Source organism: Vicia villosa, linkage group LG5 (genome assembly GCF_029867415.1).
Source record: "Vicia villosa cultivar HV-30 ecotype Madison, WI linkage group LG5, Vvil1.0, whole genome shotgun sequence".
In the NCBI taxonomy this organism is placed as follows: domain Eukaryota; kingdom Viridiplantae; phylum Streptophyta; class Magnoliopsida; order Fabales; family Fabaceae; genus Vicia; species Vicia villosa.
Genome location: NC_081184.1, coordinates 49,949,741 through 50,021,829, shown reverse-complemented (window position 1 = coordinate 50,021,829; position 72,089 = coordinate 49,949,741). Strand labels below are relative to the sequence as shown.

The 72,089-nt window shown below is 36.1% G+C and overlaps 2 protein-coding genes across 2 annotated transcripts; one reads left to right on the top strand and one right to left on the bottom strand.

Moving 5' to 3' along the window:
• The first annotated feature begins 35,224 nt into the window (after positions 1-35,224).
• On the top strand, positions 35,225-40,178 carry LOC131604637 (uncharacterized). The gene is made up of 5 exons (XM_058877068.1): positions 35,225-35,437; positions 35,750-35,910; positions 38,511-38,880; positions 38,986-39,077; positions 39,296-40,178. Exons 1-5 carry the CDS (start codon positions 35,225-35,227, stop codon positions 40,176-40,178), a joined length of 1,719 nt encoding a protein of 572 aa, XP_058733051.1.
• An 8,295-nt stretch (positions 40,179-48,473) lies between these two features.
• LOC131601651 (protein transport protein SEC31 homolog B) lies at positions 48,474-58,670 on the bottom strand. The gene is made up of 22 exons (XM_058873519.1): positions 58,154-58,670; positions 57,399-57,453; positions 57,168-57,290; positions 56,944-57,040; positions 56,804-56,840; positions 56,598-56,703; positions 56,467-56,524; positions 55,717-55,814; positions 55,459-55,578; positions 54,136-54,178; positions 53,798-53,904; positions 53,586-53,713; positions 52,913-53,471; positions 52,643-52,735; positions 52,183-52,368; positions 51,864-52,077; positions 51,132-51,229; positions 50,856-51,035; positions 49,873-49,995; positions 49,473-49,788; positions 49,051-49,289; positions 48,474-48,965 (listed from the first exon to the last, which is right to left on the bottom strand). Exons 1-22 carry the CDS (start codon positions 58,468-58,470, stop codon positions 48,870-48,872), a joined length of 3,393 nt encoding a protein of 1,130 aa, XP_058729502.1. The 5' UTR covers positions 58,471-58,670; the 3' UTR covers positions 48,474-48,869.
• Positions 58,671-72,089: the final 13,419 nt, after the last annotated feature.

Sequence of the window (72,089 nt, the reverse complement as noted above, 5' to 3'; positions counted from 1 at the left end):
ATTCATTACGGTGTCCTTCTTCTAGAATATTTCTTCTCAATTCGGCACATCAGGAACACAAACACGATTGCCAAACCTCATTATACCATTCTTGTCGATTCTGAATTCACCGACTTTACCTTGGTAATTTAAAGTCAACTTTATCGATCAACTCAACATCAACTTTCTGACCTTCTCTAATCTCGTCAAGAATACCACTAGTCAGCTTTAGCATATCCAATCTAACACTATTATGAGTGCCTTCACATACCAAACTCAAATCTCTAAATTGTTCAATTAAATCCAACTCCTTCACCATTAGCACCGACATATTTAAAGACTTCCTACTCAACGCATTAGCACAACATTTTCCTTACCAGGATGGTAATTCAAACCAAAATTATAATCTTTAAAAAAAACTCTAACCATCTCCGTTGCCTCATATTAAGCCCTTTCTGATCAAAGAGGTACTTCAGACTCTTATGATCACTAAACACTTAGAATCTCGAACCATACAAATAATGTCGCCACAACTTCAAAACAAAAACCACAACAGCAAAATCTAAATCATGAGTCGGATAATTCCTTTCATGCAATTTGAGTTGTCTCCACGCTTAAGCTACTACTTGCTGACTTTGTATCAATACACCACCCAAACCCATCAGTGACGCATCACAATATACCACAAACGGTTCTGCCGGATTCGGCAAAATCGAGATAGGAGCACTAGTCAACCTCTTCCTTAACTCATGGAATCCTTCCTCACATCAATAGGTGTCAAAAATCGTCTACAATTCTTCTTTTATACATGTCGTTGCTTTGGCATCACAAATACAACTTCAACCGTTCTAAAGTTTATTTCACCTTTACTACTAATTCACTCCTCACTAAAGTCCATCAGCACTCAAATCATTTTTATTACCGAACATCTTATCAACTTATTCATCAACAACATATTCTACTCAACTTTGTTTCAAACAATCGCGGTAGTAGGCACTCCTATCCAACAAGTTTCACGCTCCTTAACCGACTTCAGAATCTCTCCTCATAGGATCACTCTACTGTATTTATAACTCTCCCATAAGGTAGAACATAATCTCTCCTCTTCGTAGGTTCAAACGGCACATTAATCCGACACTCGGAACTCAAGATATGAATTTTCCAACGTCCTCTAAAATGCAACATCGACATCATGCAGCGACACTCTACACGATATCTCCAAAACTCCTCAAATGGTACATTTAATTCCTAAAATTGCGACTCAAAAAACCTTTTAATTATTCCTTCAATCCGTTCAACTCTGACACTGACATCCCGTGCAGTACCAACAAACAATACTAATTCTAAGATCAAACGTAACTGCAACTTCACCTCTTTCCAACATCATCCTGTCACAATTAAATATGTTAAAGCTGCTGAAACCATTTTTATAACAAAGTTCATCTCGTAAGCGTTCCAACACTTCAAACGGAACTCAAATTGGATGTTCAGAACTCCAGTTATAAATTTTTGAAGTTTCATAACGATTCAGCAACTTTCTGGTGTTTTGCTTGCAGAAATTCCACTCCGAAACTCATCCTCTTCAAATCAATCACATTCTATGAAGCCCCTTATCATATCTCTTCTCTTCCAAACATTCTTATAATTTGAGGAACACATTCCATCGCCGAAGTTCGATTTCTGAAACATCACGACAGCAATCCTCTTTGCAAACTTGCAACTGAACCTCTTCCGAGACACAAGGCTACTCAACTGACAACTTCGCAGTCCACCAGCAAAGCTGATACATTGCAACTTTATAATTTCCCTCTCCTACAAATAATCATCAATTACGTCTAATCATCCTCCTTCAAGATGCTCCAACTTAATTACCAGTCAAGTCTTAATTCAAAGTCACCTTCGATTCGGAAAACAACAATTCCAACAACGCTTGCACTGTTGTCAATGACAGTCTACTGAACCAATCATCTTACAACTGAAACATAACCGAGAAGCGAAGCTTCTCCCCCACTTGTTTCAATCCCATCTCTGCAAGAAAACAACTAGGAACACCCGGGTACCGACAGTGTTTTACACACATGTCTCATACCAAAGGAATAATTTACAATAAGACTCGAATCACAACGACCGACTATGCTCTGATACCACTATTGTAACACCCTTCTAAAACCCCACGGAAAATTAACAAAAATCAGAGTAAAACATGAAAAGGGCATTACGATTCCAAATAAAATAAACAGTTATTCATGCCATGCCATAAAAGGAACGATAAACCAAAGTTATCTAGATAACATGTTAACACAACGGAATATTCTTAACATCTGAATAATTAAACATCTAGAGTCGGAGACTCATAATTCAACCATAAAATAAATAGCCAAAAACAAGATTTTATCAGGTAACTCTAAATAACGTTCCTAGTGTTACAGACCAGAGCATGACACATACCCAACTGATTCAAACGTATTTACTCTACGAGCTAATCCTCACCAAGCACAAAAGCTATTCCTCAATCTGAAAAATAACAACAGTAAGGGTGAGTCTCATTCACATTTAACGAATGTTATAAGATATAGATAATAAAATATCAATCACATGTTATTCACCCAATTACAGTTATGATCAGGTCCACAACAACGCAATTAGTCACAACAAATACACAATCAACACGTATTATAACATTGGACAATCTTCCATTCATGTTATAATAACACAAGTAGCCTAATGCAATGCAACTATATGCATGTGGTACCAAACATGGGATAACCCATCTCACCGATCCACCACCATAAAGATTCGGCTACTTCTCTCACTAATTCCACACAATGGGAATTAGCTACCGCTGTCCCACCACCATAAGGGATACAACCCACAACATGATTATGAAATGGATGCATCACATATAGCATGCTAATCACATAACATTAGTCAACAGGATGTCATAATCATCAACCAACACAACAATCAATAATGACACACAGTTATGCTATTTCTCAACCATAACAAACACATATTTTACATCAACAATATATGTATATCAATCACCAGTTACAACCACGACATCATGACAGATAAAACATTCACAAATGTACCTGTACGCATAAACCATCACAACCAAATAAAATTGAGTGTTTTAAAATAAAATCGAGTCACGACTCAAAACACCATTTTATTGTATAAATCATTTAATTAGCTTCGCTGTGCTCGAAACGGCACCAAAATCTGATTTAAGGTTTGAAAGTTAGGAGCTTTTAAAGTTAAGTGACATTTAGGAAAATCTGTGGAACCCGGTTCCTCCCCGTCTGGGAACCGGTTCCTGCTGAACAAAATCACCTCGTTTCGGGTTTTTACTATGGGAACCTGATTCCTCCCACCTGGAAACCGGTTCCTGACGCTGCTGTAGCAGAAAAACTCCAATTTTACAGCACTATAGCAACCAAAATCCATATCAATTCGCACTAGAATGTATTATCACATCAAACAGTAACAACAAACACAAATTGCCACATTTATAACACATTTCAAACATTCAATTAACACCATACATGATCAATACAAACAATATTAACCAATTCCCCAAAACCTAACATTCCACAACCTAAACATAACTCAATTGATACAAACAACATGTTCAATCCATGCTACTACCTATCATGCCATAATAGAAGATAAATGGAAGAGTCCCCCCTTACCTTAGCCAAGAATCTGGACTTTTCCTCTTCTTCTCCATCAAACCCGTAAGCCCTCTTTCTTCAAATTCAGCAAGAGTCTCAAATCTTAAACTTACTTATCTCCCTCATCAAGAACTTCCCTGGCACTAATTAATATATCAAATGGAAGGAAATTTCATGTAGAATCCGAATCTTCAAGAATTACCTGATTTGGAGCTACGAGCAGAGAGTTATGACTCATTTTGTGAAAGTTGCACCATGAATACGAAAATGGCTTTTGTCCATGAGTTCTTCTTCTCTCCCTCTTAGGTTTTCCTCCTTTTTTTCTCAATTTCCTCTTATTTCCTTGTTTTATGAAAACATAACATAATTTAGTAATGAGCTCAACAATTTAACACCCCCTCATTACTAAATACCACACTTGGCCCAAAGACCAATATTCCATAATTCCTCCAATTAGTTCAACGAAAATACTAAATAATTCTAAATAATAATTTAATTTCCGATTAAATTAAAATTAGAAAATATGGGGCGTTACATTATCTAGTTCCTTGAAGCAAAGATAGTTTCTTTGAGATAGTCAAAGAAGGCCTTTGGAAGGTTGATGTGAATACCATGTGAAAGAAAGAACAGGAGCTGCTTGTCTTCATCTTTTAATTATTTTACATTGGTTTCCCTAGGACGAAGGTTTGATAGGATAAATTGAAACCATATTTTAAAAGTAGGTTGAAATATTATCGAAGATGAGGATTGAGAGTAGTGCTCAATCGAGTGCAGAAACCTATGAATGAGATTTGCATCAAACTCGTAGTTAAATAAATAATCATTTATGGAAGCACCAGAATCTTGACATTCAATTGTATCAGCAATTTTTTTCATGTTGATCCTTACAGAGTGTCCATTCACTGAGGATCGAATCTCGTTTCCTTCGAAAGGAACAAATGCATTCATCCAGAATTCTTTCACTAAGTCAGGAAAGATTATCCCATTGAGCATGACAAAGTAGTTTTTACACTCTTGATTTCTCACTTGTTTCAGAAGATCATAACCTCTGACTCTCAATTTTCTGAAAATGATTCTTTGTTCGTTGATAACAAAGAGCAATTTTTCATCGCCTTGAAATGTCCTCTCTGCCATGATTATGAAGAGGAGATAGTACAAAGATGTTGAATTGAGGTAAGTATCAAGGTTCTGACTCAAGTGATATAAATATAAGGAAATGAAACAAAGGGGGAATTGGAACTGTTTTATTTCGAAAATGAAATCTTCACAGAGATTCATAATGAAAATAATAACTGAAGAAAAAGTAATTAATTGACTTACAATTCACGAGAAGTCCATGATGAAATGAAGAGGCTCTGATCATGAATCGTTTTAAGCATGCCAAACATCATTGTTTCCAATAAACGTTGCCCAATAAGTTTTAATTCAAGAATGATTAAACATTATGTTAAATGAATGGAGACAGATACATTTACTATATGAAGTGAACTCTACAGTTTCAAAAATATCATACAATAATTATGAGAGATAGATATTATGGATACTTAAATGTAAGAGACATCTTCATACAATGCATCATGCTTAGAATCTAAAGTAGAATTGCATACCTTGAGATTCTTTTCCTTGGAGAATGATGGTTTTAGGTAAGAATCAATCTGACTCAGCGAATGATCTTGAGAAGGAATCAGAAAATCTTGCATCTAGATTTCATGTTTGATTCCGCAATCTGAGTTAGTGTTATTTTGTAAGAGTTTAATAAAAAGAAAAAATAGAGTTAGTAAGAGAAAAGAGGAGGAAAAATACAAACCTAGAGAAAAGGAAAAGGGAGAAAGACGAGAAGAAAACCTAAGGAGGAAACTCAAGAATTCATCAAGAAATCAATGTAAGGGTGGGTTTTTACCTGGTTATTGAGATTATATGATAATGTATGTTGTAACACCCTCCTAAACTCCCGTGGAATACAAATTAAATTCAGAGTAAAACATGTAAAAAAGATGATACAACTCCTTAATAAAAATTTAAAACTATTTGTCATGCTTTTCCGAGGAACATAAATCACATATTTCAACCAAACATGTTTAACACAGCGGAATAAAATTTCATAATTGGATAATGGAAAACTTCAATGAATCATCACCAAAACCACTGTATCAGTCCAACTAAAATTATCCAATAAATAAAACAAAAGTTTATTTAAAATAACTCTAAAATAAATGTTCTTCAGTGTTACAAGACTAGAGCATGACACCGACACGACTGAAACTAAACAGATTAGCTTTACGAGCTATCCTCACCAATCACAACGCCGCTTCTCCTTAATCCGAAAATGATTAACAGTAAGGGTGAGACATATTCACAATTAAACTATATTATGAGTTCATAAACAACAAAACATCATAAATAAATTGTTCACTCTATTGCAACATATTCTAGATTTTAGGAATTTCAACCAACAATTCACAAATCACCAATAACACAAGTTATATGATCGATCACCATTTCTACCAAATTTTGGTAATTCATTCGGTTTAAATCTGTCGATTCGGTAACACTTTGATGTTCATGTTTCAGGTTTAGTTGAAAGGCCTAAGGCTAGTGCAACGATGGATGAAGATTGGCAATGTCTAAAATGGAAATTATGAAGAACTAGAGGCCAAAACGGCCCGTGTCTCCTAACACGGCCCGTGTCAGAAAGCATCACTTCCCCATAAGGGAGCTGACACGGCCGGTCGTGTTACCTGGCACGGCCCATGTCAGCAGGTCTGAAGCTGAAGAAATAAACCCCAATTTTAAAGAGCCAACACGGTCGGCCGTGTTGCCTGGCACAGCCCGTGTTGGCATGCGCGTCAAAGTTTATAATTTTGGTTTTTGTTCATTAAACTTAATCCTAAGGGTACTTTAGACATTTGACTAGGCTGAGATTTGTGCTGAGACTATTTAGGTTAGTTTTTGAGAGTTTTGGAAGGACTTTTGGGATCATACGATAGAAATTACAGAGGAGAAAAGATAGCTTCATCAAGAGTTTTGGAGACGGAGGGATTCAAGGGTTTCCACCATTAAAGATCAAAGTCACCACTATTATTGAGTAATGTCTAAATTCTTTACTAAGTCTTTTTTGAATATTATGAGAGGATAAACCCCCCAATGCTAGGGGGTGGTCCTGATTTGGTTTTGTAATGGTTATGAATTCTTTATTTCATCAATACATTGAATTATATTATTCAGTTAAATTATGCACTATAATTTATGTTTTCTTTATCGGTCAAATAAGGATTAATCCATGGCTAACATGTACAGGACTGTAGTTGTTATAGTTTGTGCATAATTTGATTATAGTAGATATCACCTAGGACTAAGGATACCCTATAATCACCATACAATCTTAATAAAATAAATGCTTGGTTTCAATTTAGGTTCCTAAGGACTTAGGAATTAGGTTGAGAGACCAAAGGTTTTCTCACTAAGGGCATAGGAGAAAACATCATAAGGATTGGTAACTGAATATTATGAACTTGTTGAAGAGATCTCAATTCATAGTGTCACAAAGCAAATCATCCACTCACCCTAGCATGTTTTTACATTTGATAATAAAAAATCAATTTATTTTCTCGTTATTATTTCTTTGCAAGGATTTAATCCAACAAAACCAAAACCTTGGTTTTTGTTCAATTGGATCAATATAAAAATCAGTATTTCCTACGTAGCCCTTGAGATCGATACTTGGGGTTAAACCCATTATAACTACATCGGTGAAAATAATACACTTGCTATTTTACCGATCATTACATCACCACATTATAACACTGGAATTCATCCACTCATGTTATAATAATCATATATAAGAATGCAATGAGATACTATGCATGTGGTATAAAAATCATGGGATTAACCTATCTCACCGATCCAAACACCACCGGGATACGACTACCGCCAAATTACTAATTCCACACAATGGGAATTAGCTTCCATTGATCAAACACCACCGGGATACAGCCACAAATTATGATTATGAATGTATGCACCACAACTAGCATGCTAATCATCAACACCAATTAAGATGAACAATATCATCACGAAATAACTCACCGAAACAACACCGAGTATAATGTATTTGTACCTCAACACAAATCAAACAATCACATCATACATAATTCACACCGAACACAACATCAACATTACAATTATGTTGTCACAACATCACCACATTATCACATTCATCAATAGCATTCACATAGCTTTTATCAGTCACAAATGACATATTGCATACAAGACAAGCAATGTCATTCTCAACAACCACCAAAAATAACATACACATTTGATAAATTTAAGTATTATGTATACATACAATTATCAAAACATATGCAAATAAGAATTATCCATATAATCTTAATATCTTAGCATATGACCATAATTCAACATATGGAATTATCCACCAATTGTACAATATACACTCATCATGTAACAATCACAACAATGCATAACAATTAGCATTCATCAATTCCATGTATCATAACTAGCACATAGTACACAATACCAATACATGTTATTCCCAAATAACATTAATCCACGACATACACATATACAATTGCAAGCTATTTACACAACCACATAATAATTAGATTATCTAGTGCTAAACAATTCATTTTCATCACAAAGAGTATTTCATTAGCTTCCTAACGCTTCGAACGACACACAAAACGGACTTACGGATCAAAAGTTATGACCTTCAAAAAAATTGTAAAAAATGAATGTTGTGGCCGACATATGGACGACTCATACTGGGTAATTTTTCTGCATGAGTCGACGCAAAGATCTCTTGAGTCGACGCATGGCTGTTTTATGCATAATTTTTCTATGATTTTGTGTTTCTATGTTTGCGATTCCATGACCCCAAACCCACTTTTTCCATTATTTTAAACAATTTTAAGCCTTCTAAACACATGTATAAAACTATGGTTATTAACTACATCATCTTAACACAGTTCTTATTAATCTATTGCATATTAACACATCTAAATCACCAAAATTCATCATATCATCATCAAACCCTCATAATCCAAAATTTCCCAAATGTGTGCAATATCAACACGGCATCAATTCAATGTTCTAACACATTCCTAACATGCTTTAGGTTCATCTAACATCAAGTATAACTCCTAATCATTCATTTGTATCAAAATAATCCAATTTGCCCTATAGGTTCCAAAACCCCAAAACCTAACATACATCCAATTGGAACAAACAACCTACATAATTAGTTCTATCATTCACAACTAATAATATAGGCTAAACGGATTAGTCACCCCTTACCTTAGCCAAATATTCTTGAATGCTCCCTCTTCCTCTTCCTCTGCTCTTTCACTTATCCTTGGTTCTTCTCTTTTCTCCTATTTTGTTTTCTATTTTCTTTTCTTTTCCAAATTTCCTTAATATGTGAAAAATAGAAAAACAACTAGTAAGGCTTACATTGTTAACACCTCCCTTTTACTAACCATCACACTAGGCCCAATCATTTATTTTCATAATATTCCAATAAATCACCAAAAACTCCAATTAACCCAATTAAATCATTTAAATTTTAATTAAATTAAATAATGGAAATTATGGGGTGTTACATATTTTAGGTAGAAACATGTTTAGGATGAAATTCCTAAATTTCCATGGTTTTGTTATTGTTAGATTTTGATGATAATCCTTAATATGTGATGATTAATTGTGTTTGGATTGATGAATTGGGTGAAAATTGATGCATGTATGTTGTGTTGATGATATGAAATATTGGATTGTTGATAGAAGAGGTTTGGGGTTTTGGAATTGGATTAGAAATGAGTTTCGTAACATAAAAAATCTGGTTTTTTTGACTCTAGTATTGTGGTAACCGGTTACTAGTATTTGGGTAACCGGTTACAGCTTAGAAAACATTGTTTTGGGGCATTTTGATTGGGTGTACATGGTTACCAATATTTGGGTAACTGGTTACACTGGGAACGGGTAGAAAAATAATAATTTTTGAAAATTCATAACTTCCATATTGTAGGTCAGTTTTGAGTTTCGTTCAAAGCATTTGAAAGCTAGCACGATAATCTTTTCAAATAAAAATAGTTCGGTTGGCAGTAGATGATTTAATTAATGCGTGGTTGTGTAAAATATCATGTATGTATGTGGAAGTACATTGCTTGTGATGTGATAATGCGATGGTTTGGTATGGTTGCACTATGAAAGTGAATTGTATGTGGATAATTCATAAATATATCTATGTGTGTGAAATTTTGTGGTAATACAAGTGTGATGAATTTTTTTAGATATGCATGGATATCAAGATTAGGGAATAATCTTAATTGCATATGGTTGTTGTAATTGCACATGCATCATTTGGTCAAGAGGCGATGTTCGTTAGTTCTGTGGGAGCTAGTGACTTGTCCCAAACCTAGAGTGGGATTATAAAGCTTAGGGAATAGGATTTTTGTTATGTTATTGGTTTAGGGGGCGGACCCGATTTAAATGTAAAAACCGAAAAAGTAACCAGTGATTGATACTGCATGCATGAGTATTGCATTGAGTCTTGTATCGAATTATATTGTGTTTATGTGAATATATGGAATTGTGTGAGTTATGTGGAAATGATGCATTTTGTGAAAATGTGAATTGTGGGCGTGTTCTTGAGAATAGTATTATGATTGAGTGATCTTATGTATGGGAAATATATGAAGTGTGGTGAATTCATATTATGTATGTATGATGTTCATTATATGTTATTGTATAATTCCTATAATGATGTGAATTCTCACCCTTCTGTTGGAATGATGTTTATAACAACATTGCTCAGGTACCGAAGATTAAAGTTGCTTCTAGTTTGCTTGGAGCTGGTGAAGCTACCTTTTCTATTTTAGTTTTTTGGGTTTTGAGTCATGCTCTGGCCATGTAACCATGAGGAACAATTGAATTCATGTTTTGAGAGATACTATGTATACTCTATTTTATTTTGTTAACTTTATTTAAATTAAGTTGTGAAATGAATGAGTTGATTATGAAATTAATTATTATATTCATTATGAATGGAAGTGATTCCACTGCTACATGCTTATGTGAAAGTGTATGAAAAGCATGAATTTTAATTAAGTGTTATTGAGCATGACAGGTGTATGTGCGATGTTTGAATTATGTGTGACACCCTCGATTGATATGCATGTTACACCTGTGATCATTCAGGCTATCCTTAGTGATCTAGAATAAATCGGTATCAATTTTTTTTGCCATCAGACTTTTGGGGTTACATCCTATATATGCTAGAGAAAATCGCATAGAACCTCTGTGGATAGACTTTTCAGTTATGATCTTTCCCATAATACTAATTGTTTGTTCTGTGTATGTGTTTACGGTGGAAATTCGTAGACAAGCGCTAGTCCTCCAAAATAAAGAATACCTTGGTTTCTCGCAGGATCGACTAGATTGATCCTAGGACATAGTCTAAGTTTCTAGATTTTGATGATTGAATTGTGTTCATTCTGGGTTTGGTTTTGTGTTTAGTTTGTAAATAAAAGGGAAAAAATGTGTTTGAAATGTAAAAGTAAAGTGCAAGAATGAATAAAAGCTTTTGATTCGAAAGCAATAAAGAAAAGTAAAATACTTTACTGAATGAAAATACAAATTGATAAAATGTAATGTAATTCGAATAACATGAATTGTTAGTTCATACATACATTCTCAAAACTCGTTTCTCAATACACTTGATACTTTGAGTATAATTGAGTTTTGTACATATTTGAACATACTAAAATCTAACACTAAGACCTTAATTTTTACTAAATCGACCCTAACGGCCTTTTCCTAACAGAATGCCACGTTTTCGCTTGCATGCTCCTCGATCTTCTAAGACTTTGACGTGTCCTATAGGATAAGACATATCATCTGAATTTAAATCTTTTTCCGTTCGAGGCGCCAAAATTCAACCAACGTGGTTGTCGAAGCCTTCTTTCCAAATGCTTCGAAAATATTCTAAGTCCTTTATCCTTGTCTTCGAAGACTTTTAACTCAAACTTTGTTCGACAAGGTAAAGCTCATTTTACACAAAAAATCGTATTTCGAATGGCTTTCACAAGTCATGTTTTATGCCTCTCCTCGAGGTATATCCTTCACAGCCATAATCTTCCTTCGCCTGTGGAAATCTTCAGTTAACAAGTTGCCCCCAATAAATGTCTATTTCGAAATTCATGCAAAAATGGGCATTTTTTGCAAAATTGATTTCGACAACTAAACCTTTCAAGGTCTTTTCACTCGTGACATCATAACCATGATGACCATGCCTCCAAAACGCCCCATCGAGACGTGCACAGAACTGAGTAATGATTACTCCTAATAAGTAGGAGTAAGGTTGTAAACTATGCAATTGTTTGCTCAGCTTATTACACACTTACGCGTGTCCCACTACTTTCCACTCTTCAATGTCGCAGAATTGCAAGAGGTGATATTTGCCTCTTATAAATAACAGAAACCTCTTTATTTGAACATTTTTCCTGCATCTTCAAACAACCATTCTCTGTAAAAAAATTCCCAAACACATAGAACTCAAATTTTCTTCAAGAAAACTCTGCAAAAATGTCTTCTAACAATCAAATGGCTAAGAATCCACAAACTGATGAAGCTTCTCAACCCATTCTAAAGATCTCTCGACCCTTGCTGGAGGGAAATCAAGAGTTTGTACCAGAACTAAAGGTGTGAAAAACACTAGAAAGGGGGAAACAACTTCCCTTTTTAAAACACAAACTCTATACTCTTGATAATAATTATAGATTGCAAGAAGGAAAGAACAAGGTATGTTTATACTAGTTCACTTGAGAAATTCCCAAGCTAGTCTAGTCCACCCGCTAAGGTGTTTTCACCTCTCTCAATCGAGGTCTTAATGCACTATAACCAAACTGATTACAATTGCATGGGCAAGCGCCGGTGGCTAACGATGCACAAGAAACCACAAATGATTAACTACAATGCACAAGCTACCCGCAAGTGACTAACCCTGCACAAGCTACCCGTAAATGACTAACCATGCATAAGCAACCTCCTATGACTAACCCTACACAAGCTACCTACAAGTGACTAACCCTGCACAAGCAACTGCCTGTGACTAATAACCTTTAAGACTCTCTAGTCCTAAACTTCCCAAGACTACTGAACAACAGGTCTCTTAAGGCAGCATCAAACAACGGCTTGAATCAAAGTTTATTTACAGTATAAGTGCTTCTACACAAGTTGAATGTAAACGATATATTTCAAAACTAGACATAAGTGTATAAAGTTATGAACAGTCTTTTCAGAATGGATATGATCGTGAATTAGCGGCTTTCTCTTGAGTCTTCAATCCCTTTATATAGAAAATAAAATAATATATCCGTTGGAGGGCAGTTCTGGATCTTCGAGAAGTTTGGCGGCTTGAACGTAGTGGGAGACAAGATAGTACGCAACGTCCGTCTTTTCTTGGTAGTGGAACGAAACATTCGTCTGTACCTTGTACCTCGTACTACATAACATTATCTTTTGTTCTTCTTGAACTTTAGAGGCTCACAACATGAGTTGGAAGAAAAGTAAATAATATTTGGATCTTTAGAGCTTCAAGTTTTCTGAGTCTTCATAACCACGTCTTTTGAATCGTCAGCACTTGGTCTTCAGAACCATTTGTCTTCAAAAACTTGAGTCTTCAGAGTCTTCAGAACCACGTCTTCAAAGTCTTCAGCACTTGGTCTTCATAATGGTTTCTTCAGACTTTGTTTCAGAGTAATGTCTTCAGATGCTTCTAAAGCTTTGTTATTTTTCATCAGAACTTGTGTAGCGCAGAAACATAACTTGGTAGCTTCTGATGTTTTGGTCACGCCTTTTCATAAGAATTGGAACCTGTTTTTTAAGTACTCAACATAACAAACGTTAGTATAACAAAATTGTTCATACAAACATACTCATTGTTATCATCAAAACTCAGAGACATATTGCATAACTAAATCTTATTCTAACAAGAACCCCTTTTCCTTGAGGAGAAACGAAAAATCTATGCTTCCGATGTAATTATTCCTTTTGCTATTGTTGGTGCAACGCATACGTTTATGGGTCCAATCCCTGACCCTAATGTTAATGTAAATTCTGTATTCTTTCCTAGTTACCATAGAACTAGGCCCATAGTTAGCAAGAAAATGGTTGATGATAAGGGAAAACCCACTTATGCTGAAACTCTTGAATCCCAGAAGGATCAAGCAAATCCTTCGTCGGAAGCTTTGATTCTTCAAGAAACGATCAACTTAGAGTACATGGCCAATACCCTTAAGGTATTTCGAATTATTCCTTTAGTTAAGGATCCTGAACCTTACTATGCTTGGCTGAAAAAGGTTGAGACAAATAAGTCTCAGTTTTGGAAGGAATTAGGGATTTATGATCTAATCCAATTGTCGAAGATTGGCCTCACATACAATTAACCCATGTTAATGGTCTCCTTGTATTTTTGGGATTCGTCCTATAATACCTTCCATTTCCCTTGCAGAATGGTGACCCCTACGCTCCTCGATATAGCTTCTATCACTGGACTTCACCCCATAGGAGAGGGTTTCGATCCTAATTACATGGATGAAGACACCATCAAGTTTGGCAAAATTAAGGCTACTTACACCCTGTATACTGCTAAGCATCACAACAAGACTAACAAGGATGTCTCGGACGAAGAGCATATTGCTTTTCTGGCTCTCTGGCTATCAAGGTGTGTCTTTTTCTCGAGATCTCTGCAAGTAGCGAAGAGATACCTTTCTATGGCCAAATAAATAAACTATGTATGAAAGCTTGGCGTAAGACAGATGATTCTTGCTTATCTCTATGAATCATTAGGCGGATCTGCAAATTTTTTTAGGGCATGCAAAGCGGGAAGCACTCTACTTTTCGCAGTTCCTTTTTGGTTACTCTAATTGTGCTTGAATGCCACATTTGAAGATGCGTTTCCCAAGAGAGGCCCTATTGATAAAGAGGATGAGGCAATAAAGAATAGAGTCGTCGAAGGGACAAGACTGGCGCTTCTGACCCCTCAAGAAGAAGTATGACACTTGCTTGAAACCTTTACCTCATTTATGATTATGTCTGCGAAGCGTTATAGTTTTACTTCGTCAATGGCTCCATTTTCCGATAGAGCTCGAGGACCAGAATGGTTTACAAGAGAGTTTCCTGCTCCTTTTCCAGAGCAACAAGCAGAGTCATTGGCTATCTGGGAAGCATTTTTTATACCTAAAACGTTGACTCACAAATTGAGGCCTACGAAGAGCCACTATGGTTTACTCAGTTATCAACCTAACTTAGTTTCTAGACAATTTGGCCTCATTCAGTTAAATCCAAAATCTCTTTATGAGAAGAAAAACCACTTGTGCCTCCATAGCATGTTTTCTACTAAAGATGGCTTTGAATCCAAAACTTCTTGGTATATTGGCATTACTTCTCTCACACCAATTTTGTTCAAACCCTCCTTCTATTGTAATCAAGAATTTTTTGATTGGTGGTCGAACTAGTACATCAATGAGATATTTGTCGTGCCTGCCCTTTCCCAACAACTGACTCAAGTTTTTGCTTCTACTTAGGAGCGTTTCAAGAAAGGTACTTCTACGCACATCAAGGAAATTCAAGTGTTCCAGAAGCAGCGGTCACTTAAAAGAAAAGTTTATCAAGAAAATGGAGAAGTTGAAACTACCTTCATACGTTCGACATGATCAACGTTATGAAAAATCTTTCAAAATATATCCTCCAAAGTTCCCTCGACTTCCAAGTGCTGAATTTGGTGTGGCTTTGAGTCCTCCATTTCCAGACTCGTTTGTCTCAAGGATCACGTAAAAATCCTTCACGAGGGATCCAAGAAACACGCAGAACGGGTGGTTCCGACTAAGCACGCCTTGGACAGTTTCAAAGGGCATCTTCATATTAGCCTCGAACACGTTTGTGTTCTAACTCCGATACCCAAAGGTGTGGAACGTAAGAATCATTCAATTTACAACTTCCAATAATTTCTCTTAGTTTGTTGATTTAACTTCTCTACTTTTGTTTTCTTGCAGTCATTGATCTAAGGCAACCTACCTAGGACAAAGATGTTGGTTCTGCGCGCAAAGCTACTGCTTCGAATAAAGAGAAGAAATCCAATGAAGAAACCACCAGCCATAAATCTAGAACAACGCTACTTATTCGAATCCTATTCATATATATTCGCATAATAAGTTCAAATGTTAATGCTTTGTTTTCAGGGTAACAATAAACCTCCCCTGATTCCTATTAATAGGAAAGTCGTTGTACGAGAAAGTATCCACATTGAATCTGATCCCGAGGACTTGTCTCCTCCTCATTTCAAACTAATTCATAAGAAAAATTCCAAGCCTTCAAGTTCTACTGTGCATGTGAAAGCTCCTATTGAGTCGAAACCTGAGAATTCCGCTGCTCAGAAGATACTGGAGGTTAAATCTCTCTAGACCGTTGGAAATCCAGTGGCTGTCGAAAGCAAAAACTCAAGTCCTATGGACAAAAATCCTAAGGCACACATTTAAATCTTTTCTTCATCATGTGGACTTCAAACTATTATATTTTTGACTAACTATTTTCCTTACTTTACAGGATGAATCCACTGGTACTGCTACTTCGGGCATAAAATATGATAAGCTCGTGAGCACGAATTCTCAATCGATCCATCTGTTGTCTACCAAATAATTTTTCAAGGTATCAAATAGCGAGGTGAATAATTTCTTCGTGGTTCCACAACATGATCCTGTGCCTTACCCAACTCCACAACAACAACAACAACAATTAACTGACTCGGACACTGAGAGTGGCGAGGGTGTAAAAATATCTTAGACCTCAGGAATATCGAACCACAACAGCCAAATAATTTTTCGCCAGAGATCCCTCCTCATGGTCAATATGACATGATGGAATAAGTCCAACATTTATCCCATATAGATAAAGGCAACGAACAACCCGACAATGACAAAGAGGACCATGTAACGAAAGAGATTGAATCCCAAAATGATGTTCCCCGCAACCAAATTGAAGAAAAAGACAAGTCAAGTAAACCTCGGGTGTAGTCAAAAATTTGAAGACTTCCTTGAATGTTACTCCTCAAAGTCTTTCCCTGAATGAACTAGCTGAATTGAAAGCTACTAACCCTGCGGAGCATCTAAAGGTGATGATGAGTGCCAGAACTAGTTCGTCTGAGAAGGGTACTGCCTCTTCGACCACCTCTGGAGATAAATATTTTAAGAAGGCTGGTAATAATCTTCTTTGCCACATTAAGGAGAGAGTCTTTAACATTGACTTAATCCAGGCCATGAACAACAATGCTACTGCCTGTACAGGACTCGAAGAATTGGTGAAGAAAGTTGATATCCTTATTGTTTCTGGTGAAGTATCTAAAGTGCTGATCGAACAGGGGTTTCTGATTGACCATCTCCAAGCGGATCATTTCCGAAAGCAGGATACAATCAGAAAAATAAATGCTAAGGTGGGAACTCAAACTGCAGAGTGGAATTCTACTGATGCTTCTAGTGCCAAACTTGAAGATTTGGAAAGCCAGCATTCGAAGTTCAAAGAGGAGTACCAAACTTGTGAGCGAAACATTTCAGTCTGGGAGCACCAAATTGAAGAAATGAAGAGGTAAATAAAAGGTGTGAAGGATCATCAGGACGAGATTAATAACCTCGATCTTCAATAGATAGATGAAGAAATCCAAGTTGGAGTTTAACATATCGAAAAGGCCCAAAAATTGGAGACCGAGATCGAAGAGTTGAAGAAGCAACCATCTGTGATCGAATGTCGCTTAGTCGTATCTGCTTCGTAGTATAATCATATGAAGGCTTCTATCCCAGCTGACTTCAATGTTTAGTGGGTGTATGTAATCACTTAGAATATTTTGTTATCACCTTGGATTAATAATTGTTTTTTAATGCACAATTTTAAGCCTATTTTGGCGATCTTCTTTATGCCATGTTAGCTTTTGTTTATTACTTTGAGATTATTTGCCTGCGATTTTTATTTCTCGAAGCGTTATTAGAGAATACTTGAATAACTCAAAAAGGTCCTTCCCAGTGTAGGGACCATTTACCTAGTAATTTATTTTTTTTTATCCATGGGTAATATTACTTTCCATACTAACTCGTCGTTGGAAAATATCTTTCCTTTGAACTTCTTGTTGTATGCTTTAGCTATCCTTTCTTTTTGTCTTCTCAAAATCTCTAGAGTGTGTAGCCTCTCTTTGTCAAAGTCAACCAACTCGTTCATCATTATTTCCCAATATTGGTTAGAGGGAATTTCGTTTTGCCTTTGGAATGTAACAGATTGCAAAAATATTTCTACAGGTAAAACTTCGTCATGTCCAAAGGTTAGGTGAAATGGAGTGGTATTGGTTGCCTCCTTTGGAGAGGTTTTACAAGCCCACAAAGCTCGATCTAAAGTCTTATGCCATTTTTATGGTTTTCTTCCCACATGTCTCTTTATTAAGCTAATGATTACCTTATTTGCGGCTTCGACTTGACTGTTTGCTTGGGCGTAGTATGGTGTTGAGGTTAGCAACTTAAATATTATTTATTTTGCAAATTCTTGCATCTTTCGACCAAAGAACACTGATCCCTGATCTGTTGTTATTGTTTCTAGGATTCCGAACCTATAAATTATCTGTCTTTGGATGAACTCAATAATGGTTTCTTAATCAACATTCACCAAAGGTATTGCTGCGATCCATTTAGTGAAATAATCAATTCCAACCAAAATTTACTGTTGTGCTTTAGATGAAGCAGGTTGAATTTCACCCACCAGATCCAATGCCCATCCTCGGAAAGTCCATGGTTTGATTATAGAGTGCAATTCGCTTGCGGGTACATGTTGAATGCATGTGTGGACTTGACATTCTTGGAAGCCCTTGGAGAATTCTATACAGTATTTCAAAATAGTGGGCCAATACATGTCATAACAAAATAAAATCCATCTCATTTTATGACCTGCTTGGTGTGCTCCACATGCCCCACTATGTACATCTGCTAAAGCCAAATAAGCTTCACTTTCTCCTAGGCATTCGAGCAGAATTCCTTCTGGTGTCTTCTTAAACAGTTAATTTCCTATAACATAATTGAATGCTCAATAATTTATTTTCCTATCTGCATTCGTCGTTGGGTACTTTAGATAATTTTCTATTGGGCTTCTCCAATCCGAGTCTGCCAGACTATCAATGGCTAAGACTTCGAAGTTCTCTTCATTCGCGTATCCAAGGCTCGAATTTTGTAGGTCTGAAGGAGAAACTCTAGTAGATAATATTTTCCCTTGAATCTCAATCAATTCTTTAAATTTCTCTTTTGATACTTTGTATCATGAAGCTATTTGAGCTAAGTCGTTGGCTTCTTGATTCTTCAATCTAGGGATGTGTTTAACATCTACATATTCAAATTTTCGAAGCAGTCTATTTTCTACGACAAAGTAGAATATTAGGTTTTCTTTATTGCACTTGTACTCTTTGGTTATTTGCTTGATCACCAACTCTGAATCGCCTCTTATTTCGACTATTGTTGCCCCAAATCCAATAAAGCTTCGAGTCTTGCTATTAGTGCTTCGTATTCAGCTTCATTATTTGAACAAGGGGGCCTTCAATTTTGTACTTGAACTTTGTTGGAATTTTGTTAGGAGAAATAATCAAAATCGCAACTCCAGTTCCATCCTTGTGAGTAGAAACATCGAAGAATAACTTCCAAGGTTTAGTTTCGCATAGTTCTAAGTGTAGCAGTGAAATTGGTGAGACTAAAGCCATGGGAAAGACTTAGCTTATTTGTTTTAAACAGAGTCACCACTGCGCTTTATTGTTTCCAAAAGGAATGGGAGAAAGAGCGAATAAAAGCCACATAAGTTTTTAAAATCAAAACTAATAAACTTATCAGAGATTTGGGTAAGGGGTTTTATTATACAAGGGGAAGGTTTTAAGCACCCCTCATATCCATGGTACTCCATGGGAACCTCTTTGAAAATGTTATTGTTTTTGTGTACATCTATTTGAAAAACATACGTGAACTTGTTTAAAAAAGAGTGTGGGGATGGGAAAAGAAGTTTTTGAAAGTGAGCTCGATAAGACATCGCATCTTAGGCCTACATACCCCTTTCAAAGAAAAGGGAAGTCATAGCTTTTGTAGTTCCCTTTAAAAGGAAAAATAAAAGGGCCAAAGTGGCCAAAATCTTTTTGGGTGTTAAGCTTTAACAATGCTCAACAAGTTTTTAGTAAAAGGGGACCAGGCTTTAACAATACAAGGTCAATGGACTAACAGTAGTTTCACCGGGAATAATTCTTCTCTTAGTACCAAGGTTTTAAAACAAAGGGGCGGTTGAGCTTTAACAATACAAAACCATAAAAGGGACCAAGTTTTAACAATACAAGGTCAATGAACTAAGAGTATTTTCGCCGGGTACAATTCTCCTCTTCGTACCAAGGTTTAAAAACAAAGGGTTGGTTGAGCTTTAACAATACAAAACCATTTTTTAACAAGTAAAAAGCTTTAACAATACTTTAAAACAAAATAAAAGAGATTTGGAAAAGAGTTTGAGTACCTTGACAATTTTAGTCAATATCATTCTCATTCCTTTGGATTTTCAACAAACAACTTAAGCAAACAATCAATGGATACCTCAAGTGTGTGTGTGTGTGTGTGTGTGTGTGTGTGTGTGTGTGTGATAATATGTGTCACAAAAGACAAACAAGTGAGTATGATAATCATCAATGATAATTAACAAGGGTGTTTGTACCTTTGGAGGGATTCATATATGAATGAATGATGGATGATGAATATTAAACTCATGCATGTGGTTAGTAAATAAAGTATATACAATGATAATACAATGGATGACAAGTACAAAAAGGCAAGGATAAAATAAACAAGCATGTGTACAAGATAATTATCAAGGTGAACAAGTCTATTTAATATGGATAAACAAAGATCAACATATTTTTCGAATTAGGATTTTGAAATTAGGGTTTTGAAATCACACCTAAACCTGATTAATTTTTTATGGTTAAATACCAAATTCTAAAAGAGGATTGGTCTAAGGGTACATGGTATAGTCAAATACATAATATCCTAACCCTAAAAAAATATTCACAAAAATAAACAATATTGATTTGAAGAGAATATTAAAAAAAGGAGTGATTTTTGTTGATTTTTTAACATTTAAAAGACATATTTTTTATTAATTTTTTAAATGAGATAAAAATAAATATTTTGGATTTTTAATTTATATTAATAAAATAGATAATATAAATAACAAGTGTACAAAATTTTGAAGTAAAAAAGAGTTAGTTTACTATTTTTAATAATTGATTGAAATTAGTTAAAAAGGCAAAGAAACAAGTGATTAAAAATAGGTGTTGGTCCCAAAGGGACTTGAACCCACGCCCTCAAGGTTGCAGCTTAAAAGCTTAGCCACTGGACCAGGCGCTTGCAAGTGATCATAAGACCAATCAGTTAATAAAATAGCAAAACAAGTGCTAAATGGTAAAAAATGAAAATAAAACTCAAAAGCGCAAAAGGGGGGATTCGAACCCATGCCCTTGACATGGTGAAAAACTTTAGAGCGCACGCATTACCAGTGGGGTAGCCATACATCCGTTTATTAAACTGCAAACTAATAAATATTATTAACAGATGAAGAAAACAAGCTCCATGCATTCTTTTTGCATGATATTCATGCTTGTCCATTTACCTTATCCTACACCCTTTTACATGAGATTCCTTACTCTCTTAGTTAGTTACAGTTTGTTTGTATATAGTTGGAACTTTGTAACTAACTCTATTCATTCATTGAATGAAGATTACACCTTTGCTCTCTCTCTCTCTCTCTCTCTCTCTCTCTCGTGCAACTGTGTTTTGCTTTTCTTCTCCTGCAATGGAGTTTTGTATTTGCTTAGATGGTATCAGAGCAGGATAATCCTGTTCTGTTTCCACTGCAATCGTTCTTTTCCAAAAGCGCAAGCTTTAGCTCTTGCTTCTTTGATTCATCATTCGATTTGTATCGATTGATCTTTCATTGTTCTTGATTCTTTGATTCATCATCATCACCATCACGATGGCTGGGAGAAAGAGTAGCAATAATCAGATGCAGGATCAACTTGATCCGTATTACATTCATCCTTCTGAAAATCCTTCAACGGTTTGCGTAACGCCAGCTTTGTCTGGAGAAAACTACCACTCTTGGTCTATGAAGATGATAAGAGCCTTAGCAATGAAGAATAAATTTCAGTTTGTTGATGGAACAATTGAGGTGCCTGATAGTAACGATCTCAATTACGTTGCATGTCAAAGATGCAACAATCTTGTCACACATGGATCATTAATTCGATAACACCTTCCATAGCTCAAAGTGTGGTGTTTATTGAAAATGTTGTAGACGTGTGGAATGATCTTAGAGATCGATTTATGAGAGGAGACAAGATTCGGGTTGCACAATTGTATCAAGAGATATCTAATATGAAGCAAGGAAGCAAGAAGATCTCTGACTACTTCACAGAATTGAGAAGCTTATGGGAGGAGCTGGATCAATACAGGCCAATGCCAAACTGCACATGCCCTGTGACTTGTGCTTGTCATGCCATGAGAAATAGTAGAAGTTTTAGAGCTGGGGATCGTATAATATAGTTCTTGATTGGTCTAAATGAAGAATTTCATGGAGTTGTTTCTCAGGTATTACTCATGGATCCACTACCTCAAATTAATAGAGTGTTTTCTATGGTACTCCAACAAGAAAGAAAAATATGTGGAGTTGGAGTTACATTAGCTGGAATGACTGAAGATGGAACTGGAATGGTAAATGTTGTTGATAGTTCAAAACAAACTGGAAGAGGCATAGGTAATGGTGGATCTGGCAGAGGATCAAATAGTGTAATTGGAAATGGTAGAGGTAGAGGCAACTTTAAAGTGTGCACTCACTGTGGCAAAATTGGCACATTATTGATAATTGTTACAAGAAGCATGGATATCCTCCTAATTTTGGTCGAGGAGCTTCAGCACACATCAATCAAGTTGAAGCAAATGGCACTGTAGGAGTTGGATCTTCCAATGATGATGGCAACATGACTTTAACAAAGGAGCAGTACAACAACTTGATGATGCTTCTTGAAAAGAATACATCTTCAGCTTCAATGAATATGGAAAAGGGAGGTAAACCTTACATTGCTAGTTTCAGTGTTATTAGTGGTGCTAGATGGATATTGGACACATGTGCAACGCATCATATATGCAACAATCTAACTTGGTTCTTAAAACATAATATGATTGATCCTGTTATAGTGAATCTTCCCAATGGAAATTCTATAACCACATCTATATGTGGAGATGTTAAGATATCTGAAGATTTTGTCATACAAGGAGTTTTATTTTTACCAAAGTTTGAAGTAAATTTGATTTCTGTTTCCAAACTTTGTAAAGAGCAAGATTGCACTCTAGTTTTTGAAACTATTAGGAGGGATTTGAAGAGGATTGGTTTAGCTAGTGAGCTGGATGGATTATACTACTTGGGATTAGAGAAGGATCACAACCACAGAAGCAGCAAGGAGGGTTTTGTATCAAGCACCTTCACAAGTAGAAGGAATGAAGAAAGTTCCCCTACCATTCTTTGGCATTTGAGATTAGGGCATCTATCACATAATAGAATGCAATGTATTAGCACAAAATATAGCTATATTCCTAATAGCATTCATAAAGCTTGTGATGTGTGTTAACAAGCTAGACAAAAGTGTTTACCATTTCCCATTAGCAATAACAATGCTTGTAATACTTTTGATTTGATTCATATTAACATTTGGGGCCATTTTAGCATTGTTTCAGTCCATGGTTTTAAGTATTTCCTTACTATCTTGGATGACCATAGTAGACATGTTTGGGTTGTGATGCTAAAATCCAAAGTTGAAGTTGGTACAAAGATAATGGAATTTGTCAACATGGTTGAAACTCAATTCAGCAAGAATATTAAAGTCATTAGAAGTGATAATGGCTCTGAATTGATGCTGCCCAGGTTTTATGCCTCAAAAGGAATTGCGCACCAAAGAAGCTATGTGTACACACCTCAGCAAAATGGGAGAGCTGGGAGGCGACATCAGCACATCCTCAACATCAGTCGTGCTCTTATGTTTCAATCAAACTTGCCAAAACAGTTCTGGTCATATGCAGTGGTTCATGCAGTATATCTCATGAACAGAATCCCCACAAAATTACTGAGCAACAAATCATCATTTGAAATCCTATATGGGACAATCCCTGATTTGAGTTCCCTGAAAGTCTTTGGATGTCTAAGCTATGCTTCCACTCTTCCCAAAAATAGGCACAAGTTTGATTCAAGAGCAAGGAAGTGTGCTTTCTTGGGGTACAAGGCAGGTATGAAAGGTTTCATCCTTTTAGACATTAGCACACATGACATATTTGTGTCTAGAAATGTTAAGTTTTTTGATATGACATTTCCTTTTCTTGAGTCATTTGAGACAAACATTCATACAGACATTTACATTGATCAATCATTAGCCAATAGCACTGAAAAAGAGTCTGCTCCAGTTTCTTCATCTGATTTTGTTCATGCATCCCCCTCTGATTCCATCACTAAAGTGATACAAGAATAAGATGATGAATCCCTTGTTGAATCTATCATATTTCCTCAGATATTGCCATAGTGCAAAATCCTGTGTCTACTTCTAATGTTTTGCCTGATGCCTCTGCTTTATCCATAAGTCATACCACTAATCATAATCCCCTTGAGTCAACTAGAAAGTCTGGTCAAGTGACAAAAACACCAATTCATCTTAGGGATTATGTTTGTGACTCAAATAATGTGCAGTGTCATTATCCTATTGAAAAGTGTCTGTCTTATTCCAAAATTTCTCCTAGTCATCAAGCATACATTATGTCACTATCATCTGATATTGAACCTCACAATTACATGGTTGCTTCTAAAGATCCCAGATGGGTTCAGGAAATGCAAACTGAAATTGAGGCTCTCAATAATAATCGAACCTGGGAATTCGTTGATCTTCCTCAAGATGCATCTACCATAGGCAGCAAATGGGTATACAAGGTTAAAAGACACGCTGATGGCACCATTGAGAGGTTTAAAGCCCGTCTTGTTGCTCAGGGTTTCAACCAAACTGAAGGCTTGGACTACCTTGAAACCTTCTCTCCAGTTGCAAATATGACTACAGTGAGAGTTCTTCTTGCTTTAGCTGCTATTCATGGTTGGCATCTACATCAATTAGATGTCAACAATGCTTTCTTGCACAGAGACTTACATGAATCAGTCTATGTGCGAGTTCCACATGGTGTTATAGCTCCAAAACCTGGTCAAGTATGCAAACCTATCAAGTCTCTTTATGGCTTGAAGCAGGCAAGTAGGCAGTGGTTTGAAAAACTCACCACTTTTCTTATGGCGCAAGGATTCAAACATGTTGCAGCTGATCATACACTTTTCATTAAATCTTGCTCTACTTCTTTCATGGATTTTCTTGTATACGTGGATGACATTATCTTGTCTGGTACTTCTTTAGATGTTTTCAAGGAGTTAAAGCAAGCCTTGCATAGCACATTTTGCATTAAGGACCTGGGAACATTAAAAAATTTCTTAGGACTCGAGGTTGCTCGATCTTCTACACACATTACACTTTGCCAAAGAAAGTATTTCCTAGATTTACTCTAGGATGCTGGTCTTACAGGGTGTAAGCATGTCTCTACTCCTTTGGATGCCTCTATACGTCTTCACCAAGACAAGGGGGATCCATCTTTTCAGATATCACGACATATCGGAGGCTTGTTGGTCGTTTGATTTACCTCACCACAACTCATCCAGATATTGCATTTTCCACCCAGCAACTTAGTCAATTCATGAGTGCCCCTACTGAAGCACATTATCGAGCTGCCTTACGTGTCCTACAATATCTTAAACGCTCTCCTGTATGTGGTGTGTTCCTTTCTTCTTCATCTGGCTTACAAATTCTTGGCTTCAGTGATGCTGACTGGGGCGGTTGTGTTGAAACCAGAAGATCTATTTCTGGATATTGCTTCTTTATTGGAGACTCGTTGGTATCTTGGAAATCCAAGAAACAACCAACTGTTAGCTGCTCATCCACAGAAGATGAGTATTCGTATGCATATAGTAAAAAGGGCGTCACATGTTATTTTCATCGCAATGAAAACCTAGAACAAAACATACAAAACATGCACTAATCATATCGTAACATAAGTTGACACTTCATGCATTCATATATAATGCATATCGCATGCGGAAGAATAAATACAACTCAAACAACTTCAATGAATATATCCCATACTATATTCATCTACCAATTCAAAGTAACATAATCACTACGCTATATGAAATCCAAGATCTAGGCAACATAGCCTTTAACAACATATCCAAGTATCATGTCAAATACGAAAAAGATAACAATATCCAACATGAGTTTAAATAAACCCTCCCAAGTGTTACATGACCAGAGCATTTGACTCTCTACCTAATCAAAAGATAAACCAAAGCTCCTCGACTAAATCCTCATATAAGCTCACTACTCGTCGGAACCTGCTCGATGTCACGATGAACAACATTCAAACTGAAGGGTGAGAATTCAAATTATCATAGATAAACATAATAATGGGAAATGCAAAACACAACAAGAATACATTTCACAATTCATCACTCTTCTCAAAACATGCATTCATATACCATATATCAAGGTTCAGATGTTTAGCTCATTCGACAAAGTTCCATAATTCGAGTAATCATCCAATTACCAAAAACCAACAATTTTAATCCAACAATGAAATACCATCAAGTATACAATATCAAATCACAAACATCCACATATATATATACATATATCACTAATACATATATATATTCACGTCTACAATCACATATATCACATCCACAACACTTTCAACAATTCATGTCAAATGATTCACCAAATCCACATATATGCATCTCAACCAAAACTCATATCCACACATTCATATCACATGATCACACACAACAACAATTCACACCGACACGTGTGACTCAAGTGTGACTCTATGCAATATGCATGTGGATCCCTCCGTTATCATTTCCGAGAAGTCGATTGTCCATCTCTCGAACTAGATAACCGTATCAAAGCCCCATACTCGTTAAGCTTTCAAACCCCATACTCGTTAGGGTTTGGAAAAGCAAGTAATCTCCACGAGATCACCTGACATTGCCTCTTTCAAAGATGCATACTAATGTAAGTGTGCAACAAACAGGACTTATGCAAATAAGATGATTCTCAACCTCTTAAACTAAATAATCACATCTTTCTAACATTGAATCATATTACACCACATGACTTCAAACCAATCATAAAAGCATCAATTATCACTTAGCAATACAATCACACATATCATGGAAATCATATCTCATACATACCAACAAATGTCATCCATAATTCCCTAATTCATAACTCACATATACATAATTACATGTTATTAAAACAAAAACATCATAATTAAATCAATAAGGGTAAAACAATCATATCCTATCATATATACAATTACATTGGCTTCCTAACACTTCGAACGGCACATAAAACGGAGTTACGGATCAAAAGTTATGACATTTAGAAGTTTCATAAAATTCTGCACAGCAATGTTCGCTCAGCGGCCTCCCAGCGTGCTTCCCCAGACTAAATCCAGAAAGTATGGTTTCCAAAATCTTGCTTAGCAGACCAAGTTCGCTTAGCAGACTCTCTATTTTTCAAATTTGTTCCCAGACTTCGCGAAAGTGCAGAAAAATTGCAGAGAACTCAGTTCTTCTAAGAGGGTCTCTACCACTCTAAACCACCTTCATACTACTAGAAATAGCATTTACAACAAGTATTTAGCATGTATTACCAACAATCTATACTAAAAACATGTTTAATAGCACAAATCTCATGATTCTAACATAAACCCTAACATTTCCAAATCCATGAAATTGAGAGAATAAAGAACACACACAAAGCATACACACAACATTACCCAATCATATAAACCTATACTTGTAATGCCCCAAATTTAATTGATTATTTAATTATGTTAATCGAGGATTTATTCGTTGGAATTAGTCCAAGTCGGGATTTATCGGTAATTGGATTAATATGTTGATTTGAGCAGTTAAGTTTATGGTCAGTTTAATTAGTCGGATTAGTCGGAGAAATACAAATTGCGAGTTGGTATTATGTAAGTTATGGATCAATTGTAGTTGTGGAATATTATTGGAAATAATATTCGTTTATGTTATGTGACTAATTAATTATTTTATGGTGTGTTTTGTGAATTATTTGATAATTATGGGATTATTTAGTATTATGCTATTTTTATTAAGTAATTAGTAATAACAATATAATGAGATTATTAGTATTGGGCCTAACTTAGAGTTAGTATAGCATTTGGAAGGTGGTAGTTTAAGCCCATTAGCAATATTAAGAAGTTAGTAAGAATATCAAAACAAGAGAAAATTGGGAAAAGAAAGTTAGAAGTGTCATTTGGTGAAAGAAGGAAGAAGAGGAGAGGAAGCTAGGGCAAACCCCATTAGAAGATTAGAGTTGTCTTCAATCCGAACCAGGTAAAGGTGGGATTCTTGCATTATAAGGGTTTGTATGATGATAGGTTATGGTGGGGATTTGATTTTATGCTTTAATATCCATGTTTATAAAACAATTGCAGTTTTGATGTTGTTGATGAATGTTGAAATTGGTGAATGATTTGTTGAGCACTTGATGAAATTGATGTGTATTGGAATAACTATTTGATGCTAATGTTAGACCTGGAAAATCATGATTTAAAATGAGGTTTTTATATGTGAAGATGGGGTTTTTGGGGTTTTGGGTGTTGAATCTCGTAGCAGAAAATTTGGGAATTTTTTGTTTCTACAACAGCGGAAACCGAAACCCAGTTTGGGGGAACCGAGTTCTCGGACGCTCTGCAGCGTGAGAATTGAGTTTTTGTGGATGGGAATTGGTTCCCAATTTGGAGTAACCGAGTTCCCACACCCTCTATTGCGCAAAAAAAAAAAATTTGGATGGGAACAGGTTCCCAATTTGCAGGAACCGCGTTCCACTGAGTAAAATTGAAATATTTTGTTTGAAACTTCAAAGAGCCATATCTTTTGACTCGGGTGTCCGTTTGACGCGCCGTTTGAACTGTTGGAAAGCTAAAAACATTATCTTTAACATGATTATAATTTTATTTCTTAAATTAATAATTTTTCCACTACTGGCTTATATTTCGCGTGTCTGTGTTGCGTATAATGCGATGATTTTGGTGGTAATTGATGAGGACGTTATTAGGATGGTGAACCTATAAACTATAGACTATACTACAATGGTGTTATTGTTATTGTGACCTGAAATTACATGAATTGTTGTAAATGCTTATGTCTTGTTGCTTTATTATGATGTTGTTATGGTTGATAGTGACGTGGTGATTAAACGATGTACGAAGATGAATTGCAGGTTGTCTCATAACACAACCAGTTGTGATTAGCCGAATCGGAAGTGATGTGATGTATTAATTGTATTGCATTATTGTTATGTGTCACATGTAGATGTTGCATAGTTGCACTGATTATGACAATGATGTGGCCTAAATTGGCAAAGTGACGTGAGCTTGGCTCGATTATGCCCAAAATTGGAAAAGTGATGTGGGCTGATGCCCTGGGTACCATATGCATATTAGGGAGTCGGTTGCATTGCATTATCATGGTTATGTGATGATTGATGGATTAATTGTTAATAATGATTAACAGTGTGTTGCTGAACGATGAATGATGCTAATGTTGTATGAAGTGGTGAATTACGTATGATCTTATTTTCGCTATAATTATTATCATATGTTCCTTTATACTGTCTGATATCTCACCACTTCTGTTTGAATGTTACCCTCTGTTGATAACGTTTAGGTAACTAAGAAGAGTAGTTGTTACCGTTGTTAGTTCGAGTTGGTGTCCTTTGCTCTAATACGTAGCACTCGGGGGGGATTTTGACGCGTGTTCTGTTTTTTATGTTTAAGTTGAATTCTTGAATTGTTTAAGGAGAAGTTTAATTTTTTTGTTTCTAAGTTGGATAAAGATGCTACCATTTGATGTTTATAAGTTGTGAATTTCGCTGCATTGTGTTTCTATTAAAGTTGATATGTTTTGAAGGCTAATTGCTTATTATGAGTTTCTCCCTGTTTATATATGTTATGTATCTGTTATAATGAGATTTTACGTAGTTGTTTTGTGGTTGAAATTTAATACCTCGTGTTGTTTGGACTTTTTAGCATTCTGATTTTCTTATAAACGTTGGGTAGATTTGGGGTGTTACATTAGTAGTATCAGAGAAGGTCGGTCTGTCTGGCCAATGTTGTCTAATATTGTTTATTCCTCTGTACGTGACAAGTGTGTGAAACGCTTTCAGTACTTATTATTTTTCTGATCATTGGTCTGCAGGAGTTGATTTGAAGCTAAGTGGGGGAGAAGCTATGCTTCTCTGATATGTTTCAGTTGTAGGATGTTAGTATGCTGCTGCTGGCGACAGCACAAGTGTTGAGGGAGTTTGTTGTTTCCCGAATCGAAGGTGACTTGTATTTAAGACTTTGGTTGTCAATTAAGTTGGAGCGTTTTGAAGGAGGATGATTAGACGTGGTTGATGGTTATTTCTAGTAGATGGAATTTAGAAAGTTGCAATGTTCTAGCACTGTTGATGGACTGTGAAGTTGTTGTTTGTGCAGACTTGCATAAGATGTCGATGTTAGATCAGTGATTAAGTACAGTATTGCTATAGACCTTACTGTAGGATTATTGGTAAGTGATTGAGACAGTGGTATAAGCTGTTGAAGTTGTTGAAACATTTTGAAGCGTGAGTAAGAGTTGAAAATGCGAAGAGATGAGTGTGATTTCAATAATAAGAAGTGTTGATAATGGTGTACAGGAATTTTTCTCTGATGTATCGTCAGAGGTGTTATAGTAGGTAGCTGCAAGACGTCGGTGTTAGTATTTTTGGATGATTTTGGAAGTTATTGAACTCTAGTGCTTTTGGTTACGTGAATACAAGCTCTAAAGGAACATTGTTGTAGTTGGTAACGATGGTCTATACTCCATTATGGTTTCCGTCTATCTATTAACAAATTGAGGACTTGATAACCCTTAATCTCTTGTTGATAGTAGACGAAATCATGATTGGAGGGTATATACGTATCTTGCTAGCTTGATAGTGCATAAAGTGATGAATGTTATGTCGTGAATATAGTTGTTCTCTGGTTGGTGTGAATTAATATAAAAGTATCCATGAAAATTTGAGAAGTAATGAACAAGTCGGAGGAGCTGGTTTATAGGCGAGATAGCATCGCAAAGTGAAGGATTGAGAATGTCGAGTGAAGAACGACTTTGTGATGGATGTTAAAGGAAGTCTGAACTAGATTAAGACTTGTAAACCATATAGTTGACGGAAGATTTAATATGGACGGTGACTTAAGATGGATTATCAGAGTTGCGCAGCTGAAGCGTGATGTGGCGTATTTGCTATGTGTGTATGTTTGTTAGAGGTGAAAAACTAAATATCAGAAGCCTAGGAGAATGATATTTCTTGATCTACATGTTTGATTTAGTGGGTTGTTGAGATAAGGACGATGTGCCAGAATATGGTGTTTTTTCGTAAATACTTCCCGAGTTTGTAAGGGTAGTATTGGGGTTGTTAGTTGATGGTGAAGTTGGGTGTATTCGTCGATTAATCTTGTTAAGTTGACGTTATAGCGAGTTTATTCCTGTTGCCATGATGTTGTTGTTAGTTACCGTAAATGACGGATAATATTTCATAATATGATGAACTTGATTATATTGGCCATGTTGATATTACTATAAGAGTGAATATGATGACATGAATGGAGTTGTTGATATTTAACATACTTATATGTGTGAGGATGAAGTTGTGGATGTTACCCTCTGTTGGTAACGTGCAGGTAACCAAGAAGAGTAGTTGTTACCATTGTTAGTTCGAGTTAGGGTCCTTTGCTCTGATACGTCGCACTCGTGGGGGGTTTGACGCGTGTTTTGTTTTTTTATGTTTAAGTTGAATTCTTGAATTGTTTAAGGAGAAGTTTAATTTTGTTGTTTCTAAGTTGGATAAAGATGCTACCATTTGAAGTTTATGAGTTGTCAATTCTGCTGCATTGTGTTTCTATTAAATTTGATATGTTTTGAAGGCTAATTGCGTATTATGAGTTACTCCCAGTTTATATGTGTTATGTATTTGTTATAATGAGCTTTTATGTGGTTGTTTTGTATTTGAAATGTAATACCTCATGTTGTTTGGACTTCTTAGCACTCTGATTTTATTATAAATGTTGGGTAGATTTGGGGTTTACCTTGAATCTTTTGTCCCTCTTCTTCAAGATTCCCCTCTTTCTCTTTTCTCTACTCTTTAGCCTCCTTTCTCTTCTTTCTATCTTTCTCTTCTTTTCTTGTAATTAGGTTTTCTCTCACAAATCTCTGCTAACTCTATTTTGTGATATTGGGCTTAACACACCCAACTACTCTTTCTAATTAATTAGGCCCATTAGCTAATTTACTAATATTATCACTTCTATCTAATTATTCAAATATCACACATATTCAAATAATCACAAAACACACCAAATAATCAATTTATCACACAAAATAATAAATAGTAAAATAAACACCTAATAAAATAAATAATAAAGGAACTAATAAAATCAGGTCCTCACAAGGTACATGAATGACCTAGATGGAATTTGCCCATCCTGCATAATAGGATAAATGTCTAAGGGCCCAATATTGAACTGGGCAAGGGTGACACGGTCTATGCCTTGTGTTCAATATAGACATAAGGGCAAAAGGGTAATTGTACTCAAAAGCATTATCACGGAAAGGTTTTTGTCAGATCACATGACATTTTTGTGACTTGGTTAGAAATGTTGTGTTGCTAGATATCGCTCATTGTTTATCATGTTAAATGTGTGATTTAATATAATTGCCAACGTCGCGAAAACCTACAGGGTCACACACATAAGGACAAGTTGATGAGAGACGGAATAAGGAACACCATAAGGTACAGTGAACTTAAGTGAATTCGGAATGTGGTAAGGTACCACGCGTTTAAGAGATATATGGCTTAATTGGGCTTTTAGCTTGCAGCCTTAATTGGGCTTTTAGCTTGTAGCCCACACAAGTGGTTCTATAAATAGAACCCTTGTGATGAAGCATTTCACTTGATGAAAATTATGTCTGAGAAACCATAGACGTATTTTCTTCTCTCTCACTCAAAGCCTTCATTCGGATTAGCTAGCACTAAGACTGAACGGATCTATTCGTGTGGACTGAGTAGAGGCGTTTTCTTCATCAACGCTCGTGATAGCTCCTTCGATTTGGCTTCAAAGGTTTCAATCGCCACAAGAGTTAACGGTTTCTATCACTGATCATGCCCATTCGTAAGGATCACTAAAGGAAAATTTTAATTTCCGCTGCGTTTTGTGATGTGATTTTCCTTCAGTGGTATCAGAGCCACTTACAAAACCATGAATTTGATAGTTGTTTATTTTCTGTTGTTTATGTATTAATCCGATTAAAACACGGATTGAATTAAATAAAAAGGGTAATTAAATTTTGGCATCATGTTGTGTATGATTTGGATGATTAGATGTTGACTATGCTTCGGATCATTGAACATCCATAAGTTATACACATATGATCGATCAAATTTTATATGTGATATAAGTAATTCTGGTGCAAATGGTATATTGGATATACTGGTTTTATTTCGTCCATTCAATCACGTAATGATTGTTATTCTTTAGAGCGATAATTGTTCATTTGCTTTGGAATCCGACGTTAATATGGTGAAGCAATGGCATGTCGATCAATCATAAGGAATTTTCAATTGCAATGTGTTTGACGGTATGAAATTACTGCATTAGGTTTCATGACGGTACAAGGGTTATGCTGACGAAGAGTTATGCAATTAGGGTTGTGACGGCACAAGAGTTGTGACTTAATGTTTATGGATCTGCACCAAGTGTTGATGCGAAAATGATGCCGATTTCAAATGAATTGACCGGGCAGCAGAACCCCCGGCTAACTCTGCGTAGTGTGATCAATTATTGAAATTAAATTGATTTATTTAATTAATGGAATTTAAATTGATAAGAATAAAATATATTTATTATTGTTGTCTTGTGGTGATCATTTATGGCCTTAGTTTTTCTTTATTTTGTTTTGGGATTTTAAAATACGACCTGCATGTCGTGCCTCTCTTTTAATCTCTTAATGTAACTTCTTTTCTCATCTCACTCCCTCGTATGTAAAACGAGCATTCTTTAATTTAATGTAATGTTATGAAGAAAAAGAAAAATACAAGATCAAAGGAGGACAACCTTGGAGATCTAGCTTGGAGAAGCATAGATCGTTCTTAGGTTTAGCTTAGGTTCTCTCATTGGCTTGGGAGAACAATTGCGCTAGTGGCCATAACTGTTTCATTTTGTATGTATGTTGATGCATGTGAATGTATGTTGATCCATGTGAGAGATGATTTATATGATAAATAAGTCGTTGAGATCAAACTAATTAAAATTCCCTCAAAAGGAAATATTAAGTTTATGCTTTCCAAATTTTAGCACTCATCAAGACTAGTATCGAACAATGTAGGTTTCACCCAACGCGGGGTGCATATTCTATATTAGTAAGGTGCGATGTGATAAATGTAATATCCAACTGCTAAAACACTGGGTCAAACTTAACTTAACAAATTATAATTAGATTATATACGTTTAGGAGCAAGAGTTGGGAATGATCCATATGATGGATTAGAGTAAGGAGTTATTCACCCAGCTGATAATATTCGAGAATTGTATTAGATACAATTGGAATGAGATCCTACCTAAATAACTAATTTTTGTGTAATCAGCCTAATGCTGACTTAGAACAAAGTGAAATATGGATCTCGACCCACAAGGAAATCTTCTAACGGGATTTTCCGAATCAAATGATGAGGGTCATTTGTTTTGAGTAAAATAATGGGAGCATATTAAATTAAAGGCCTGATTGAATATGTTGTTTTTAATGATACTTATATTTTCACATTTTTCATGTAGATTACCATGACAACCAACACATCTAACAACATTTTGCGATCAATCTATTACAAAGAAAAATTGTCTGGGGAAAACTTTTTAGATTGGCACCGAAATCTGAGGATTGTCCTCAAACATGATAAAAAGTTGTATATCTTGGAGACACCTGTTCCTGAAGAGGAACCTCCTAGTTCTGCTCTTAAGGCAGAAAGAGATGCTTATAAAAAGCATGTCGATGATGCCAATGAAATTGCTTACCTCATGCTGGCTACCATGAACTCGGAGTTGTAGAAGCAACATGAGAACATGGCAGCATTTGATATGATCTAACATTTAAAGACACTCTATCAAGAGCAAGCCAGACATGAGAGGTTTGAAGTTTCAAAAGCCCTTTTTCAAGGCAAGTTAACTGAGGGAACCCCTGTAGGTCCCCCCCCCCCCTCCCATGTACTCAAGATGATTGGGTATGTGGAGAACCTTGAGAAGTTGGGATTTCCCCTCGAAAAAGAAATTGCGACTGATTTAATGTTGCAATCATTGTCGGATAGCTTCACTCAAGTTGTCCTTAATTTCAATATGAATGATATGAACAAAATTCTTCCAAAACTGCTAAGTATGTTAAGAACCGCTGAGCAGAATCTGAAGTCAAAAGGGAATTCCATTCTAATGGTCAGTAATGGGAAAAAGCAGAACAAAAATTCCACCTAGCAGGGTGGAAAAGGGAAAAGCAAGGAAGTTGCAAAACCCAAACCCACTGCTCCTGCTCTGAAGCCTAAGGGAGGTATAGCAAAGGAGGGAACTTGCTTCCACTGTGGTAAGACCGGGTACTGGAAGAGAAACTGCTCAAAGTACCTGGAAGATAAGAAAAATGGAGTAGAGACTTCAACTTCAGGTATTTTTGCTATATAAATAAATTTATCTACATCTGCATCATGGGTATTAGATACTGGATGCGGTTCTCACATTTGTACCAATGTGCAGGGGCTACAAAGGAGTAGAGAGTTGGAAAAAGGTGAAGTTGATCCACGAGTTGGCAATGGAGCAAAGGTTGCGGCTTTAGCCATTGGAACTTATGTATTAACTTTACCTAGTGGTTTAATAATTCATTTGGAGAATTGTTACTATGTACCTGCAATTAGCAGGTATATTATTTTAATTTCTTGTTTGGACAAGTCTGGTATTTCATTCATATTAAGAATAGTTGTTGCTCTATTTATTTGAATGATGTATTCTATGATACTGCACAAATGAACAATGGATTGTATGTTCTTGATCTTGAAATGCCAATTTATAAAATTAATACTAAGAGGATGAAACCTAATGAGTTAAATCCAAGTTACCTTTGGCATTGTCGCTTAGGCCATATAAATTAGAAGCGCATTTTCAAACTCCATAGAGATGGACTACTAGACTCTTTTGATTATCAATTATACGAGATATGTATATCTTGTTTAATTGGAAATATGAAAAAATACCCATTCACAGGAAAAGGTGAAAGGGCTAATGATCTTTTGGGCCTCATACATACTGATGTATGTGGACCACTGAACATGCCTGCCAGAGGAGGTTTTCAATACTTCATTACATTTACTGATGATTTTAGTAGATACGGTTATGTGTATTTAATGAAACACAAATATGAGTCCTTTGAAAAATTTAAGGAATTTAAGAATGAAGTACAAAACCAACTAGGTAAGAATATTAAAGTTCTTCGATCAGATCGAGGCGGTAAAATTTAAGCCTAGATTTTTATGACCATCTAAAAGAGTGTGGGATTCTATCCCAACTCACACCTCCTGGATATGAGAGCAAGGTGTAGTTTTCATGATGTCAAATCATTGTGAATCAACTACAACTTAAGTGGAAACTTAGAAACCGAGCAAATGCAACCAAGACAAGTATTTTTGGCTACAAGACACTAATAGGTCGACTCATAGATACAACAGGTCGACCTACTGCAAGCTGCTTCTGAAAAATTCTATGTAAGGGCTGAATGCGTCGACGCATCACATGAATAGGTCGACGCATGGAACTTTGTGTTATCTCGGGTATGCGCACGCTGACTCTTCAGGTCGACGCATCCACTCTTTGAAATTCAAATGAAAAAGCAAAATGCGTCGACGCATTGAGTGACTAGGTCGACGCATATCATTTTGGGGAACCCACGGGAATGCGCACGCCGACCCTTCAGGTCGACGCAAGTGTCACACATGGCTCATTTTCAGGTGCAATACATTCAATAGGTCGACCTATGCAGAGAGCAGGTCGACCTGTCGTTAATAAATTTGGTTTTCTGCTGTTTTCATTTTGGCCTATGCATTGTATGTGGTATAAATACTCAAGTGATCATTCTCAAGCATTTTAACAAGAAACGTGAAAGATTGACTCACCTTCTTCTCATCTTCAACCTTTCGCTTATTGATCGAGAATCACACATAATTATCTTTCTCGATCGAAGTAAGGAACGTGTGTTGATAAGGTTCGACGGTAGATATTTGTCTTGTTCGAGATTCGACGGTAGACATTCATCTTGTTCGAGTGAAGATTGTTGAGGGTGTTTCTTGTATAAAACCTTAGGGTTTTTCCTTCTTCATCAAAGATTTTGTTCGAAGGTTTTTGACGATCGATTCGCTTTGGTAATCAATTCAGCCGTGCATAAGGGATTGAGGGATTGAAGATCCGCTCAACAAACTTGCTACAATTGGAGGATTGAAAAAGGAATGATCGGGGTCTTGATCGGTGAAGATCATAGACATTGACTTGATTCAACTTGAATCAAGGGGAGGATCGAATTGTATTCAATTTTACTGCATGTGTGTAGTTGGTGATTGGTACTTTCTATCCTTGTTAAACATTTTGCAATCTAATAAAACTTTCCTAATTTCATTTGAAATTAGGGGCAGACGTACTCCTGCGAGGACGATAGAGGAACTGCCTAAACAAATATCGTGTTCCTTATCGTTTTTACTTTATCTTGTTTCCCTTTGCTTTCGTTTATTTCCATTGTTGAACAAAAACTAAGGTTAGGTAAAATATCGATCACCAAGTGTTCGATAAAATTACTCAATCAAATTTTTGTTCAAATTTTAGTGAAAACGTTCATTGTGAGTAAAATACCATATAGTGTGCAATTGATACAATTGATATATTCGTTAAAACGTAATTCATCACTTGAGATTTTCATCCGTTCGGTTTAGTGCACATATCCGGTCCCCGATAACATAATCGCTCTTAGACGATTAAGTGATTCAGGGAAGTCACGTTTCAAAAGCTAAAATTTTCTTAAGTCGAAAAAGGTGGTCTATTCACCCCCCCTCTAGACCATTCCTATCGTCTAACACTGGAACACTACAATGAAATGGTGTATTGGAGAGAAGAAATCGAACCTTGTTAGACATGGTCCGATCCATGATGAGTCACTCTTATCTTCCAAACTCCTTTTAGGGACATGCTCTATTGATAGCAGCTTACACACTTAAGCGTGTTCCATCCAAAAAGGTTGAGAAGAAACCATATGATTTATGGAGTGGTAAGAAACCCCATATGTCTTACATGAAGATTTGGGGTTGCTAAGTGTATGTGAAACGACAAATTTCAACTAAGCTTGAGCCCATATCTTACAAATGCTTATTTGTGGGATATCTTAAAGAAACAAGAGGATATTAATTCTATAATCCTTCTTAGGGAAAAGTGTTTGTCGCTCAAACTGAAGTTTTCTTGGAAAAGGACTTTATTTCCAAAGGAATCAGTGGGAGGAAAGCATTGATACACCTATGGATGAATTAGAGCAAAAAACACAAGCAGTTGTGGAAGAGCAACCTTCTCAAGTAGAACAAGGCCAACGTAGGTTAAGTAGGATACATCACCAACCTGAGAGATATGGATATCTCATAAATGATCAAGGTGATGTATTGCTCATGGATCAAGATGAGCCTGAAATCTACCAAGAGGCCATTAGTGGTCCTGAGTTTGAGAAGTGGCTAGAAGCCGTGAAATTTGAAATGGATTCCATGTACACAAACCAGGTTTGGACCTTGGTAGAGCCTTTTGTAGGGGTTAATCTTATAGGATGCAAGTGGTTCTTTAAAAAGAAGACTGACATGGATGGCAAGGTACATACCTATAAGGCAAGACTGGTTGCTAAAGGATATAAGCAAATTCATGGGGTGGACTATGATGAAACCTTTTCACCAGTTGCAATGCTTAAATCTCTTTAGATTTTACTTGCTATTGCTACATATCATGATTATGGAATATGGCAGATGGATGTCAAGATTGTTTTCCTTAATAGGAACCTTCTTAAGGATGTGTACATGACATAACCTGAAGGATTTGACATACCAGAAGAAGGCTAAAAGATATGCAAGCTACAATAATCAATCTATGGATTGAAGCAAGCTTCCAGAAGCTGGAATCTTCGTTTTGATGAAATAGTAAAACAATATGGATTCATCAAGAATGAAGATGAGCCTTCTGTCTACAAGAAGGTTAGTGGGAGCATGATCGTCCTCTTGATATTATATGTAGATTACATATTACTCATTGGAAACGATGTCCCTACCTTGCAACAAGTGAAAACTTGGCTAGGAAATGCTTTTCTATGAAGGACCTAGGTGAAGCAGCCTATATATTAGGAATCAGCATCTATAGAGATAGATCACAAAAACTTCTTGGCCTAAGTCAGAGTACATACATAGACAAAGTGCTGAGACGCTTTAATGTGCATGATTCCAAGAAAGGGTTCATACCTATGCAACATGGCATGTGTATATCCAAAACACAATCCCCTTCAACTAAGGAAGAAAGGGATCGCATGAATAAGATTCCATATGCATCAGCAATAGGATCTATCATGTATGCCATGTTATGTACTCGGTCAGATGTCTTTTATGCTTTAAGTGCAACGAGTAGGTACCAATATGATCCCGGTGATACTCATTGGGTGGCTGTCAAGAATGTCCTTAAATACTTGAGAAAGACTAAGGACTCATTCTTGATATATGGAGGTCACGAAGAGCTTGCTGTAATTGGATACACCGATGCTAGCTTCCAGACAGATAAGGATAACTTTAGATCGCAATCTCGTTATGTGTTTTGCTTAAATGGTGGCACTATCAGCTGGAAAAGTTCAAAGCAAGATACAGTTGCTGATTCTACAATCGAGGCCGAGTACATTGTTGCCTCAAATGCAGCAAAGGAGTCTGTTTGGATCAAGAAGTTCATTAGCGAACTTGGCATAATCCCTAGCATTGTGGATTCCATTGATCTCTATTGTGACAACAATGGTGCTATTGCACAAGCTAAGGATCCTAGATCTCACCAACGATCCAAACACATACTCGGGCGCTATCACCTCTTTCGAAAGATAATAGATAGGGGATGTGAAGATATGCACAATACCTACACTTGACAATGTTGCTGGCCCGCTATCAAAGCCTCTTGTGCAACAAAAGCATGATGGCCATACTAGATCTATGGGTATTAGGGGTATGCATGATTGGCTCTAGTGCTAGTAGTAGATTATTGGTGTAAGCCCTAGAGGCCAATACTTTTGGTACTCGGGTCGAATTATTTATTAATAATAAAAGGCATTTCTTTATTATATTTGTTTTTCCAAAATAATAAAGTCCTAGAATAATTAGTCTGTTTAATGAAATGTTAAGTGAGACTTAATCTTGAGATCCCATTAAACATAACAACACTATTCTTAAAGTATCCATAGTCGAGCTTTATTGTGAAGCGGGATAACATTAAAGCATCAAGACTATTATGAAGATATACTGATGATCACATCTCATGCATCATGGATAAGGAGTTATCAAGTCTTGACATAGGTATAAATATTAGGAGTAATATTTATACTTGATTGACCCGCTATGATAATACTACATAGAATGTTATGCAAAGTATCATAAGTTATTCTCATGGTGATAAGGGGGGTATACCACCCTTCGACCTGAAACCACTACGGATCCTAGATGTAGAGTCAAGTGTTTTATAGTTGATCAAACGTTGTTCGTAACTGGATGACCATAAAGACAGTTGATGGGTACTTCACAAAGCATGTTGAGGGATATGAGTGACCTAGATAGAATTTTCCGATCCTACATAATAGGATAAATGTCTAAGGGTCCAATATTGAAATGGACAAGGGTGACACGGTCTATGACTTGTGTTCAATATAGACATAAGGGCAAAAGGGTAATTGTACACACAAGCATTATCACGGGAAGGATTTTTTTATATCACATGACATTTTCGAGACTTGGGTAGCAGTGATGTGTTGCTAGATCCGCTTGTAACGCCCCGAATTTAAATAACTAGTTAATTAAATTAATTAAGGATTCAATTGATGGAAATTGTCGAAGTTGGGAATTTATTGGAATTAATTTAAGGGACGTAAGTGAATTATTATATCGTTTGAGCGGTTGAATGGAAAGTCGGATTAAATTAGTCTGTTTAATCGGAGAAGTAATATTAGGAATAATCTTATTTTATTTGAGTATTTATTTAATTAAGTTGGATTGGTTGGTGTTAGTAAAATAGAAGTGTGAATGTAGGCCCACTAAGAGGAATAGTGTTAATTGGTTATATTTGATAAAAAGAGAAATTTTAAGTATCAGTAGTTATTTTGGAATAGCTGCTACAGAAACAAGGGTTTTTAAGAGCTTTTGGAGAATACGGGGAACTGCAGAAGAGAAGAGGAAAAAGAGATATGTGAGCTTTGCTGTGAAGAGGAAAGCAGAATAATTATGCGAAGTCGGAAGCTTGGAATTCGACCGGAAATTTTAGAGCAGACTCCGAATACAAGGTAAGAGTGGAGTTCTTGCTCTATAAACGGGGATGTGATGAATCGTATATGGGGTTTAGGAGATTAATATTATCTCTATGTGTTGGTATGATTTTTGGTGTATGTGATGTCACTGTGTGAATTTTCTGGAAATGGTATGTGGAAACTGTTGATGTGTGGTATTTGAATTTCCTGTGTTATCTGAGAATTTAGATGAAATTGGAACCTTAATCGATGAATAATTGTATGTGCTGTGAATGAATTAGTGATGTTGTGATGATTAATTTTTCTGGGATTAGAATTGCTGAGTAATACTGAGACCGGAAGGAAAATATAAATTGGAATGGGGAAGGAAAATATGAAGGGACGGGGGCCATATACATGGGATGGAAGTCCCTTGAAGCAAGTGGGAAGACCCCACTTTTTGTGTGGGGAGGGCGGCCCGGCAATGTGGGGCGGTCGCCCTTTGTTGTAAGTAGTCCCTTATGGGACATGCATGGGTGTATGGGGACGAGGGTCCCTAGTGTTATTGCATTACCTTTCCTGTTACTAATTAGGCACTTGTATCATTTCTCAGTGTGAGTGTAATTAAGTACCAGTTGGAATTAGAATGCAGGGTAAAACATTACTAACTTAATTAAATCACTAGAGTGGAGTAGCTTTATTAAAAATACAATAGCGGATGAATGAACAATAACAGTAGCAGTAATGTTAGTAGCAGACTCGTAGCTTTATCAGAAAATTTGTAAAGTAATGGTTATAAATCCTTGACAATAGCAGAGTAAATTTTAAATATAATAGTGCTTATATATTTGACAGTAACAGAGCAAATTGATAGAAGTAGCAGTACCGTCATATTTTTTACAGTAGTCGAGTAACAATTAAATAGTAAACAGGAATAAATGAGTAGTAGGCCGGAACTAATTTAGCGGAGTGGAATAAATTAGGAGTGTCCGGGAGTAATTCGATATTCTTTGTTTTGTGATGTTTGTAATGTCGTGACGTAGTGAATTGTTGAAAATATGTGAATTTTCGTAGCATAATTGTCCGTTTTTTATTATATGTGCTATGTATCTATGTGAAGGTGTGTATGTCGTAAATGATTTAAATGATGAATTGTGACATCTCATTTGTTGATAAAAATTTTGAATAACTCTGGTTTTTGTTATAATTACCGAATATTCATTGGGTAGAATTGGGGTGTTACACCGCTCACTATTTATTATGTTAAATGTTTGATTTAATATAATTGTCAACGTCGCAAAAACCTACAGGGTCACACACATAAGGATAGGTTTATGAGAGACATAGTAAATAAGGAACACCGTAAGGTACATTGTGCTTAAGTGAATTCAGAATGTGGTAAGGTACCACGCGTGTAAGTGATATACGGCTTAATTGGGATTTTAGCTTGCAGCCTTAATTGGGCTTTTAGCTTGTAGCTCACACAAGTGGTTATATAAATAGAACCCTTGTGTTGAAGCACTTCACTTGATGAAAATTCGGTCTGAGAAACCCTAATGTATTTTCTTCTCTCTCACTCAAAGCCTTCATTCGAATCATCTAGCACTGAGACTGAAGGGATTTGTTCGTGTGGACTGAGTAGAGACGTTGTTCTTCATCAACGCTTGTGATCTCTCCTTCGATTCGGCATCAAAGGTTTCAATCTCCATAAGAGGTAATGATTTCTATCACTGATCATGCCCATTTGTAAGGATCATTAAAGGAAAATTTTAATTTCCGCTGCATTTTGTGATGCGATTTTCCTTCATTCAAATGGGTCTTCATTTCCAAATCAGGGCACTCGAAGAACATATTTTGTTCCTCAACGGCCCCATTGTTCATCACATAATAGCACACGGGCTTGTGTCATCTCCATTTCGTCTGTCTCTTTGTTTTCTTTGAACTCCATTACCTAGTCGTACTCAAATGGCAAGACAGATACGACATTGCAATTGATGTTAAGGGAAGACTCGCCTTCAGAGTTGAAGTCATCAGTTAACATGTCTTCATTATCAATTTCTTTCTCCACCCTTTCATTCATTTTTTTTCTTTAGAGAAAAGAGTTTTCTCCCTACTGGTAATTTTTCATCCATCTTAGCAGGTGGAGGAATCAGATTGCTGCTTGATTCCCCCATTTATTTTCCCAACATCTCTCGCTGGGCTTTCTTGATTCTTTGATGTCTCCTCCGTTGGGACCTAGTCATGGGCTTTTTACCCTTATAATTTTCCGATTTGTAAGCTTGTTGTTTCGACACTTGAAACTTCTTTCTGTAAGTTATGGAAGATCCCTTTCCAACTTCAAAAGTTCTCCACTTCTCCTGCCCACTACCTTTATTCTCGTTTGGCATTTTCCATATATTAATTGGGGCTTTGGATGGTGGCTTGAAAGTTACCCTTCGATTCTCCCTTGGATAGGGATGTCAGGCCTTCGAGGAACTCCCCTTTTGTCGAACACAAAGGTGCTCCTTGTATCCCTCCAGTGACCCCTGCTTCGAGCAAACTGGACCCTCGCGAGCTCTTCTAAGGCCTTTCGATAATGGACGGCGCTACACCAAGGGCACATAAGGACTTCGGAGTTATTTTTTGTGGCAACGAACAAGAAAGTCAAGGAGACTTTCGCCTGGTTTAGGGTAGATAGATTGCATTTTGTCCACCTTTTTCTCAACATTTCAGTTCATATCGACCATGTTAACCTCCAGGTTGGGACTCTCATCAATCTTAAACTCCTAAAACTTGACTCGAAGGCCCTCGATAGCCTTCACCATCTCTGAACCTACAACACAATTGTTAGTGGTTTCAACATTGCTAGTGAGGCTTTCAGTAGCCTCCTTTGCATCGACGAGTACAAAGTCCTCAGCAACTTTGTCTTCAACTATTTCTACCATGTTGACATCCACTGGTTCAACATAGTTAGTGTCAGCGACGGGCATCCACTGAGTCTTGCTCTTGTTGCCGAACTTGAGGCGCTCATCCTTGTTAACATTTTGAATAAGATCCCTGAAAATAAAAACATTGTGAGGTCTTATATCCTAAAAAAATCTCTTCTTTCGTTGGTTTACCAGGGGAATTTTAGCGCCAAGTGGCACTATCATCTGACAGTATTTTACTAAGAGATCAAAAATTTCATCGCACTTTGTCACATCGAAGGTGTATGTTTTCCTAGGAAATTTATCGCTCTTCTCTGGTTCGATGGAGTTTTTCCCATTTAAAGGCGTTAGCATTTTACAAGGATAAGGTGGCCCCTGTTTTAATTCAGCTAGGTCTATTTCAACCTCTTCGAAGGTCAAGGAATCTTCATAGATTTCTTGTTCTCCTTCGTCAACTTCAATATACGCCACTATTTCTTTCTTGTCGCTTCTATTTTCCTTGGCCTTTTCATCCTTTAGGCGTTCCACTTGTCGAACTCTATCTGTCAACTAAGTCATATCTCTCAAATAATATGGATCTAATTTCTTTCTTATCGAGAAATCTAATCCTCTTACAGCCATCTAGGTAAAGCACCTTTCCTTTAATAAGTGGAATCTATTGAGGTATTCATCTATAGGTTCTCTAAACTTTCGGTTTATGTTTTCTAACTCCCTCAAGCTTATCTTTGACTGGCCTATATAGAATTGTTCATGGAAAAGCCTCTCCAAACGAGGCCATTCTTGAATTGAGTTTGGTGCAAGGGTGGTAAACCATGTGAACGTGTTTTTGGTCAGCGAACTGGGGAAGTATTTTATTCGAAGGTTCTCATGGTTTGATATGTCCCCAGCCTCAGTGAGATAACGAGTTATGTGTTCGAAAGTTTTGATTCGACTGGTTAATACCAAAACTCGATCCTTGTAAAGGCGAGAACATTATTATCAAAGGATTTGTATATGTGGATGTACTATTGTGTAAATTTTCCATAAAAGATGTTGGCATGCCATATGGAGGGTCTCACATTGGAATCGAGAATCTATGGGTTAATGGCATGGATAGATTGAATCCTTGAGGTCTAGGATTTGAAGGTTGTCCCTGAATCGCTGCAGAGGAAACGGTTGGCATACTCTGCGTGTTTGAGGGAGTGGCCATTGGTCCTGTCGTCGAAGGGATTTTCGTCGAGACCATTTTTGTTGGAATGGCCATTGTACCCTAGTTAACTTGTATGGCATCGGTTGTTGTCGCAGCAACCGTGCTTCCTCCTATCGGGGGAGAAATTTGCTATGCATTATTGTTTGGAAGGTTAACCATCTTCCTGCTGTATCTTTGTTTAGGTATTTGTTTGTTGGTGTTGGCTAATTTTCCGCTCCTCAATCTCATACAACAATGTTACACAAATAGATGATAGTATACATAAAGCAATAAAACACAAATAATGAATTTGTGACTCGAAATTTAGACACGGTCTCACTGGGCGTGCCAATTTGTTTACGGTGGAAATTCGTAAACAACCACTAGTCCTTCAAAATAATGAATATATTGATTGCTTGCATGATCGACTAGATTGATCCTATGACATAGTCTAAGTTTCAAGATTCTGATGATTGAATTGTGTTCATTCTAGATTTGGTTTTGTGTTTAGTTTTTAAATAAAAGGGAAAAAATGTGTTTGAAAGGTAAAAGTAAAGTGCATGAATGAATAAAATATTTTGATTCGAAAGCAATAAAGAAAAGTAAAAGACTTGACTGAATGAAAATACGAATTGATAAAATGTAATGTAATTCGAATAACATGAATTGGTAATTCATATGTTGTAAGAATGAAACACACTAAAATCTAACGCTAAGACCTTAATTTATACTAAGTCGACCCTAACGTCATTTTCCTAACGGAATGCCATGTTTTCGCTTGCATGCTCCTCAATCTTCTAAGACTTTCACATGTCCTTTTGGATAAGAAAAATCATTTGAATTTAAATCTTCTTTCATTCGAGGAGCCAAAATTCAATCAACATGGTTGTCGAAGCCTTCTTTCCAAATGCTCCGAAAATATTCCAAGTCCTTTATCCTTGCCTTCGAAGACTTTTCACTCAAACTTCGTTCGACAAGGTAAAGCTCATTTTACACAATAAAGGGTATTTCAAATGGCTTTCACAAGTCATGTTTTAAGCCTTTCCTCGAGGTATATCCTTCACAACCATAATCTTCCTTTGTCTATCGAAATCTTCAGCTAATAGTATGGTTCTTGTATTTCTTCTTCTTCATGCATCACAAAGCTAGGGCATTTGGAAGTTGTGTGATGTGAACGATCTGCCATATGACTGGAGAAGTTGGTTGTTTCCTACTGTGGAATTGCGGCATATGGATGCTTGTCTAGTTTTCTATTCTTCCAATAGCCATCTTTCCTCTTTCTTGAGTGTTGATTTGTTTTCTTGAGATTTCGTTGTTGTTTTAGAATCAACAAGGATGAACGTTGAGTTATTTGATTTCTTTGTGTTTGTTGTTTTGCAGCTCGGACCCATCAAGGATATACTGAATACCGGAGAATGGATAAAGGTCAGAGAAATACAACTAAAAGGGGAGGGACAATACAGCAGAAAGACACAGGGAATCATGGAGAGGGGGATTCGTAAAGAAAACCTTGAAGAAAGGAAGCCAGCGAGAAGAGAAACGAAAAGTTTACCAAAAGAGGGAACAAACACACCAAAAGCACGCCTATCAAAGGGAAACACACTAGAGTGGACACAGAAGATAAAAATTGGACAAAGAGAGGAAAAATGATAAAGGAATAAGGGTTCAAAGCTCAAAGAGGACTTGAGAGAAAACTGGTTTTCTTGTTTCTTGTAACCCTTTCTCCCCAAATTTTTTTAGGTGTACTTAATGAAATTGATAAGCATGCATACATGAGTATATATTAATAAATAAAAAATGTAAATATAATTTGTGCGGGTGTCGAGGATGGGTACTAAGGTACCTGTACATGCGCCCATACTAGTTAATTTCGGTGGGTAATTGTCCTTGTTCATGCCCGTACCTAGGTTTTTACCATATCCATTATAAGTAATTTTTGCGCGTACCCATTGGCGATGGGTCCAATTGTCATTCCTAGTTAAGCTGAAAGAGACTCTTACCATCTCAGCCAAGTGTTTTTGGGTTCCTTATAGACGATTTTAAAAAATGTGTAAGTTTGTGAATTTTATGAAATTTAAAATATTATTTTATAATATATATAATTTTGAATCCACTTATATATATATATATATATATATATATATATATATATATATATATATATATATATATATATATATATATATATATATATATATATATAACCCTGTTTTTATTGTATCTTTGTGTCTAATATCTTCATTAAGTGGAGTGAGTAATAAGATAAAGCTCTGTTGTTATTGTATCTTTGTGTCTAATATCTTCATTAAGTGGAGTGAGAGAACATCATGTGAGACCATATATGTATACTATACGTACCACTCAAATCAAGTACACCTCAGTTTGTAAGATTCAAATGAATTTAGAGATGTAACATATTGAAAAAAATTCACTTCATATAATTCCACCTGATGTATCAAAGGAAACAAAAGAAAAAAGTTATTAAACAAGTGGTTTCACAACTTTCTACTCAATTCAATTATTGCATATTAAAATAAATAAATAAATTTACGTTTGCTCTTCTAGGTTTGATTCTAAAATAAGATGTGATTTGAAAGTTTAGGGTTTTTGGCTGATTTGAGGGTTGCGTTCTTCAGTCAGTCTACTAAGATTTGAATTCAGCTAACTGCAGTGCAGTTCGATTTGATTAAAGAACTATTTGCGAAGTGTAAGTGATGTTTCATTAACTAAGGAAAGGTTCAGTTTATTTAACTATAGTTCAATTTCATTCTATAATTCGGTTTGGCTCTACTTTATTTTTATTAGTCCCTATATCTATATCACATACTTGTCCAACTTCGAGCATTTAAATGATTGACGATTAAATACACTATTCAATTGTTCGGCAATTAAATCAATACTTTATGACTATTGGGATACAAAAAAAAATCTTTCAAAGAAAAGGAAATATCAATCTATAACTGACACTAGAACAGCTTGGAGCATCACCACTGGTACCAGAGGGGTGTGGTGAGGAAAAAACCATCTGAAATTTTAGAGTAAACAAACAGAGAAAACACTTCTATTACAAATATTGGTCGTAAACAGTTTCGAATCATTTCCTGAACACTACTTTGAGCAACAGCTTTTAATAACAGTCAATGTGAAAGCTGTACACTGCTAGAGGCAGTAGTCTTGTTGTGGACGATGGAGAGAGTATCAGCAATCACTACTGCAAGTTACTAATCACATGAAAATTCTCCAAAATCACCAAAAAACAAAATCTTCAACTTTTTAGCTTAATCTGACACTCTGCCTAGTCTTGATCATACGTTTCAGTGAACCTAACCAGGACTGACATTCATCCCATTCAGTAGTAGTGAGAAGAACCTGCAACACGAAGTAAAGCAATTAAAATGTAAGTTTGATGCATGGTTAGGAGTACGATACAGAATTTGCAATTCAATTGACTTACCTGAATTTGAAGGGCAGTACCAAAATCACCATTGTCTAACGCTTGACAAAGCTGAAGGAGCTTATCAGAAGCATTTTTGGAGATGTCCCCACTGTTCAACTTTGCAAACAACCCACCAAGTCTCTTTGAGTTGTCTTCTATTTCCCGCCTCTTTGCTGGGTTTGCACGTGAACCTCCGAGTGCTTCCGATGTCTCATTGAAAAGTCTCGTCAATGTTGTGACAATAGGCATTTGGTTTGCTGACATAGTAAAAGCAAGAGTTAAGACCAAAATAGAATAGGACAAGGAACGCGTGATAACTGAAATACATATCATTGTTCAAGACTAATGCTTTCTGACTCATAAAGTAAACGCCAGTACATTTAGTTGGTATTTTCATTCAAAGAAAAATCCAGTCACTGAAAAAATAAAAGAAATATTACCAGGTACTTTTGAAGTATCAGCAGTCTGCACTGTAGGTGGTGGAGCCGCCGGTGCAGCAGCAGGTTGCACAGATTGCGGTTGCGGGGGACTGGGAGGCTGAATTGATCCCACACCAGGTCTTTGAACGCCAGCAGGACTAGGGATTGGCATGAACCCCATTGGATTCGAGGTAGGTGCCAAAACTTGTGGTGGTACGTTGTGGCCATGACCCAAGTTCATTTGTGATGGAGCAGGAGGCGTAGGCTGGTAAGGTGGATTGGTAGGCGTAGGCTGGTAAGGTGGATTGGTAGGCTGGAATGGTGGATTGTTGTTTGTCTGAAATATAGAAAGCCATTTTATAACACGCAAGTAGTAGAAATATATTGTTAAAATTGAATTTGAATGCAAGGATTAACTGACATTATACAATTGAGAACCCAATGTGGGCTGCTGATATAGCTCCACATTTTTAAGCACAGGAGGAGTTTGAGGATCAAAAGTTCTCACAGGAGCTGGTGCCACAGCAGTATTTGAGAAGTTCAGCTACGGGAAAGAAAGAATTGAAGATTAGAAGCAATAAGGGAAAATCATCAATAACAAATTCAAATTTTGTTCAAGAATATAACATCCAAATCACTTGAACCAACTGTTATAAAAGTATTTAAAATATAAAATTAAAGCATAATATATATTTTGTATACATGGAGAAATCGCTACTCAAGCTCGCTAAATGATAGTCATAAGAGTGAGCCAGTGCATAAGCTTTCTCCCATTGTGTCTTCAAACAAGAAAAATAAAGGAAAAATACTCCATACCAAGTATTATATACATGTCTCATAGCAGATAAGAAATTTCAAATGTACTTGTTGTATATAAACGATATAAATGCCACTGTTTGAGTTTGCACTTAAATCCCAAATTAACATTTTTCCACTTCAAAAACAACCATTCATAGTCAAAGCGGACACTAAATATATGCTACACATGGTGGATTTCAGACGTCAGCAATAGATTGACCAGAAGAGTGGCCGAGTGGGAAAGTGCTTCATATTAAACTAGTCCTCATTGATCGCAATCATCTCAACAATAAGTATAAATGCAATTACGGAGGCAACTTTCATACTCTGGATATACATTCACTTCAGAACTAATTTGGTCAGAATTTTTAAAAGAGAAAAATATGCATGGGATGAAATTTGGCCTTTGCTCACAATTTTTAATGTTTTTCATGAGTAGTTAATGAAAGTTAACAATGAACAGTATGCAGATCCACATTCTGTTTTCACATCAAACCTAAGGGTGCAAACTCAATCAAACTCCTTGACCAGAGCACAGCCCTATAAATATCACCCACATGTGCAACATTTGTTCCTTCTTTATGACATATATATATGATAATGTACCTGGGGAGGTTGGGGAACCTGAGTAGCCTGTGATGGAACAAACAAATTGGGTTGTTGGGGTTGCTGGTGTGGAGCAGGAGCACCGTAGCCACTCCCATATCTAGGATCAAATTGCTGTGGATAGCTTGCAGGATATTGAACTCCAGAAACACCATGCGGCACTTGAGGGGATACGGAATCCTGACCAACAGACATTCAAAGAAATGGTTTCAAATTGCAGAGACACTGTGCTTTGCACCAAAAGAAAATGCCAAAGAACAAAGTTAAAGTAACTACCTGGTAATAATTGATATTATAATTGGAATTATCCGCCGCATAAAAGGATCCACTTTGAGATTGAGAATTTTCAAAAGCAGTGGTTTTTAAGTCTTTCTCTGCAATAAAAAATAGAAAAGTGAAAAAGTGAAGAGAATACAGGTGTGCAGAAGGCTTCAAACATCAAACAATAAAGGAAATACTAGACAGCTGAAGTCATAACAAAAATGATCATTAACTAACTAACAAAACCATGAACATAGACTTCTCCAATTGAGAGTCTTTAATATCAAAATAATCATGTTCCTCCACCAAATGAAAACCAAAATTACTCAGGTTTATGAACCATTAACTACTCCACTAGTTATTTACAATTATCAAAGAATGGTTAATAAGTAATCACTTGAGTAATTAAATTTTCTAAAAAACGGCAATATATAGATATTTATTTTTAGTTTTTTAGCAACCCTCCCTTCATAAAAACCAAAAGGAAATATGGCTAGGTGTATAATGTTACATGTGTGATAACAGCAAAATATAACTATGCATTAATGTTCACTACTTAATTAAAATGGTAATGCAATTTCATTAGAATAAAATACAAAAACGCTAGTAATTGAAGCGTTCATCAACAACAAGTGGCATTGGAAGAGTCACTTTCTAATAAATAGCATTCTATTTCTATCTTTATCATTTTCCTGTATTATTGTAACCATGTCGACATGCCGTATAGATATCCAAGAAAAATTTTACCAGGCTCTGTAGACAGTGCAATTCGGTCCTTCAAAATCACAAGTTCAGTTGAAAGTTCTTCAGAACCCAAAAGTTTTAGATACTCCATTGCTGTGGTCAGCAACCCTTGACTTGCTAAAATTTCAGCATATTTCTCAACAAGCTTGCACAGAGAGGCACTAAACCGCTTCTGCCCAGTTGCCAAGGCAAGAACAATAGTTTTTTCCATCAAATCCTAAAAATATATAATCGTCAGTTGTCAAGCTGTATTATTGGTAAGGGTGGGATTTATATTACACATACACATATTTACAAGTACAAATAAGAGTGTCAATCTTACCTGAAGAAGGTCAACATAAGATTTCCCCTCGTGCTCATCTGACAGACTCCTCGACCAAATTTCAACTGTTTTATCAATATTTCCAGCACATATATAACAAAGAGTTGCAGCTAATGTATTGCCAGCCCCCATGAGTTTTGAAGCAAGTGTGTCACAAAGCATAGTCCATTCATCTCTCTGAGCAAACTGTTAATATGTGATGACGAGAATTATACCAGTGTACTATAAAATTATCCGGTCATCAAAATTGATGTCCCATTGAGGCGTTCATAGCTTATACTACAACAAATTCTAGTTTTGGAAGTTTATCCAATCAAAATACAAAACAGAAGATAAATCATCCACATAAAGCATCCCTTTTAATCAATATAAGAATTATAGGAAGATTAAAAACGATGACCGTGCTTAAAAATAACTGAAAAACACAGTAAGACCAGCAGCAAAGACCAATGAGACTTACACTGCAAAGAAGAGCAAGGGTTTCTTTCCAGAATTTTAGAGGCCTAGTGTTCACAAGGCTCAAGAGATCATTGCTCACCATCGCTGATACAACCTGAATATGGAAATGAACACATGAAAGGGATTTACAAAAATAAATCTCTGGTAGGAATTTGACAGAACATTTGTTGGATATGAAATTTAAATAAATTATAAGATGTGGGTGGAAATTTGACATAATTTATGTTGGATATGAAATTCAAATAGATTGTATGATGTAAATATCAACTACCTTTAAGTATGGCGATCGGTTCTTCTTAAGGTATTGATCCCGTGTACTTTCCCACAAGGAGGTACTACCGACATGAGCAATAACTAAAGCATCAGCCCATTTATTAGCAGATATGCATTGAGAAACTGCCCCCTTATAGTCCCCAACGACTAAAGCACGCTGAACAAGGTCATCAAATGAAGGATCGCTGCTCTCTTCCACTTCCACGTCATCATCTTCAATTTTCTCTGAACCATTTGCATTATCTGCAACAACAAAGTTGCTAACAGCTGTAGAAGGAGGAGTATCAGCTTTAGGACTGGGAAGATTGTTGAAGAAATCCTCCCCATTGTCAGAAGAGAAAATAGTGGTTTCATTAGTAGCCACGTGTCCTGCATTATTAACAGCTGTGTCCTCAAGTCCAAGAGCATTTACTTCCTGGGAAAGTTCATCATTAGCTGTGTCTTTTGCTTCACTAGGTACTTCAAAACCAAGGTGTGTGAGAAGTTTTGTTCTTGCGGTTCCATCATCTTCAAACATAACCTTCAAAAATCCCCATGTTTCCCTTTCCTCCGCAGATCTGCCATAACAATAAAAAGCACTCAACATTTGCAAGAGCCATGGCCAAAACGTTAGGCTGACAATTGAATGCAAAGAGCATAGAACAATGTTGCGCTTCGTGGACAGAACTTACTTTGATTCCTGAGACTTTTTATCGCATAGGACCCTTAATAAAGGTCTTTCTCCATTTTGTATTGCAGCTTCAAATTCAGATGAACGACTCACCAGACCATCTTCAGTGACCATGTTATGCACATAAACCTGGAAAGTTACACATAGGATGAATTCAACTGAAAGGTTAAAGAACATGGACAAAGAAATATAATCAAAGTACTAAAAGCTTGCCTCTGAAGCACCAGCAGAAGCACCGGGATGAAATGACACAAGTTTACCTCCAAAGCCAAAAGACACACCAGTAGGACGTTTATACCATTTTGGAGCTCGCAGAGGTACTGCACAGAAAGCACAAATTTCATTCAGAGATTCTCAAAATATCTTATACCAAGTCATGCATCAAGAATAGAAGCCTTGCCTAATCAAATAAATAAAACCAAACAGCATACACCACCAAAATGCACAAGAAAATCTACAAAGACTGAGTAAAGAAGATGCAGATGATGATGAGAAAATAAATATGGTATTTAGTAACTTATTTGATAGAATTTAAAAAACGAAAGCATCACCTGCACCAGAATCACTCTCTCCAGAAGCATCTTGACGGCAACCCTGCATATAATCACATATATTGCCATTAATATTATGGTTAGTAAAGAGATCTGCAGGAAGGGATATGGAAAGCAGATTATGCCTAAAATATAAAAAAGCCGAAATAGTCATGACTTATTCTACTTGCCAATACTATTGGTGCCTTGACTTCTTTGCCTACTAAAACTAAAAATTTAAATTTATGCAGACCTAAGATTTAAGCGAAATTTTAAAATAACAATATAAGCTGCGTCTATACATGAAAACTGATTGACAGGACTTAAGGAACTCTGCTCACAATGGCTTCTTTTTCGTCTACTAAAAGATATATGAAGGCCTAAATTCTAAGCAAAATGTTAAAATAACCTAAGCTAAGTCTACATATGAAAGCTGATAGATGCGAATTCTGATTTATAGTCAACGGCGGGTGATGAAAAGAAAATTATAAAGGAAAAACCAAGAATTTAGTTTACAAGATGGAATTTATAATTTTAGAGATTGGTTGTGTCATTTCTATAACTTGAACAAGAACTTATGATGCATAGGTTCCGGTACGGTACCCGGTGCGGGTACTGGTATCGGTACGGGATACGACATTTTTCAAAAAATCAAGATAAGGGTATGTTAATAAAAAAATAAGAGTTTTCTACATGAAATATAAATTATTAGGTTCACAACAAAACTACACTATAAAAGTTTTAAGAAATAAAAAATAAAGTTAAGGTACAATAAGGAAGAAATTAAAATAAATAAATATACTATATTGATATTTGAGAAAATCACAAATTTCACTCGAAACAAAATAATGAGAAAAAATATTGAAGTACCTCGAGTACGGTACGTGTACCTGGTACGGGTGCTTACCCGGTACCGGTACTTCACCATTTTAGAAGTACCCATGCTTCAGAGACAAGAACTCATTATCTTACAATTTATAGCATGAATGAAGTGATAAGGGATGGTATGGAGAGTAAGATATATAGTAACTTGATCTTACAAGCAGAATAGTAGGAGGAACGACATGAATTTGGCTACTTAAAAAAACCATTGCAGGGTAAAATACTTCGTTGTACCTTTTATGAAACTACTTCAGCAGTTCAGCATATGATATAATAACAACTATCGATTAAATTAGTGAAAAATAATAAGCAAAAAATAATTTAATACGACTGATCTAGTTTATTTTTTCCTCATCACATCATTCCTTGCAAATTAGTCTCAAAATGAATATAATTTCACATAATTGCAAAACACATTCCAATCTCACCGGGAAAAAAAACCTCCAAAGTATATTTATGTACCTTAATATTGTATATGCCAATTTTTCCATCAAAGGAAGATGCTGATATTACTCCAGGTATCTTAGAATACCAATGGACATCAAAGTTCCAGTTGGTTCCAGCTGGCAATTCATAGGCAATCTGTGCCCACCCCCAATCAAAAAAGAAAAATTGTCACTATTGGACAAATGTCGTATAAATAAAAAATCTAGCCAAATCAGGCAATTTTGAAATTCTTCAGAACAAATGTGAAAGCAGTAAAAGAAGGCCAAACAGCACCTCTCCAGTAGTAGTGTCCCAACATATGGTCCGGCTATCTTTGCCACAGGTAAGCAAATAAGAGCTATCATTGGGACACCATGACATTGCAATAACTCCTATATAAGAGATTTAGAGGATAAAATAAAGTCAGAAAAACTTAAAACAGTGATGGAGACTGTGTAGCTTTACAGTAAAAGCTTAAAGAAGAATAAAATTAAGATCCAGAAAGCCTATAAATCATATCAAAGCATGCTGCCATCAATCTTCAAATTATTGTAACAGCAACAATCAATAATCTTGAAGTACATTATAATTGATCAAAAAGGAAGAACTAGAAAATACAGTATTAAGGAAGAGAACACCATATGTAACAAAAATCAAAAACAATGTAACCGCTAAAATTCTTAAGGAAGAGAAATTTTACATATACTTTTTACCACAGCCAAGAGCTATATCGCATCCTAAAATATTTAAAATTTACTCCACCTCCAAGCTCGTGTAGTATACACATGTTCTACATTGTATTCATGCTTCCTGACACTCTATCACTTCACTTGTCATATACAATTGACACGAATTTGGGATTTACAACTGTCAAATTTTAATTATTTTATCCTAGTTACTCATTTGCTTCCCATATGTTTTGTTCAATGGATTGATGGAATATAAGCAGAATATAACAAAAAGAAAAGGTAGCATTGATATTGAAATAACTAGGCAGACACTGAGATTTACATGAATCATAAATATATGAATGGCTGTCATTACCTCTAGTGTGCCCTACAAACTCCCTTATTGGTGTCATTACATTCCTCATATCCCAAAGCTGCATCAACATGCTCATATAAAGTCAATACCCATTATCTTCAAAATAAACAGACAATATGCAGTGACTATACCCTTAAAGAAGGAGAACCGTCTTCATCTGATGCAACAACAAGTTGTGTAATAACTTCAGGATTCCACTGCAAAGCAGAGCACCGCCGTCTAACTGAATCTGCAAAGCTGTCAGTTCACATAGGACACATAAGGTTACAATGAGTTCTTTTGGGCAATACAATATCAGAATTTTTCAAAACCGAAAGGCAAGAGATGATCAAGTTACCTTATCACTGGCTTTTGCTTCTTTAGGTCCCAGACCACTGGAGAATAAAACCAAAATTAAAATAAATAAAATTCATCATCCCACCAAACAATACAGCAAAAAGAGTCAAATATAAAGGTTGAATTTAATCCCTTCCTCACCAGTGGTCCCATTATATGAAGTGGAAGCTAATATGTGTTGAACTTTACTATTCCAAGATAAGAATGAAACTTCCCCCTGGGAAGCAGAGCCACTACCCTGCACGGTGACCATATACACAATGTGTAAAATTATCAAACTATAAAGCCATAGGATTTAAAGATTAACAGGTTAATCCATCAAAAAGGGGTGCCTAAAAAACATCAAAGGGAAAAAAATGTTTGACCTTTAATGGTGGAAAATGTGTAGGCTCTGAAGGATTGGCCAAATCCCATATGCAAATTTCACCATCCTCGGCCCCAGATGCAAGAAGATTAGGTGCAATTGTATTAAACTCAAGACCTCTAACCTGAAATATAAGAATGTCAAAGATATGATTCCACTGACCAACATTACATATATGCAGAGAGCAATTAAAACTCGCCAGGACGGCTCATAAGAGCAGAGAAGAACATACCGGCCCCTTATGTCTTACAAGGTGTCCAACAAGAGAGTTCTCAGTTGCCTCCGAGCTGGAAAGTTTATAAGAAAAAAATCATCAGAAAGGCATTGAGAAAACTGTACGAGACAATAAAAATATATGAATGATCAATAAACAGATGAACCTACATATACGGAACTACTAGTATTTTATCAACAACTTCAGCCAAACGAAAGATAAACATGAAGCTAGCAAAGAACCTCCATGTGTTAACTAAAACAGATACTACTGCGTTTGTCTATATTCATGACAATTGACAACCGTTCTGTAGAGTTATAATTCGAGAGTAATTTGGTTGAGTTTAACATAGATTATATATAAAACATAAATGGCAGCCAAGACTATGCTTCACTTGCATCAACTGACAAGGTACCACCATTCATCTAACAATAGGAAATGCAAATTGTAATGACGAGCAGATAAATGATAGATTTAAATGGCCCAAAATTCTACCGATCAAGAACACCAAAGCATTTGGCAATGTGTGAAAATTGTAACTGAACTATATCTAAAAAAATTGGTAACTTCCAAGTTGAATTTGATTTGCATAAAGATCAATTAAAATCCTCCGAAAAAACCTATATACTTCTCCGAATCACCGATGCCTAATCATATCTCCAAGCCATGCACTTAAAAGCTTAACTAACATTCCAGAATCCATAAAAACACACAATTGTCAACATCAAAACAAAAGCCAGGCGCAAGATTAAAAGAAAAAGAGGTAGAATTACCGGATCATGGTGAGAGGATTCCATAGGTCAATGTTTCCATCAACTAATCCACCAGCAACGAGACCAAGAGAAAATTCTTCAGACGAAGAACCGTTTCTACCCCATGAGAGACGGTTGAAGCGGTCGGAGCTAGGGTATTCGGCGACGAGAGGTAGTTCGGGATCATCGGATTGGAAATCTAGCTTGAATATTTCGAGGTTTGCGGATGAGCTAAAGGACAGATCAACAGCGCCGGCCATAGTACCGGCAGCCAGATACGGTGCATCCGGCGCCAGTGCCACTGACGCCGATCGATTAACCCCTTTGATACACGCCATTCGATCTCAGAAAACCTAATTGCTCCGAAAGCCCGAAATTGAAATCGCGAATCGTAAATTCGAGTGCAGATTGAGAATGAAACTGGATCTAGAAAATTCAGAATCGGATCTGATCTGAGAAATGCGAGAGTGTGAAGAACCACTCTCTCCTTTTTTTTCCTCTTTCACCGTTTTTTTATCAATTTATTTCATAAATTTTTGCGTTGGTCTGAGCTTATAGATACAAACTCGTTTCAATCACAGTTTAGGCTTTGTGGTGTCCATCCAATTAGATGTTGCCACATGGAATTACTTTCATACGTAATTGTTTTTGTTATTTATAAAATTACTCTAGTAATTATAATTATAATTATAAACATATGGATTTCTATACTCAATCTTCAATATTTTTTATTTAATAGTATTATTTTTATTAATTTTCTATGAGAAAAAGGAAAATACACCCAAGTATAAATTAATTTTACATATCAACAAATAACATGTATCTCGATTAATTAATTTTACATTATCAGAATGATAATTATGTATTTCACTTAATTAGACTAAAATTTTTAAATTATTTATATGATATCACAGTGATATATTTTTATGGGATAACAGTGTAATTTTATTGTATATATTCATATTTGGTGTATATTTTTTCTAATTTTATTGTTAATCAAAATATAATATAAATGTGGCAATAAATTAAAATGTTATTTTTTCTTATAAATATAAAATTATCATAATTTAAAAATTTTAAAGTAGTAATATTCATTTATAATTATATTTAAAGAAATTAAAAATAAATATTTAAAATGTTGTGTGTTGTTTATGAAAAAAATAAAATTTTCTTAATGAATCTGTAAAAAAAAACTCATGATAAAATTTACTCAAAATTGTTTTATTTAACATGAGTAAGATTTTAAAAGTAAAAAAAATTGTTTTATAGGAGTAACTCTTTTCTCACTTATAAAATAAACAAATATTTAATTAAAATTTCTTTCACATCTCATCCCCTCTTTTTAAATAAATTTATATTTAATTAAAATACTTCATTCTTCTCTTTTCTCCTATTGACAATATTAAAATAATAAATATTATTTATAATGTTATTATATCAATTCAGCACATAGGTCTTATGTATTATCACATTTACTTTCACGTTATACCACATATTTGCTTCCGTAATTTAATATTAGAGTTCGTTTTATACTATTCACTAAAAATATCATATTGATCTTCAAATATTCAAAGTATATTATGCTAGTATTTTTGCTTAATTAGCAAACAAATAAACTTATAAATTGGTTGTTAAATGTATCGCTAATAGATGGAAGTGATAATGTGATCGTTTTGGCTAGTCAATGACATTGCTCAGTTAGAAGAAAAAAAAAGGGGATTATGGCATCCACAAGTAGATGTAGAAGGTTTAGGGACAGAATGGCGAACTGCAAAGTGAGTGATCTTAATACTAAAGGCCCAAAATTCACTTGGCGAGGGTCGGTGTATCATGGGGGGCAGCACATATATGAAAAGCTAGACAGAGCTTTGATGAATGATTATTGAAATATGATGTTTCCTGAAGCTTTTGTTAAAGTTCTAGTGCGAACTAATTTTTCTGATCATCATCCTATTCTCATTAACCTCAAAGAGGATAGGATTCTGAATAAGAAAAGACCGTTTTGGTTTGAAAACACTTGGCCGTTGAATGATTCCTATAATGCTATGCTAAAGGAGTCCTGGAATGAAGAGCATTTTCTCCTGATGAATCTTAAAAATATGGTGGATGTTATTGCCAAGTGGAAGTTTGAGTCCTTCGATGAAATCAAGAGGACTAAACGTGAGGTGACACGCAGACTTGAAGGAATTCAGAACAAGCTTCAGGTGTATGACAATAGGGGAGGCATGCAGAAATTGGAATCAAAGCTGCAAGAAGAATTAAGTAACATAGTGAATAAGGAGGAGTTAATGTGGCACCAAAGATCGAGAACGTTATGGTTAGCGGATGGAGATCGTAATACTAGATATTACCATATGAAAACCACAGCTCGAAGGAGACGGAATAAGATTTTAATGCTGAAAGATGACAATGGTGTGTGGATTGATGATGTGGGTGTTCTCCAACAACATGTTACCAATTTCTATCAAAAACTTTTTGCTGAACCTAACACTTAGAGCACGTGGAAGCAAACTCCTGTGTCATACCCAAAGCTGAAGGATGAAGATTTGTTACATCTGAGCAAGGAGATTGACAAGGCTGAAGTTAGGAAAACAGTGTTTTCAATGAAGCCGTGGAAGGCACTGGGGCCTGAAGGCTTTCCTGCAGGCTTCTACTATAGAGCTTGGGAAACTGTTGGACCTAGTGTGTGCAATTTTGTGATGACGGTGTGGAAAAAACTTGATATGCTTATTGATGTAAACAAGACAGATATTTGCCTCATTCCTAAAGTGGATAACCCCCAGCTGGTGCAGCAGTTTCGGCCAATATCGCTCTGTAACACAATTTACAAAATTGTTACAAATGTCATTGTTGGTAGACTCAAATCCTTTATGCGGTTCCTTATCTCCCCATACCAGACAGGCTTTGTGCCAGGGAGGTCGATCCATAAAAACATTATTATTGCGAATGAAGTGATTCATACCATGCATAAGAAGAAGGGCAAATGTGGTTACTTTGCTATTAAGATAGATTAGTCTAAAGCCTATGATAAGCTCAATTGGGAGTTAATTTGGAGAACTTTGGAGGAAATTGGTTTGCCGAAAAACATGATAAATATGGTTATGCATGGGGTCACCAGTGTGGAGACTAATGTTAATTGGCATGGCAACAAGGGTGAATTCTTTTGTCCTAAACATGGCATTCGTCACGGTGATCCCATATCCCCTTATATATTTGTTCTTTACATGGATAAATTATCCCATCTTATAGAACAAGAAGTGCAGTGCAAAAAGTGGAAACCTTTTAAAGTTGGTAGAACTGGTATTGGCATTACACACCTCATGTTTGTAGACGATCTTCTTATTTTTGGTGAAGCGAATGAGAAACAGATTCGCTTCGTTAAGGAGACTCTAGATACCTTCTATTTGATGTTTGGCTAGGATATAAATAACGAAAAATCCAGCATTCTTTTCTTAGGAAATGTCAGTAGCAGTTTGAGAATCAAGCTTGTTCATATGTCGGGCTTTAGAGAAACGAAGAGTTTTGGTAAATATCTGAGAGTTCCTTTGAAAGGAAGTTCCTTGAGGAAACATGATTTCAAATATGTCGTAGAGCAAATTTCCATGAAGCTAGCTAGTTGGAAGGCGGGGTATCTTTCTCTTGTTGGTCGTATTACGCTTGCTAAAAGTATTATGGAGGCGATCCCGATTTATCCTATGATGACGAATAAGCTACCAAAGGCTTGTATTAATGAGATTAATAAAATGCAGCGGAATTTTATCTGAGGTGACACAGATGCAAAGAAAAATTATCATGCCATAGGATGGGAGACGATTATTAAAGACAAAAGAGATGGAGGTCTTGGTCTTAGAGATCTTAATGCCATGAATGAATCTTGTATCATGAAGTTGGGCTGCAAAGTTATTAATAGCGAAGAAGAATTGTGGAGTGATGTGTTGAGGAAGAAATACAAGGTTGAGGGTAGAGATGGGCAAATAAAGGCCAAAGAAGCTGATTCAAATCTTTGAAAGGCTATTGTCAATAAACGCATTAATCTGTTGGAGTGTGGTGTTTGGCAGATAGGTGATGGTAAATCAACCAAGGCGTGGGAAGATCCTTGGGTGGATAAGGGTATTTGTCTTAAGGATTACGTTGAGCGGATACCTAACTCTCTGTCAAATGTTCGAGTGTGTGACCTGGTTGGAGCAGATGGGGATTGGAATTGGAACATTTTGGATTGGCTGCCAGATGATATAAAAGCGAGGATATGCAACATCTTACCAGCTGACGAGAGTTATGGTGATGATATGCTTTGTATTGCTATTGAAGAAAATGGAACTTTTGTTGTCAGCTCTATGTACAGGAAATTAATGCATACGGATGAGCATGGTAGTAATCAGATGTGGAATAATGTGTGGATGTTTGGGTGCCTGAAAGGGTTAAAAGCTTCATCTAGACCCTCAAACATGACATGATTTTGACCAGCAAGCGTAAGAATTTGTGTCGCCTTGGCTCTGTAGGATGTACTTTGTGTGGTCACATCTATGAAACTTCCTTACATGTGATGCATGATTGCAGAGCTGATAAGGAAATCTGGTAGAATTTGCTTCCAAGCAGTATAGCAACTGTTTTCTTCCATTATGCCTTTGAGGAGTGGATTCAGCTGAGTTTGGATGATGCAGCGCATAGAGGAACGAATTGGTGCAACTTATAGGCTATAGGTTGTCATACTTTATGGACATGGAGAAATAAAGAGATTCACGTACCGAAACTTAAAAGACTGTTGCATGGGCACATAATTATTCTTAACAAGCTAAAAGAGTATAACACGATAATGCTTGCTAGGAACAAAGTTCTAATGAAGGTGCAGCAGGTGGAGATGGTAAGCTCGTTGCGTCCAAAGTCTGGTTTTGTGAAACTAAACGTTGATGGAGCGAGAGACAAGGACGAAAAGATCGGTTGCAGCGAGATTCTGCGAGATGACATGGGGAATTGGTTACTGGGTTTTGCCAAATCTACTAGTTATGGGAATGTTCTAAGTGCTGAGTTTTAAGGGATATACGAAGGAATCATGCTATCTCTAAAGGCTGGTTATCACAATGTGGAGGTGCATACAAATTCGAAAAATTCATGGTTGTCATTAAATATTTGGCTTGGAAAAGACAAGGAAGTTCACAACTTTTTATCCAAATCAAAAATGTTCTATCAAGGTGTATTGGTTATGAGTTAATTCACACCTATAAGGAATCAAATGTTTGTGCTAATGCTTTAGCTAAAGTAGGCAAAGATATTCATAGAGGCTTACAAGTGTTTAAAGATATTCCTCCTTTTGTCATAAATAGTTTTGAGGATAATCTTAGAGGAGTGTCTTCCTCTAGGATGATTGCTCTTTAGTTTGTTTCCTTGGGCTTAGGCCCTTCATACTACCCAAAAAAAAAACATGAGTAAGATTTTAAAAGTAAAAAAAGATATTGTTTTATAACTCTTTTCTCACTTATAAAATAAACAAATATTTAATTAAAATTTCTTTCACCTCTCATCCCCTCTTTTGAAACAAACTTATATTTAATTAAAATACTTCATTCTTCTCTCCTATTGACAATATTAAAATAATAAATATTATTTATAATTTTATTATAACAATTCAGCACATAAGAGTTCGTTTTGTACTCTTCGCTAAAAATATCATATTGATCTTCAAATATTCAAAATATAGTATGCTAGTCTTTTTGCCTAATTAGCAAATAAATAAACTTATAAATTGGTTGTTAAATGTATTGCTAATAGATGAAAGTGACTAATGTGGTCGTTTTGGTTAGTTAATAGACCAATATGATAATGCTATTTTAAAATAAGAGACCAAAATGAATCTAAAGGTCAAGTAAAAGGACCAAAAAGGTGGTTTGTGTTAATTTTATTATAACAATTCAACACACCCATCTTACTAATTATATATTTACGAGGTAGTTTTATTATAACAATTCATCACACGCACATTTTACTATATGGATATTTATCACATATAATTTTACAATAATAGTTCAACACACATCTTACTATTTAGATACTTGCACACATATTTTATAAAATAGTATCATAAAATAGAGAGCGAGACAAGAGAAAATCCTTCAACGATTTCTTCCCCGCAAAAGATTATTGAAGCTCGGAGTTAAGGTATTTTGTGATGAGAGATCGTTTGGATCATCATGTTGAAAACCAGTAAACTAACCCATTTGATACACATCATCTGATCTCAAAAAATTTAATTACTTCGGATGCATGAAATTAGAATCGTGAGTCAAAATTTCCAATGCATATTGAGAACAAAATTGGATCCATGAAGATGGAATGTGGCAGATTTTCCGCAACTGTGACAGAAGATAGGTCAAAGATTACATGAAGAAAATTAAAGTGTGCGACACCTTTTATGATGAATATAGGTTTTTGTGAATAGGCTTGGATATGATGTCTGTTATTTTTTTCTCCAACCTCAGTGTTGATGTCCCCCAATCTCAGTGTTGATGTCCTCCCACCTCGGTGTTGATGTTGGTTATTTGTTTCTCCAACCTCAGTGTTGATGTCCTCCAACCTCAGTGTTGATGTCTGTTATTTTTTCTCCAACCTCAATGTTGATGTTCTCCAACCTCAGTGTTGATGTCTGTTATTTTTTTCTCCAACCTCAGTGTTGATGTCCCCCAACCTCAGTGTTGATGTCCTCCAACCTCAGTGTTGATGTCTATTATTTTCCTCCAACCTCAGTGTTGATGTCAGTTATTTTTTCCTCCAACCTCAGTGTTGATGTCTATTATTTCTTCCCCAACCTCAGTGTTGATGATAATCTTCTCCTTCTCCAGCCTCAGTGTTGATGTTTATCCTTTCTTTCAATCTGTAGGGTCGTAGGTCTGTTGATCTTACCCTGGTTTCGAGTCATGGATCGTAGGTCCGTTGATCTTATCCTCGTCTTTTTCAATTTTATGGGTCATAGGTCCGTTGATCTTACCCTGGTTTCGAGTCATGGATTGTAGGTCCGTTGATCTTATCCTCGTCTTTTTCAAATTTATGGGTCGTAGGTCCGTTGATCTTACCCTGGTTTCGAGTCATGGATCGTAGGTCTGTTGATCTTATCCTCGCCCCTCTCAATTTTTGGGTCCGTAGATCCTATCTCTCCATCAAACCCGTATTTTTCAATCATTGTTTCACACAACAACCACTTCTTTTGAGAACCTTGTATCGACACCGTTACCACGTTACCACGTTACAAGCTATCACCATTCAACCATAATTTCTCACCATAAACCCGTTCACCAAAGAAAAAAACAAAATTCTATTTCCCCATCATATATCAAAACAAAAAAGGCAAAAAATAAGGATAACACTTACACCATTTTCTCTCCAGGACAAATTTCTGGTCTTGGTATTTAATCTCCTTCTACCTCGAGTGTTCGAAAGGACGACGCCAATCTCGCACTCAGGTTTAAGACGATTAAATAGGGGCAGCTGTCATACCCCAAATTTGTCCTACCCTTTCAATTTTATCTGACTTAAGCTTTGCATTCATCTGCATACCTCCATTAGGCCATTAACATGACTTTTCATTCATTCATCAGATAAAACATCTAAAAAAAAGCATGGGATCAAGGATTTGGAAGCGTAAGGTTTTGTAATGAGATTGATGCGTACACAACTAATAAGATGTGGTACTTCTGGTTCTACAAGCAGTAAGGTGTAACATTCCAAAATTTCTTATTTAATTAATTTAATTAAGTTTTAAATTAATTAATTTAAATTAGCATTTTATTGGAATTATGTGGAAAGAAATAATAAAATATAGTGTTGGGCCATTCGTGAAGTTAGCAGTGTGGGGGGTGTAATGTGAAGGAACCCATTACTAAGTTATTTTGTGTTTTCATAAAATAAGGAAAAGAGGAGAAATAAAATTAGAACGTGAAAAGGAAGCTGTGAGAAGAGGAGTTGAAGAATGTGAAAGAGAATCAAAGAGGAAGAAGACCCAATTCAAGAATTTGGCTAAGGTAAGGGGGGACTTATCTGGTTAACATCTATTATCGGGTTAGGGGTTGATAGCATAGAATAGATGTAGAATTCGTATAGATTGAGTCATATGAAAGAGTTAGGGATTTGAGTCAATTTGGATGATGATTGATCATTTGGCTAGAATCCATGATGTTTGTGTTGCTATGGTTCAATTTGATAAATTATGTGTAAATGCTTGTTTGTGATATTTGATTATGTTTGAATGTGTTGTTGAGGCATGAAATAACATGGAATAATTGTGAATTGATCCTGTTTTTCGTGTATGGTCGAAATGATTCGATTTGGGTTGTGTTGGATGGAAATAAGTTGCTGTTAAAAGTGTTTTTTTTGCTGTTACAGGTGATGTAACCAATTACGGTCGGGCTTGTAACCGGTTACGGTTGTGAAAAATGGGGTTTTTGGGCTGGTTACGAGTTCGTAACCGGTTACGGTGTTGTTCGTAACCGGTTACGGTCAAGCAAAAATAATAGCGAATAGAGTTACGTCAAGCGTAACCGGTTACGGTTTCCTTGTAACCGGTTACGGCTGAAACTGTTTTTTTGAAAATTTGTTCTTCGTAACCCGTTACTCTTTTTTTGTAACCCGTTACACTGATGTTTTTTAAAAAATGATGTATTTTGGAAAACTCATAACTTTTGAACCGTTGGTTCGTTTTGTGTGTCGTTTCAAGCTAAACGAACCTTATAAAATAATCTGTTTGATAATTAATAATGTGATTATGATAGAATGATGCATATATATATATATATATATATATATATATATATAAACATGCTTGATGATGATGATGATTATGATGAAATGAGTATTTGATGATGTTACTCAGAGACTTGACGATGGTATAAGTATGTTCATGTATGTTTGCATTCATTCATATTCATTGATGATGGTGTATTCATGATGATGTGTTGGATCAGTAAAGGGCATGATTCCCATTGTGTGGAATTTGTGCTGGCAGGGCCGTATCTTGATGATGTTGGACCGGTCATGGGTTATTCCCATTTGATGATGTTGGTACCATATGCATAGTGTCAGTTCATACATATGCATACTTTTATAACATGATTGGGTGTATTCCAGTGTTATAAATATTGATGATGTGTTGGTTGATTGTTTGTGATGATGAAACTTGTCTGAATGTCTGTTATGAAACAATTGGGTGAATGATGCAGCTATGATGTGTTACTGCTTTATAACCTTATAACATTTGTTAACTATGATGAGATTCACCCTTACATGTTGTCATTTTCAGATTAAGGACAGCGACTGTTCGACTCGGTGGGGATTAGCTCATGAGTCAGTTATTTAGTTAGCGTCAGGTGTCATGCTCTGATATTTGTAACACTGGGACGCGATGTTTTAGAGTTCATAGTTTATAACTCTGGCTGTGTTTTGATGTTTTAAAGGATTAGTTTTAAAGATGTTAAACTTAATTCGTATGATTTAATTTCCGCTGTGTTGACATGAAATGTTTATTTGATGATGATTGCTTCAGTGAACGCATGACATGACTGAATGATGTTTTAATTTATTATTGAATTGTGGCACCCTTATTTTCATGTACTCTGAATAAATTTATTTATTTGTCGCGGGGTTTAGAAGTGTGTTACAATAGTGGTATCAGAGCATAGTCGGTCGTTATGACCAGAGTCTTAGTGTCAGTCTTTCCTATGTATGCGACTAGTACGAGTCAACTTATCGATACTTTTGATAGATGTTGACTGTCTGACTTAACGGTTACGGGAACCCATCATTATTAGTGTAAACAACGACTTGTATAATTGAGTTAACTGAGTAACTACCCTGCCCCAGGTTATGATTAAAGGGTTTCAATTTGCACGTGAAAGAAAACTCCTACTTCTTAGGCTCAAAGGGGTTGACGAGGGATTAACATCCTTATATCTCCACTGTTTAGGAATTGAAACAATGTTTGTACATCGTCAGCATAGTCCATTCAAAAGCATCACTGTATGAGGTTGCGGCATCGTCTTCGTCATCCTCCCCCAAAAGGTTTATAGCTTAGCATGAGTTGAATATCACAAAACATATGCAAAGTAAAGACACAATTTAAATGAGTGATAGCGAAATAATTTATTCAAGACAAACATATGCAATACACTGATGATGATTATTAAAACAGATAATGTCTATCATAAGTCGAATGTTTAAACAAACAGAATAGAAATTGCACATGAAAATAAGTCTAATGATTAAAAGGTTCATCCTTCTAGACATTAATCAGTCTTGTCGTGATTAGGCATGTGAGAAGTGATCACTACAGGAGTCTTAGGAGGGTTGAATTCGATTTCCCGAGCATCAATCATATCTTGGATCTTGTTCTTCAATGGCCAACAATTATTGCTTCGTTGTTGCGGAACTGCTTCAACATATAGGTTGCGTTCATTACGACCTTTCTGGTTGTACATAGCATTAGCCATATGAAGCTTCTCAGGTGAGTTGAAGTCAATGATCTTGTTGTCAATTAAGTCTTGAATCCTATGCTTCAATGGTCCCTAATCTTCAGTATCATGACCAGGGCTATTCGAATGATAAGCACATCTTGCATTATACTTGTACCCAAGAGCAGGATTCATAGGAACTGAATATGGAGGCAATAGAGTTATCAAGTTCTGATTGAGCAGTTGTTGCAGAACTTGAGACAGCGGCATGTGCAATGGAGTAAATAATCGCTTAGGTTTGGATTTCCAATTATCTGTACTACCTTGATGCTTATGTTGATTCTTCTCCTACTCGATCAGAAGTGCCTTCAATTCTTCTTGCCCCTTGGCCAAGTTAAGGATCATATCTTGGAACTGGTTGTTCTGAGCCTGGATATTTTTTACTAATTGCTCGAGATCCATGATGCTGAAATAAATAGCGAGGAAGGATGAGAGACCTATTGTAAGAAACCTGTTATGCAATGTTATGAATGCAAATGTAATATTTTCAACGATCTATAGGAAATTTAGTTAGCAACATTGGAAAATGATTTGGTCGCATCTTTGTTCGAAGAACCCTGATTCTTGGATGTTCTTCTAGGGGAATCAAGCTCACCATATCTAGTGGGTCATAGCTTCTGATTCGGGATACCTCTAAATTTGAAGGTATATGGCTAGAGGAAAATAAATCCTCTTGCCCCTTGATAGGTACAATGTCTCTGGTTTGGAAGACAAATGGCCAGAGGAAAGTAAATCCTCTTGCCCCTTGATTAGGAATTCAGTCCTTGATAAGAGCACCTGAAATTGTGCGCCCTAAATTCCTAAGGTCCTTGAAAGGGTTAGTTAACATGTGATGTTATGATGTTATGATGTCATGATGTCATGCGAATGCAATGCATTAGGCAAAGCACAAGGTTATAAGGACAAGTATGTCCTACAATCAAAACCTGCAAGGAAATCATGTGGTTAGATAACAAACAAGTCACACAAGAGTCCTTAGGTTTAAAGGCTGGAATGGAGTCTGACCAGGTACCTACCCTTCCCCAAAGGTACTTCTATGGATAAAGAGATTTCAGCAATAGGGTTCTATCAGTTACTCAGAATTGTCAGCCCTTCTAAAGCACCCTCGGACATGATGCATTCGCATCATGCAATGATACTTTAAGAAAGAACCTATCTGAGTTGTAGTATCGGGTAGCGACTAGGCCCTCAACATTTGTCAAGAGTAGCCCCCTCACTACGTCCTAAAGGCCAAGATGGGTTAAAAGGTAACTAAAGGTCCTTAAGCTCCGGCACACCCAAAGGTATATACATAGACCTCCCTCATTTGAGCAAGGTGTGTATATATCTATAGAGTCCTAACTTAAGTGTGAACTTCATATTGACTCATCTCCCATATATGTGAAAGAGGTCGCCATGACTATGCCACTCCTATGTTAAGTGTACTTGAATATGGGTATAGGATTCGTCATTCATTTAATTCCTAAGCAACCTTTAAAATAAAGCAATCAAAACAAACAATTGAAAACATTTAAGTGATCCTAAACTTTAAGGTAACCCCTCTTTTATTCGTAGTCCCCAGCAGAGTCGCCAGTTCTGTAATACAGTGGGAGAACTGACTTTTTGAATGTGCGGATAGCACGAGTCTCCACCGACTTTATTTTATCCAATTTTTAGAAAGGCTAAAAAAACAGAAAAAAACCTTTTAAAAGAGATTGAGATCGGGGAGTAGGTTATACAAAGGGAAGGTGTAAGCACCCTTTGTATCCATGGTTATCCATGGGCTCTTAATTGCTTAGCTCACTTTGTTTGAATTGTTCGAAAAGTGTCGTGTGTGAATAGTCAAAAAAATTGTTAAGGACTTTAGCTTGTAAATAAGCGTAGCCTTGTTTTGAATTGATTTGAAATTAGTGGGAAAAAGATAGTTTTGAATTTTAAAAGAGCAAGCATTTAAGAGTTCCTACCCTAAGTTTAGAGAAAAATGTTCCTTTAGCTTTTCAGGGTGAAAAAGGCTATCCATACCATAAGAGGGTAGGAAGTCCTTTCATTGGATATTGAAGGGTCATCGAAGATTATCGTTCGCTATAAAACTGTCCCTACCATGTAGAGGCATGTAGTCTTTAGGGAAGGATAGAATAGTCATTTAATCTTTTAGGCAATAGGCGAGGATACCTTAGCAATGAGAACAATCATCATTTCCGAGGCAACATCGAGGGACTAAATCTCATATGATGATTTTCAATCTTTTAAAGACAACCTTGCTTTAGGTATCCTCGGAATCGAGGGACTTGACTATTTTTCACAAATAGAGGCAACAATATAATAAGGCGACAAGGCAACAAGAAGGGTTACCCTAAAGGTGTTCAGGTGATTCAATTCAGTTATATTTATCTTATAATTTAGGCAAACTAAATTTATTAGCAGGCTTGTCAATCCCTAGATTACTAACCACAACAGAAATATAAGGCAGAAATTAAAGATCATACGCTATTACAATAAACACCTGTAAGGCAGAAATATAAAGGCAGGAATTTAAAAAAACCTAAGCTATTACAATAAACACCTGTGGGCAAGGGGAAATAAAGGCAGAAAAAGAATAAAGGCAAGAAAAATAAGACACAAAATGATTAATTTAAATATCTCGAGCCTTCATCGAATCCTTGATCAACCCTGAAAAAGAAGAGAAAAGTTAGTACATTAAAGATCGACAACCCTAATTTATCAGGATAAATCAGGGTTAAAACAACCACTACAAGAAATACTTAAATTTGTCAGGGGAAAAACTCCTAACAAAAAAATAATGTTGCTTGGGGGTAAAGCCCCTCGCAACGTTCAAATCTAAAAAAAAAAAAAACAAAAAATATATAGTTTGGGGTCACCCCTCGCAAAGAAGAAAGAGGGAAAATTTAAATTTTGAAAAAACCATTTCCGAGGGGCAGCCCCTGGCAATAGAAAATGGCGCCAAAGTGTCAAATCATTGTCAGTTTTAAGCCAGCATTTTTGTGAAGGGGCACCCCTCCCAATAATTCACTGTGACATTAGCGCCAGCTTTCCAGCTTCTGTACCCAGGATAACATGCTTTATAGTTTAATTAAATTATAAACTATTAAACTATATTTTAATTTTTATCTCTTCTTCAGTATTCATCTAAAACTCTTTTCTCCAATTAAATCATGAACAATCCAAAGCATCACAACACATCTCTAAAAAAAATGGCAGAAGAAAAAACTATCTCTTATGTGAAGATGGTGGCCTGCGGAAGCAGAGGGCGGTTTCCGTGCGCGGTGGTTTCGTTGATACGCGTTGATTCCGAATGGGTTGCTTGGTGGGCGTCAGAGTAGATCCAAGAACGGTGATGAGTGGTCGCAGAGACGTTGTATTCGTGGAGGTCTCTAGGCAAGGGCGGCGTGTGCCGCGACACTAAGCTGCGATTCCGGCAGCGGTTCTGCAGCGAGAACAAGTGGGTCTCCAATTTGAAACAACAACAA

Excerpts from the sequence above, each read along its gene's own strand:
- LOC131604637 (XM_058877068.1), top strand. The coding sequence starts at position 35,225 with ATGATTGGGTATGTGGAGAACCTTGAGAAGTTGGGATTTCCCCTCGAA. Across the intron at positions 35,438-35,749 it reads AAGGGAATTCCATTCTAATG|GGGCTACAAAGGAGTAGAGA; the intron begins GTCAGTAATGGG and ends ACCAATGTGCAG. Across the intron at positions 38,881-38,985 it reads AGACTGACATGGATGGCAAG|ATTTTACTTGCTATTGCTAC; the intron begins GTACATACCTAT and ends AAATCTCTTTAG.
- LOC131601651 (XM_058873519.1), bottom strand. The coding sequence starts at position 58,470 with ATGGCGTGTATCAAAGGGGTTAATCGATCGGCGTCAGTGGCACTGGCG. Across the intron at positions 56,841-56,943 it reads TTCATATAATGGGACCACTG|TGGTCTGGGACCTAAAGAAG; the intron begins GTGAGGAAGGGA and ends TTTATTCTCCAG. Across the intron at positions 56,525-56,597 it reads ACGGTTCTCCTTCTTTAAGG|CTTTGGGATATGAGGAATGT; the intron begins GTATAGTCACTG and ends ATGTTGATGCAG.